The 60,948-nt window shown below is 40.8% G+C and overlaps 2 protein-coding genes and 1 long non-coding RNA gene across 5 annotated transcripts; 1 reads left to right on the top strand and 2 right to left on the bottom strand.

The window, feature by feature from the left end:
- The first annotated feature begins 15,257 nt into the window (after positions 1 to 15,257).
- LOC5568428 (dihydropteridine reductase) lies at positions 15,258 to 16,536 on the top strand. 2 transcript variants are annotated; one of them, XM_001652207.2, is made up of 4 exons: positions 15,258 to 15,465; positions 15,599 to 16,119; positions 16,181 to 16,268; positions 16,395 to 16,536. In XM_001652207.2, the coding sequence occupies exons 1-4, from the start codon at positions 15,382 to 15,384 to the stop codon at positions 16,398 to 16,400; spliced, it is 699 nt and encodes a 232-aa protein (XP_001652257.1). In that variant the 5' UTR covers positions 15,258 to 15,381; the 3' UTR covers positions 16,401 to 16,536. The 2 variants fall into 2 exon arrangements, with proteins under 2 accessions (XP_001652257.1, XP_001652256.1); XM_001652206.2 differs by having other exon boundaries at positions 16,181 to 16,525.
- A 12,130-nt stretch (positions 16,537 to 28,666) lies between these two features.
- Positions 28,667 to 49,200, bottom strand: LOC5568430 (succinate--CoA ligase [ADP/GDP-forming] subunit alpha, mitochondrial). 2 transcript variants are annotated; one of them, XM_001652208.2, is made up of 5 exons: positions 49,089 to 49,200; positions 48,911 to 49,029; positions 48,180 to 48,625; positions 39,934 to 40,218; positions 28,667 to 29,497 (listed from the first exon to the last, which is right to left on the bottom strand). In XM_001652208.2, exons 2-5 carry the CDS (start codon positions 48,945 to 48,947, stop codon positions 29,282 to 29,284), a joined length of 984 nt encoding a protein of 327 aa, XP_001652258.1. In that variant the 5' UTR covers positions 48,948 to 49,029; positions 49,089 to 49,200; the 3' UTR covers positions 28,667 to 29,281. The 2 variants fall into 2 exon arrangements, with proteins under 2 accessions (XP_001652258.1, XP_011493355.1); XM_011495053.2 differs by having other exon boundaries at positions 48,911 to 49,026; positions 49,089 to 49,190.
- A 9,839-nt stretch (positions 49,201 to 59,039) lies between these two features.
- LOC110679348 lies at positions 59,040 to 59,894 on the bottom strand. Its single transcript, XR_002502416.1, has 2 exons — positions 59,631 to 59,894; positions 59,040 to 59,556 (listed from the first exon to the last, which is right to left on the bottom strand). It is a non-coding gene; the product is annotated as an uncharacterized LOC110679348 (long non-coding RNA).
- Positions 59,895 to 60,948: the final 1,054 nt, after the last annotated feature.

The following is a 60,948-nucleotide window of genomic DNA, read 5'->3' on the forward strand; positions in this document are numbered from 1 at the left end:
CGAGATTTACTCTTTTGACATGCTTTAAGACTTGAGTTGATATATGAAAGCAATAAAAGGACACCCGTCGACGGTTGAAAAACGATATCGCTTTAGGTATTTTGATGAAGGCTCTCTTTGAGGTGTGAACAGGAACCAGAACCCCATGTTTCGAAGTATTCAGAACTGTGAATTGATAAATTGACCAAAAGATGAATAATGTTACCTTTTTGAAAGAAAAGGCTAATCTTTCCATTATAGCTTGAGTATGTCTTCAACACATTGCGTTTGCTTCCAACTGCTAATTCTTTCCAAACAAATTTCATGTCCATGTTAATGAGCTATAAATCTGATTTTGAATCAGACTTGAATTGTTTAATATATAGAGTTTATTCTTCAACGTAATTCAATTAAAGGAATTGAAAAGCCATATAAAATTGCTTTTGGTTCTATTTGTAAATTTTCATATTCGCTTGCAAATTGAATCGATTCAAAAAAATCGATTCATATGATTCGATTAAATCGATGAATCGAGTCGACATATTAAATTTGAATCGATTCAGTAACATCGATCTTCGGGTCAAATTTGCCCAACGCTAATCGGGTGAGCAAATTTAGCTGCGCGATAGTTGCGCTGCTATTCGATTCGAATTCAAGCATACGGTGGGAGATCATAAATTCTGGTGGGTGTTTTGGAAGTCTGAGGCGCATGAAGTGCAAATTACGAAATTTTGATCTTGATACGAATACTAGGAATCTGATCCAATAGAAGTTTTTAAAACCTTCGATTCCTCGTTAGAATTTATCAATTTCTATGCCCTGAGAAGTCGATGTAGTTTTGGATGGTCAGGATTTGAAACCGCTACGCAGCTAGAAATCCCTTGAACGATTAAATGCATTTTTGAACTTAAACAAAAAACAACTAAACTTAAATTCTAGTTTTTTGTTTACTAAAACAAATATTGAATAACTTTATAAATACTCCACAATAAGCATCCCCGAATTCAAAATATTTGTTTGGAAACTCTTTTGTTAATAGTTACGATAATTTGACTACATTAATAAGAGTTTGGTAGATTTTATAAGATTCTTCATCAATATTTTGCTCTCCAAGGGGGTTTGTAACAAATTCAGTACCGTCGATGGGGGTGACAATGGGTCTAGGGGGTGAGATTGGGTCAAAACGGAAAAATATGTTTTGTGAATTATTTCAGCTAATAACGCTGATATTACTAAAACTAATAATTCATATGTTAGGGAACATATTATTACATTTAGTTCATAACAATATACATTTTTAGAAATAGTAGTTTTCGTGTACTACATCAATGAACTTGCATGTTGAAACTAGATAAAATTTACAACATTAAATTTCTCCTGTACAAAGTATCACGCATGTACTCTAGCCTCTATCGTTGTATTAGTAGAATGTTGAAAGCCTTTTCATTACACATCACAGGTATTTTCCGGAATCTATTTGATTTTCACACAAAAAAATCATTTTTTTCGGTACGATGTCTAAAACATTGAAAATGGGGGTGAGATTGGGTCAAGCAAGAACGATAGTAAATGAAATTCCAAGACCACTTTTTTGACATTTTACGCTGCCGGGTGTTCTCTTTTTTCATTAAGATGTGTTTATTCTTTCTAAATACAGCATCTCTGAAACATCGAACAAGTCTACTTGAGTATGTAACGGGCGAACCCTAAGCGAAGTCTTAAGCCAGACGATACGATACGGAACCAAATGTTCTAAGAACTTCTTTAGGTGTCCTGTCACCAGTGCTGTGCAACTTTTAGAGTATGCTTCCGTTCCACACAGACACGAACGGAATCCAATCGGAATCCAGGAGCGTAAACTTTCTGCAGCGGTCAAATTCTACAAAACCCTGAAAACAAATCTCGCTTAAGCGCCAACACACCCAAATGGTGTGATGCGAGATCGCACTTTGAATTGCTTACCCGGCAAAACTCTCTCAAGGCGGGTTTAAACGAACTTTACGGGATACTCACCAACGATAAAAGCGCAAAATATATCAAACCAAGCGAAAGGATCAGACTTTTGATTTTTGGATTTTGATTACAAATAAACTAACGTGTGATTGCGAATACATCGATACTGATTGAAAAACTCATTATATTTAGGATAAACTTCGTGACCTAAGACTTGCGCAAGTATTCCCCAGTAATCTTACAGCTATATAAAACAATGTTGGATTAGATCTAACCTGAGCGTAGCTTAGCTACCGGACGGGATCCTGGCTCACGGATGATCGCTACGACGTAATCTCGTGCCGTCACGGACCGGCGCCGTTGATGATGCCGTGCCGTACCGGGTGTCGACGTGTACCGGCTTCTTGTCGTTTTGGTGGGTGGTGACGTAGTAGGCGGGATATTCGAATGGCGGTGAGGTAGAGACTGCTTGATGATTCGGCGCGGAGTGGAATCGTGACTACGGCTTCTTGCGCCGGCAGGCCGGTTGGGAGCGACGCCACGGACGGTGCCTTGTCGCACTTGCTTGCCAACCGCTCAGGATCGTCTACCACTCGCCTAACACTGAACGAATCTGTGGCCAGATCGTAGGTGGTACGTGATCGCCACGGTGCGTTAACCACTCTCGCCGATGGGGCGATTACAGCACTATTCTTCGAAGGGTCGAAACCAGGATCTGCGTAGGCCAAAGATAAAAACCTTCGCTTGAAGGTTTGGCCTTCAAGCGATACATCCACATAAGCTACCAAATCACACAATCACATTTAATTTGCATTTACCTGATATTTTAATGATAAATTGCAATCTTTCTTGCAGAATTCAGAAACTATTCTCTGTTTCAGCTACCGTGCCTATTAACGGTAAATAATACTATAAAACTTAACATTTGAATCAGTTCTTCTCTCCTTACGTTTTATACACTTCACTCCTCCAATTAGTGTGCACTTTAAGCGGTTCTATATATTCGTATTATAAGTTCACTACTTCTTCAAAAAATCGACTGCCTTGTTCAATCACCAAAAAGCAAAGAGACTTGATTCTGCGCTTTTCTTTCCTTAACGACTTCAATTTTAAAGCGGGTGGTGTTATCGCAAACTGATGAGGCTCATCAGTTTGTGTACATCAGTTGATATTCATTTATTTTTAATTATTATTGCGAAATGATTATGGCTGAACTGTTATACTGAAACGGTTTTGGTTGGTGTCTTTGCTAAAAGTTTGCGCTAGTGAGGCACTACCGATGAGGTAGTGTTCACAGCCGACGGATTAAGAAGCGTTTATGACCTGTGTTTTCCTTGGCACACAGGTTATTGCAACAAAACTGTTACAAGTATTCCGTGCATTGAATAACAATACAACGCATTTTGACAATTTCTTAAACCAGCATCTGTGTTTCGTGCTCAGCAACATCGTAAATTTTTATCAAAAGGGTGTTTTTTTTCTAAATTTGATTATTTATCAGTGTTTTCATATTATAGAAACATCTCACCGAAGTACAAATGAGTTGCATCGCTGAAATACTGGGATTATGACGTCAACTTCTGCCTGAAATATTTTTGATCGTGGAATGTCGCACCGTGTGCGGTGCACAAAGTGGCAAACGGGAGGGAACGGGATCCTTGCGGATGTGCAATCGGTTCCAGCGACTGGCTAACAACAACCGGCCAGGGCTAGTAGGTTGTCCGTGTGCAGTCGAAACGGTGTCCACAGCAGATTACCGGAAAGGTCTGACCGTGGATCGAATCGAGGGGACAAACACTACTATGAAACCCTGGTTGTTGTTCCAGAAGCGGCGGAACTCGAATGCTGCTAGACAATTGGCTGTCCGCGTGCAATCGAACCGTGTCCACAATCGACTACCTCGGGTGGGATCAATTTGTGGACAGGAACGAACGGACCAACTCAAATTGCCAGCGTCAAACGGTGGACTGTATCTGGTCGGTGGTTCGGCAGCAGCAGCGATCGGCTCGACTGGCAGTGGAGGACGGGAACTGGATGCTCTTCGGTGAATGGAAAGAACTGCTGGCTTCTACTTCACTTGGCGTTTATTTTCGATGTTTACTCTTCAACGGATACAAAAAAACTGATGCGCATTGCGCAATGTGGTTCACTTATATACCTATGTTTTTAGCATCTTGGCAATCGACTGATTCTAATAGGCTCCTCCCATCTTCATGGAAACGTCAAAAGGCGAAACAAAAACAACAAAAAGAACAAAACTACAAAGCTGGATGGGACAGGGTTGCTGCGATGGGAAATATTGTCATTCTGGCTGACTTTTGGATTGGTTGACTTACAAACTAACATTTATTACTTTTCGTTTCGGGAATGGGGGAAAGGTATTGACTTTTGTGGATATTGGGGAAAAGGCGCAATGACTAATTAACATGGGGAGCGGGGAAAAGGGGGCAATGATTTTGGGTTTACATAAAGGTAATGGATTTTAGGGCTAAATTCAAACAAAATGGTGGAAAACAAATAAAACAAAAATGACTTAAAACTAAACTTCGGTTTTGAACCGAACACACCGAAATTTAACTATTTGCGAAGGTTTAAAATAATCACTGTTTCAGTACACCTTTGGGGAAACTGAATGGGCTTTATAGCAATAGGGATGAGACTTTCCCAGTGAACATTTTGGTTGGTATAACTTTTGCTGTACATCATTCTATACGAATCAATTCAATCGTATAGAATGCACGAAAAGGCTATATACCTACCAAAGTGGAGGCTATATGCGTACTTGGCACGACTTTTACGGACTTTCTGCGATCAGATATACGATGCCACAAAATTTGGAAGAAAATAAAAAAAAGTTTCCAGCGAGTCTCGAACACGGGACATCTGTATCCGGAATTGTGCACCTTACCACTGTACCACCAAGGGTTACTTGTCCGAAGAGCGATTATTTGCCAATGTTAATACATGTTTCATGTACAGCGACACATACTTTGTTGTTCTTTGAGGCCCATCGTCAGCAGATAGACAAAGTTTATTGTTAAGTTATTGCGATCTCATACGATGCTTACTGGACTGATATATGATCTGTCAAATTATATAACATAACGTGATTCTATGTTGCACTATTTACGACATGTTTTGTTGTCAACACAGATTGTTGTTTATGAATCGTATTGGGGATTTATATACAACTTGTATTGACATTGATAACGCTTAATATGGCATCTTGTGCAATTCTGATTTTGGACGCATGAATATGTGATTTTGGATGCACATTCTTATACGATACGTGGTTCACTGGGTTGAAGACAATTTGAGGGAAAAACCAAGAAAGTTTATGTAAACTTGACGATAAATGTTGGGTTTACATATTTTTTCTCATAGCTCTTCAATTTTCAGTATAATCTTTCTTTTAAGTGGGTTTATCATACTTGTGAAACATCTTAGATATCTGTTTGTCTTGTTTGCATCGTTTTTGGTCAATATTTTTCAGTTGTGAATGGTTTTGAAATCATATTCTCAAAAACAAGTTATTTCAATTACAGTGACCCAATGTCACCCCCTCTATGGGGTGAGATTGGGTCATTTTTCATTCACTTGTGGTGCCGCTGTGAATAAATATTTGTCTTTAATTTTTTGAACAGTTGTTAATGTACCATCAAAGTACATACACACCAAATTTGAAGTTTATTGGAGTTAAATTGCGATAGTTATTCAAAAAATAAATAGCACATATCCGTTTTTGACCCATTGTCACCCCCAACGACGGTACAAGAACAGGTACCCAGTTTGAGCTTTACTACAGCGTCTTTATTTCATCTTTGATATAAAGGTTGCCATTTCTACTTAGGTGACAGAAAACCTTGAGTCCCTTCTGCATTTTCGTCAAAATTAAGTTGAGTTCAGTTTTCAACATATCTTCCAATGCGTTTTCAGCTGCCCTAATGATATATTGCTGTTTGCATTTGGGATGCAAATCAAGACTAAACGTCCTCCAAATGCGGTAACACAAAACAATCAAAGGACACCTAGCAACGATTAAATAAATCACCGCCGCCCTAGCAAGAAAAATCTATCTTTGACATCGCATTTCTTGTAAAAAATCTTACCGCATTTGGTGTTCCCGCATTTGATATTTGCATTTCAAACGCACACAGCAATAATAAGATTTGTTCGGAAAAAGTAAGAAAAACAGCAAGTCAAATTGTCCCATAATGAAAAAATAACCGCATATCAGTCCCACTACAGATTTCCGCACAATGTAACACAAAAATGAACCGTGTTTTGAATATCTTGACATTTTTCTCAGAAATATTTTGTAGTGAAAAGCAAATTGTGAAAGTTTCATTAAGATTTGTGCATGTTCCAATCCTCTGGAATTTTTTGAATATTTGTATGGAAAACGAGTTTGGAAACTGCACACCCCTTTTTCTCAATGCCTACTTTTTACAGATGGGACTGACTTACGATTCATGGCAGTATAGCATAGAACATAGCATTGACTGAACGTATATTACTACATATCACATTCACTTCGGATGTTCTATGATTCCTTGTCATATGAGAAAAATCAGGATCTCTGTAAAATTCAACTCCTATACAAGCTAAGTTTGAAAACTCGGATTGGATAGCGGTCGAGAAGGAGGCATTCCTCATTGAATGGTATGGGATACCTACGATATATGTGCTATCATAATGTTGAAAAAATAAAATCTGAGGCATTTGAAAAACATTTAACTTGCTTCAAATTGAGTTTTTAGTTTCTTTTCTAATCATTTAGAATTTTTTTTGTTTTTCAATTTTTGTATGTTAAAAAAATATGATGTTGAAGAAATCGGAGTGTGTCAAAAACGGAACATACCTGATAATATTTTATTTTCAACACAAGCACCGGCATTTGAAGTTTATTCAAACAATAGTAACATTTGAAAAGGCTTCTTCTTCTGTCGGGTGTGGGATCACTGCGTCCATTTGTTAGCACTATTGTGATATACCCTATTACTCTATGTACACAATGTTTTCCAGTAGCAAATGTGCCTCCGGAATACTTTGCGCATTTGACTGAATTTTGAACCATCTGCCATTGATGGGCAGAAGTCCTAGGTTGCAGTGTTGTAGTTCCCCCAATCTGGCGTGATCAGCCTAATAAAGCTAACCACCTTCCTGGGGGATGCGTTACAAATATCAGCTGGCTGTAAGTAGTGCTTGCAAAATATTTTGAACATACGACACCGGATCTTGTATAAGTGGTATCTGCTTGGGCAGTGACCAGTTATTAGACCGATGTATGTGCTGAGATCTCTTTTGTTGAGACCTTTAAGTTTTTGTGTTTGTATCGTGTTTATTGTTACGAACCTTTTGAACTGATTCGCATTGGAAACTGTATTCCAATTTGATTGAATTTGATCGACCAACCAGTTGTTCAATTCCGTGTTTAGTGCAGAGTTTGAAATGCCAAGGAATGGCTCTGGACCAATGAACATATTGGTTGCTCCATTCCTTGCTAGCTGATCGGCAATTTCGTTACCCTCTAGACCCGTATGTCCTGGGATCCAATATAGTTTAACTCGATTGCGTTCAGCTAGGGATTTCAGTGCAAGAATGCATTCCCACACAAGTTTTGAGTTGCAAGTGAAAGCCTTCAAAGATTGAAGCGCTGTTTGACTATCAAAGAAAATACAGATGGTGGCATGTCTGTAATTTCTTTTCAGACACAGCTGCGCACATTCCTTGATTGCATAGACTTCTGATTGAAAAACTGTAGGCCACTGTCCAAGAGAGACAGAGATTTTGGTTTTCGGTCCGTGTACTCCAGACCCTGTCAAATTATTAATTTTTGAACCATCTGTGTAGAATTTAATAGATCCCGGTGAAATGGTGGGTCCACCTCCTTCCCATTCCTCACGAGAAGGAAAGAGCACCGTGAATGGCGAGTCATAGTTTACCACTTTTTCCATCCAGTCACTACATTTCTCAACAATAGGACTTATCGAAAATTCATTTAATATACTGAGGTGACCTGTTAAGTCCCCTGACAGTAAGACTGTTGATCGTTTTAGCCTAAGAGCACTTTTCTCAGCATCCAGCTTAGACTGGCCCAGCTCAGTATGGGAGAAAAATAAAGTTGTATGATTCCACTGGGCACCCCCCAGGATTGTTTCTTGGGGTTAGAGGAAGCCTTTCTGAAAAATTCAGCTCATTTGGTCGTTCCATGAGTTGGCGCATTTGAATTGAAGTTAATATGGGATTTTCAGCTCGAACATATGAGCAACAGCACATCATCTACTGTTTGGTTCAGGAAAATTGATGATCGCGTTCAATTGGACCCAGAATGTCAAAAACACTACTTGATATAATAGCGAGGAATATTGTAGAAGATTGTACCACGATCAAAATTAATAAAGTTGGTGTTTTAACCATCTGAAGTATATCATGCAATACTGCTTGTATTTCTTCAACATAGCTTGGAGGTAACCACTAAGCGCATCATAGCCACCTATGACGCTGGGCGAGCTGAGGCACATGTCGCATGCATATAAGTGACTGTACGGGAGTGCTGATCTAACCCTAACTTTCAACAACTGAAAAAGTAATGAAAATGAGATTGAATCCAGATACAACCTTCTGCAATTATGTTCATTAGGGTATCAACTAGTGTATTTGTCACTCTGGGCTTATTTGAACGCGAACAATTAGTATACGGACCGAAACAGTGACATAGGGTCAATTTTCAATATATTTGAGACGAATATCCCATACAAACTTCATAACGATTGCGCCAGCTGGTGGTGCAACCAATTGAGTTGAAATTTTGAGAGAGCGTTTTTCTTACCCTAAGGCTCATATCTAGGGGGTGCCCCGTTAAGTTTTACAACTTTTTTGTTTAAGGGCCAGTCTAATCCAGCTTTATGAATCGATCCAGCCGGGGCAGATTGAGTATAGCATCTAGGGCAAACGAGGGGGTACTACGAACTGCACCGGTTATGGCAATACAGCCAGTACGTTGAATTTTGTTCAGCTTAGGCAGCGTCCATTTATTACGTAACGCTAAATTTGGAAATTTTCGATCCCCTCCCCCCCGTCCGTAACGCTTTTTGTATGAAAATTTTCAAAATTTTGTATGAGCCGTAACGCTTGAGCCTACTTCCCCCCTCCCCCTAGAGCGTTACGTAATTTGTGAACGCCCCCTTAGCTCTAACCGTAGCTTCCTTTGTCTTAGGCCACCAAACAAGGGACGCATAGGTTATTCTAGGCCGAACGATTGTTTTATAGATCCACATGATCATACTGGGTTTTAGACCCCATGTTTTACCACAGGTCTTTGAGCAAACCCAGAGTGAATTGAGACCTTTATTTATGATTGTTTGAAGATGGGTGTTCCAATTTAGTTTTGCGTCAAGTGTGATGCCAAGATACTTGACCTCATTTGAGTAAACCAATTGTATTTGGTTCAAGAAAAGAGGGTGGAGTTGTACCTTTCGTCTTTTTGTGAACGGTACAATTGTTGTTTTTGAAGAATTTATTCCTAGTTTCACTTTTTGACACCTGGAGAGTGTGTGATTGAGAGCAATTTGCATCCTTGATGAAATAACGCTGTCAAATTTGCCTCGTACAATAATGACTACGTCATCTGCGTATCCAACAACTTCAAAACCCCTTCTTTCTAAGCTATCTAGCAGTTTATCCACCACTAATGACCACAATAAGGGAGAGAGTACTCTCCCTTGAGGGCATCCCCTTGTAGCCATTACAGTAATGCGCGAATCACTCAGCTCAGATGAGATCTGTCGATTTGCTAGCATAGCATGTACCCAGGTTGCAATGCATGGGTCGAAGTTTCTCCTCAACATTGCCGAACCTATAGAAGAATAAGAAGCGTTATCGAACGCGCCCTCAATATCAAGAAATGCTATAAGAGCGATTTCTTTTGCATTAAAGGTTTTCTCGATCTTGTTCACTAGCGTGTGCAGTGCTGAGACCGTTGATTTTCCGCTTTGATAAGCAAATTGGGATTTAGAAAGAGGCATAGTTTTCATAAATTTAGAATCTATATACTCGCATAATACCTTCTCCATGATTTTAAGCATTACCGAGGATAGGCTTATCGGTAGGAATGCTTTAGGGTTGGTTTTGTCATTTTTTGCTGCTTTTGGAATAAAGACAACTCGAACTTGACGCCAATCATTTGGAATGTGCCCCAGAACTAAACTTGCCTTAAAAATCTCTACCATGTGTGGAATCAGTGTCTCTTCCTCTTTTTGGATAAGCACTGGGAAGATTCCATCCATGCCAGCAGATTTGAATGGCTCGAAAGATCTCACTGCCCTAACAACCCTATCGCGAGTAAAAGCTTCTTTGGCAACCTTTATTGCGTCCCTTTTTGTTCCTGAGTCCCCTAATAGGAACCCGTGTGGAACTGAGACGTCAAGTATGGCACCTTCAGCATTTAGACTCGTTTGTGGGATTGAATCAGGAAAGTGAACTCTTAGCATTTCACTCAGTGTTTCACGAGGTTCCACAGTGAGTGAACCGTCAGTCCTTTGAAGACTTCCCAAACCATTGGAGTGATCCTTCGAAAGAGTTTTATGAAGTCGAGCAGCTACGGGAGTTTTCTCAATGCTTTCACACATGAGAACCCATGATTTCTGTTTTGCTCGTCTCATTTGTTTGTTATACTCTGTCAGAGCCTTTCGGTATAGACTCCAATCAGAAGTGCGTTTGGCTCGGTTGAATACCTTCCGAGCAGTTTTTCTGAGTTTATCAAGGTTGAAGTTCCAACAACATCTCTGTTCGAACTAACTGTTTTGATCGGACAGCTCTCTTGATAAGCATTTAGAATTTTCTTTTTAATAGAATCCGAAGCTGCTTCTAACTGTATAATAGTCTGAATATTCGGCTCTATTATATAGTCTTCAGAACGGAGAATAGCTGAGTAGGTTTCCCAATCAGTTTTCTTGGGATCTTTAAACGACTTTTGAATCATTAGACCCCCTTCCCACTCGAAGACTATATGTTTATGGTCTGACATAGATATTTCATTAGAAACATGCCAGTTTTTTACTTTATCCGAGATGGATTGACTGCATAAAGTCAGATCAAGGACTTCTTGTCGTAAGATGTTTTCAAATGTAGGCTTATCACCGACATTGCATATGTCAATATTTTTGGAGGAAAGAAACTGCAAAAGATGCTCACCTCTGATATTTGTGTTTGTACTTCCCCATACAAGGTGATGAGCATTGGCGTCACAACCGATGACGAAGGATATGTTGTGTTTTTGACTGTAAGAGACAAGAGCAGCCATCTCTGGAGGAGGAATGTCTTCTGCGTCGCCAGGGAAATACGCCGAAACCATAATGATCTCAGTACTGCCCCTAGCAGTAGAAACCTCCATCATGACCGCCACGATGTCCCTTTTGATGAATTCTGTAATTGGAAAACATTTAGTATCATTGCGTATTAGAATAGCTGCTCTGGGAGAGAGCTGGCTGTCATCATATACCAACCTACACGAGTTTAGTTGAATACCTTTTATTCGAGTTTTGTTGACCCATGGCTCTTGAATCAGTGCCACGGAAAGGTGTTCTTTTGTGAACCTCCTGCAAAGCACATCTGTTGCGCACTGAGCATGATGGAGATTCACTTGGAGGATTTTAATCATTGCTGAGGCGTTCCGCATTTTCCGGACGTTTGCCGTCCTTCCTTGGATGTTGCGGATCATCAACTTTTGATTTTGGGGGATGTCTTAGATTTTGGTTTTTGTCCTCTCCCTTACCTAGGCCTGCTGGTTTATCCCCTGTGGTCAATTTTACACTTTTGACATTTCCACTGCCCTTATTGGGAGCCATTGAGGTGACACCGCTTGGGCCAGGAAGTGAGGTCAAACATGCATCTTTTCCATCAGAGGAAGACAAGCTAGCCTGTATGGTGGGAGTTGGTTGTGGGATGCTACTAGAGCCCTCCTCAGATTTCTCTTGGGTCGGCTGTCCAGTTGGATTGTCATTGGAGTTTGGGGTTGTGCTCTTTACTTTCCTCAACTGTATTTCTCCAAAGCGGTAGTTGAGGATGAACTTGGATTGAAGGAGTTCTTCCATGGACGGTCCATCTACATTAAAGACCCACACCACATGCTTGTTGTTAGGAGTGAGCCGTTGCATGACACGCCAATTGTTGGTTATCAGATCGTTCTGACTCTCGAAGAGAGCTTTGATACGATCATCGGTGTATTGTGCGCTTTGAGGGAAGAAGGCTCGAATCAGTTCTGGACGTTGAATCTTATCCTCATCCATTGCAACCAACTCAACGCCTTCCAGGGGGTTTAATGCAGGTGTTATCTCCTTTACCCATTCCGCAGTCTCCTGATCCTTACAAATAAGAACCATATGGCCAGACTTGTAGATAAGGTTAGAGAACTTGGGCTTCATTGTCGAGTTCCGTTGTTGTTCTACCCGAAGCAGCAGTGCCTCCTGGAGAACGTCCAGCTGATTCGTTGAAAGTTGGGTCGTGGGGAAGTCTTTTGGGATTATTCCGACTCTCCTGCGACTGGTCATTTCACCGTAGCTTAGACTAGTCTGTTTTTTATCTTTTGGTGGAGGTTTGTTGATCGTCGAGGCTGTTGAGCTGTTTGTTTCCTGTTGCTCAACTCGCTTTCTCGGATTCAGGTGTTGTTTCATCCGTTTCTGCTTATGTTCTTCTTCAGCATTTGTGGACTTGTCAAGGTCCTGCCGAGTGCGTTTCGAAGGAGTTGACACCATAGCCTCACCCCCCCCGTGATTCTGGATAGGGCCTCAGGGCGGCTTAAGCCACTTTGTCGGAGTGCTTTTAGCTACTTCCTTTGGCTCCGAGTGATCTTTTTGGTGCCAGTAGGTTTTTGTTTGTTCGCGTCATCTGTTGGATGTTGATCCGTCTTTCCATCAATAGGACCCGAGGTGAAAAGGCTTGGATCCAGGGTTGTCACCTTTTTGAAAACGGATCAGGAGTTTCAAATCGCCAATTAAAACACCAGTTTTGAATTATACTTCACATTTTGGTATTACAATGCCCTTTGTTTCATGACAAAATCGTTAATCAGTGATAGTTTATATCCTTTTATGTTTGGTGCAATTCTGTTAAATTGCTCAGTGGATTCGTTCATGATCCTAGTCAAGTTAAGTATCGATAAACAGGACCAATATATTTCCAATGTTTGCAAATGTTATGTATAAGTAATTGTATCGTTAAATTAATTGTCAAACTACATGAAACTTTTACCTTTTTTCGGGAGGAAAACTAATTTTCAGTCACTCTGTACATATAATATTGTATTTAATTTATAGCACCGGTAAAGCTTTTTGTACACGTTAGTGTGAAAAGCATGCTCTACTACTATCTACAAACAGGGATGAATATAATGAATGAAAACTACTGAGTGAGGTGAAACCAAATGGGGCCATTTTAAACCACGAGCATACAGCAGTGTAAGTGTGAACGCTCGCCGAAATCCCTACACAACATGCATGCAACAAGTGATTGAGATTGCCGAGCGAGTCTCTCACTTCCATTCCATCCTCTCTTTGTAACCATGATGTTGATTCGGATGCTTGCATATTCTTACGCAAAATTCAGAAGGATTGATTCCTTCTCAGCAATTGTATTCCAATTAGAATCAAAAACAGAATAATTTTTCCTAAGCTAATTGAAATAATGTTGATTATGTGAACACTTATGTAATTTAAATTTAGCAGGGTACTGACCAATTTTTGTGTTGAGGATTATTAGGGTGTTCAATTTCGTTTTGCCCAGTACTGCTAATACAACTGGATTATCTTGTGAAAAATGCCATGTCCCTTTGTTAATTATTCAGTTCAATTTATTCGTAATTCTATTCAGCAGTCATATTTAGTCATATTTATTGATTTAATTTTATAACACTTCCACAATTAATACCGATACGGTTGGTAAATCTCTCTGTTATCAACCTTCAACGCCAAGAGTGGACTATTTTTTCTTTCATTCGCTCCCACGTTCGCCGGTAGTTGCCGTGCGAAATCTCTGACTGGATTCTCACACACAACGCTGCAACGCTATGGCTAAATGGGGTTATTATGTAACTTTCATGTGCCTCAGATTTTCTTTCACATGAAGTTGCTCTTTATCATAAAATCATCGATCCCGCACGGTATATCTATTGCTTCTTGTTTCTTTGTCAGCCTACTGTGAGCTCATTACAGTGGTTATCATTGTCGTGATCATCTTGGTATACTGGTAATCTTGGTCATTGTCGTGATCATCATGATCATCTTGGTCTTTTCATAACAACCAAATTGTTCGTTTCAAAACAACAAAATTGAAATATTATTTCTCGTGTTCAGTATCATAAAGGCGTAACTGCAGTGATCGATTTCTCTTCATCGATTGTCTCTTTATCTAATTACTAGCCCCGGCGAAGGTTTTCGACTTTTATTTTTGATTTAGTAGAAAGTACTCATCGTCCTTCATCATTTTGCTTTGTAAAATGCTCGGAAAATTGATTAAACTTCGTGTACTAATCCAAAGAGAAAATCGACGAAGAGAAATCGATCACTGCAGATACGCCTGTATGATACTAAACGCGATATTACTGCACCATGTATAAGATTCTAAGGACAACAATAAAAACATAAAGAGACGATTTCTCAAAATAAAAAAAATCCAAGGTAGAATGTTTTGCGGTTTTCACACACTGAAAATAATCCACACGTTCGATCCTAATTCTTTTCAACGTGGATCTGTCGTGTCGAATTGCAAGGTGAAATGACGTGTAAAACTTGTGATTCTGTGAAGGATTGACTTTGGTTCGATAGCAAAGTATTTTACACATGATTTGAACGTGTTTGACAATGGCGATATCCATCACTAGTAGAACTAGTTTGCCTATCATGACAAGAACTCACATTTGCCATCCACGTGTGACATGTAAAATGACATGTTATTTATGGAGAAATTGGGTGTTTGAAATCAGAAAATTAAGCAAAGTTTTCGATAATTTGTAATTGACCGTGTTTTACATTTGAATTTGGATTGCCGATAGCGACTGGTTTTACACCATCGTTTGATGTGTTTTACAATTAGTGAAAATTCACGTGTGAAACACATTGATCCAGCTTGTAGCTTGTAACTTATTTCCTATGATCAAGAGCAACTTGCTGTGAAAGAAAATCTGAGTTACATGAAAGTTGCATAAAAATCCCCTTTGGATAAAGCGTTCAACTCTGCCGTCGTGAGAGCGCCACTGCATGCAATGATTTTCTCAATACACTTGTAGGTACATACCTACATCTAAGCGTTGCCTTCAGACGGCAACAACTGGTTGCTATATCTCCCCAGCCTACTTACGCGAGTGAGATCTTACATTACTTGTCTTATTGTCTCCGGCAGAGTTGGTTGTGCGATTTTTGGTGCTTTATTTGTTCACAAAGTTCGGTTTTAAAAATGGCCAGCGGTAAGGTTCTGATCTACGGAGGACGAGGTGCCCTCGGAGCGTCATGCGTCCAGTATTTCAAGAACAATAACTATGTAAGTTTGATTGATTTTTTGTGAGTGTTAATAGTTAATGGCCTTTCACTTTTTCGTTTCGGCCACGTTTTACGTCACGACTATTTGTCGATTTTGTCTCACTGATTTCCTTGTTTGATTCTCCTATATCTAGTGGGTAGGTTGTATCGACCTTGCCGAAAACGAGTCTGCCGATGTGAACATTGTCGTCGACCGGGATGCCGACTGGGTTTCCCAAGAGCAAAGTGTGCTGTCGCAGGTTGAATCATCTCTGAAGGGAGACAAACTGGATGCTGTGATCTGCGTTGCCGGCGGATGGGCTGGTGGTAATGCCACGAAGGATCTGGCCAAGAATTCCGATCTGATGTGGAAGCAATCGGTTTGGTCTTCGACCATTTCGGCCACCGTCGGGGCTAATCACCTCAAGACAGGGGGATTGTTGGCTTTGACTGGAGCCAACCCTGCTCTGGCCGGAACGCCCGGTATGATTGGCTATGGCATGGCGAAGGCCGCCGTCCACCAATTAACCAAGAGCTTATCTGGCAAGGATTCTGGATTGCCGGAACAAGCACTTGTCGTTTCCATCCTGCCCGTCACTTTGGACACTCCCATGAATCGTAAATGGATGCCCAATGCCGACTTCGGAACATGGACACCATTGGAGTTTGTTGCCGAGTACGTATCTTAAACCATCTTTCGAGAATACAAAATAATGCTTGCTTTTATCTCCGCACAGGCTCTTCCACAAGTGGACCAAAAACGAAGAACGCCCCGCCAGTGGCAGTCTCGTGAAGTTGATCACCAAGGATTCCAAAACTGAGCTGGTAATGGCCGAATAAGACATCCGAAATAACTCTAAATAATCTCTCTCAAACATTCCACGTACTTTATACAATGATGCTCTCTTCCTATTCTACGAACGAACATTCTCAAAATGATCAACCATTTAGCGATAGGAGTAAAAAAATGGTGTTTGACACATCGAATAGTAGTGCGGCAATTTGTTGCTTATCAATGTTGAAACAAAATATACATGTTCCAGTGATGTTGACCGAAATATACAATAACGAATGTTAGCACACCGCTTCGTACTCAATAACGTGGTTCACCACCTACCTACCAGAGAGAAAAGACCTTGACCGATCGTGGTTCGTGACTCACTTGGCTAGACGCTAACCTGCTTGTTGCAGATTTCTAGAGGGATCGTCCAGAAATTACATACTTTTTGAAGTTTTGTTACAAACTATATGGTCTTTTTTGTAAAGTTTAACATACTATAACAGAAGAAGGATTAACGACAAAATCACGATTTTCTTCAACAACGTAATGTATGCACGGTCCATTGCCAACACTTTGCGTTAATTATCGTTATGTTATCTAAGTGAGTAACCTTCGTTCTGGTTGCACTCTGTTTGTCCGACTGTAATGAGGCCGAATACAGTAGGCATGCATATCTCAGTAGTCGCCAGCATGTCTGTTCAAGTTGATCGCGGCGGCGCAAACCTTGATCACATAGTCGACTTAAGGCTCAAGAACCTATCATTCAATCACCTGCATGTTGAGATCCGAAACAGCACAATCGAAGCAATCAGCTGAAATTCAAATTTTTACAAGCAACCAGTAAATTAATAAGATTAATAGGGGAACATGGTCCAACTCGGACCTAGTAACAGTTTTTTGGCCTTCGTATTTCCCGACTAACATTGTTCTCAGCCGTCAGCAAGGATCCGAGGTAGACGAACTCGTCCACCACCTCAAAGGTATCCCCGTCTATCGTTACAGTGCTTCCTAGGCGGGCCCTGTCGTGATCAGTTCCGCCAACCAGCATGTACTTTGTTTTCGACGCATTCACCATTAGCCCACTCTTGTTGCTTCGCGTTTAAAGCCTGATTCGCTGCTGACAAGTAATTTCTTGGCCTATCTTGATGCATGGGAAATTCCTGCAAGGAATCGATCAAGTAAGCGCTGTTTTCTGATCGCAGTACACAGTTGAAAAGAACTGTCAGTTCAAATGGGAGTCGCTGTAGAAAATTTCTGCAAGGAATCGGCTAGAAAATTCTTTAGCGATTCCTGTTCAGCAGCAAATCTGGCTGAAGGCGGGTGAACAAATCTGCCACCGTTTCAAATTTTCTCCCAATACTATCCATGTCGTCCGCAAAGAAAATAAATTGTCCGGGTCTCGTGAAAATCGTGCCTCGACTGTTCTGCCCATAACTGCATATTTGTAACATTCGACAAAAGTAGGCATGAGTAAATGGGATACCAAGTTTGCATTTTATTGCAGTATGGGAGGAAACTGATATTTCAAAAAATTACTAAGAATTCAAAAGTGCTTATTTGAGGCTGAAATTTTGTACAACTCATATCGCTTATTGAGTGAATAGTCAGAAAATAATTCTGATAAAAATTTCGTTGCCACTGCATTACGAGGCTCATGTATAATCTCAATGTGACTGTTATGCGGTTACAATTGCCAATGTGACAAAACAACTTGGTATTTTTTCTAATTTTCTAGAACAATCTCACAGATTTTAGTAAGTTGATCGAAAGTATTTGTCATTTGATGACTCTCCCCGGTATTAACTCAAAATTATCAAAAATGTCGAATGTGACTGTTATGCAGTTATGGGCAGTGTTGAGCAGTGCTGGGAATAGTAATAGTAGTAGGCTTGAATGGTAATAGTAGTAGGGCGTGAGTTTCACTGGCTTCGCTGACTGTGATTGGCTATGTTTGGCTACTGTAGAGTGAATTTCAGAATTTTTCCCAACCCTGCTGTTGAGTCCGGCTCTCCACATGACACCTTCAAGCGCAATATTGAACAACAGGCACGAAAGTCCATCGCCCTGTCGTAGTCCCCGCCGTGACTCGAACAAACTGGTGTGTTTGCCCGAGATCTTCACGCATTTTTGCACACCGTTCATCGTTGCTCAATCTTGTGAGCTTCCCGGGAAAGCTGTTCTCGTCTATGTTCTTCGATAGCTCTACACGGTCAATACTGTCGTATGCCGCCTTGAAATCGATGAACAAATGGTGCGTAGGGCACCACGGCATTTCTGGAGGATTTGCTGCACGGAAAAGATCTGGACCGTTGTCGAGCGGCCGTCGATGAAACCTGCTTGATAACTTCCCACGAACTCGTTTGCTATAGGTGATAGACGACGGAAGAGAATCTGGGATAGCACTTTATAGGCGGCGTTTAGGATGGTGATTGCACGATAATTTTCACACTCCAGTTTGTCGCCCTTTTTGTAGATAGGGCATATAACGCCTTGCTTCCACTCCTCCGGTAGCTGTTCCGTTTCCCAGACAGTGGCGTAGCTTGTCATGGAAGTGGAAATATTAGCTGTTGAAGTAGTTCTGAAAAGTAATGATTCATATACAGCTTCAATTGGGAATTCTAGGGCAATATTGGCATTTTTCTAATTTTGTGGTTTTGAATCGGAATTGATTTTGAAATTCTTGATGGGAAAATCATTAAATTTTCCCAAAGTTTGCTTCAAATAAATTACAGAATAAACTCTTTAGGAATTCATTCTGTGATTTTTAAGAACTTCCAAAGGAGATATCTTAGGAATTCAACGATCATAAGAATTCAACGTAGAATTTTTCTAAGTATAACCATAAAAGTTGCCTCAGAGATTTCAGTAGGAATTTCTACAAAGAACCTTTCAGAAATGTTTCATGAAAATCATACGTATTCCAGAAATGTATCCAATGATTTTATCATCGTTTTCTCGAAACTTCCACCAAGATTCCCACTTACAACATCTTTGAGGGCCGATTTCTTCACCACCGCTTAGGCCTTAAACTTAGTTTAACTATATAGGTAAGCGTGGTTTACGGCTCAAGCCATGGTGAAGAAATCGGCCCTAAGATTTCAAAAAGTAATTTCTCATAGGATTTTCTATAATCTCCTTGAAAATTATCGTTAAGATTTCAACCAGTGAATTCCTTCAGGAATTACTACAGAGATTGTTCCTAAGATTCCTTCGAAAATTATTTAAGAAGTTCTTAGAGAAATTTCTCATTTTCCCAGGAATATCTCCAAAAAAAGATCAAGGATTTGTTTTTAGTGAATATTGGTGGAATTTGTCAAAAAACATTGTATACTAGTGGTCCCGGCAAACTTTGTCTTGCCATCAAGTAGGCTGTTGAAAAACTTAATGGATCGTCCTATACAAAATGATAGTTCCATTCACCATCGTTTTTCCGACTGTCCCGGTGAATATCTTGGGATTTTTATACACACAAACACGTCGGAGCTCTTGACGAACAAAACGGAGAAAGAATCATCCAAATTTGTTGACCCGTTCGTAAGCCATTTCGTGACATACAAACACCATTCCATTTTTATTTATATAGATTTATTCAGAAGAAATCCTAAAGAAACATGTGATGAAACATGATTTTGTTTGATAGTTACCCATGATGAACTTCATCAAGAGCTTTAAGGGCTACGATTCCGTAGATTTTTTGAATTGCGTAGATGATTTCAATTACTTGAATATTTACTGTAGCTGGTGTGGAACCTCAGACACGACAAATTGTTTGGAAGAACTACAGGAGTCATTTCGCATAAAATGTTGGAGAAATCTTTGGAGAAATTTCTGAAGGAGCTTCATGAGGAATCCCTAGTTAATTTGAAGAGGAATTCCAGGCAGGGTATTAAATATATTTCCTCAGATAATCCCTGGAGTAATTTTTGAAGCAATTTCTAGGATAGGGAAAGTGTACCAGTTATGGACATAGCGGTTCCCTATTTGGCCATATGCGAAATTCGGATAACTTTCGCATTTTCAATCTTTTTGAATGTTTTAACATCAAGATATATCGTTAATCTTACTGCTAAAACACAAAAAAAAACTTTTAAAAATATTGAGACATTCAAATTATCACGCATGGCGAAATAGGGAACCACTATGGCCATAACTGGTACACCTACCCCAGTGCCGGATTTGGGCTTCGGGGGGCCCGGGTCAGATCTCATTAAGGGGGCCCTTTTATACAATATTCAGCACATTTTGGGATTCAACATTTGGTTGAATTTGAGTTTTGAACGAGATGGTCGGTCCAAAGATATGAGGGGCCCAAATGAAAAGTGGTGTCAATGAAATTTTCGATTGGGAGCTATATATTTACATTGAAAAATTTAACTGTTTTCAAACCTTCCAATAATATTTTTAGGTGATTTTTCCGTCCAATGGGAAAAAATATAACAATTCGTAGAATATTGGCTTCTATATGGTCGGTGTTCAGACGAACTGGACTAAGTGTTTTGTTTTTAATGGCTTCAAAAAAACGTATCTCTGCCATTCGGAATATCAAAATATTTGCATTATTTGCTATGATAATTCAACTTATCTATTTGATGACAAATTTGGATAATTTGGATGATGTTGTCCTCAATGTATATTTAGAACGCAAAAATATCGTCTAGGCCTGTCTGTCTGAACACTGATCATATATTTTGTATGGAGTTAAAAATTGTTGAAAATGTTTAAAGCCGTTTTTCTCCAAACTCCTTTTGGTTCTACTTACTACAAGTTTCCAGTTTGTCTCTGGTAAAAAAATAGGATTTACAGTACTGGCAAAAAAAAGTTCACAAAGGATGATTTTCACATAAAATGGTCAAGTTTGGAGATCTGCATCTCTGCTTCTTACAAACCGATTGACCTGAAATTTGAACCGTATGTTGAAAATAACATCAAATTAGATCTGTGAATCCTTGAAATTCTATGCAAAGATGTCTAAGTTCTTAAAATTCGCCCATTATGACAAAAAATTTCAAATTTTGTTACTAGGGTATTTTGAAAATAAACAATTTACGATAAGTATAATCTTTTACAAGTTTGGCATTTCATCGAAGTGAACAAATTTGCAGAAGTGCCTACTTCTAATTATTCACATTAAAAAAAAAAAACAATTTAAAATTTTTGGCATATATTTTTAAATAGTTTTTTTTTAAATGCCTTCCAAATGCCTTGAATAGAATTTTATGAATTCCCCATAAATAAAACTTCAAATTACAGTGGGATTCCGTTTTTGGCAACAAAGTCGAAATTTTCAGTTGCCAAAAACGGAACCCATTTTTAAATTTTATTTTTAAATTATTGCTTTTTAAAACATCATGGGAATTTTTTTATAGCACCCTTATGGTATCATATAACATCTAGGCTTCGGAACGGTCCACTTCGAAGCAGATTCCTATAGTATTGGACTATGCTATGAATCTATAGCCCCGTAATTGAGACATACGTTCTTTGAATTTTGAATCGCTTAAATGTCTTCAATGATGCAGTTTAATCAACACTATTTATATCTCGCCATGTGAAATCAATAATCGCATAAGTGACTTTTACTCAATAACTGGATATTTCCTTAAACTGTGTATAGATGCAAAAAAAAAACAATTAAATATTTTACTAAATTCTTTACGGCTTTGTATGAAAAAAAAACATGCTCCTATAATTTATCTTTCTGACAAAGTAAAGCATCTCAACGAATAATTGATTGCAGTCAAAAGGGCAAGCAAAAACAACTTGTTCCCGCGGATACGATCCGGTAGGGAATAATTACTCGAGAGAGATGTGATCGAATTCACGATTTATTTCTGACTGATTTGATACATAGAATTTCGCCCTATATATAGTCCTCTACCCTATTGTACTTGCATAGAATATTCTCGATGTGCATTGTTGTATACAATAATGTGCTGTGTTTAAACTGTTATACAATTGACGGATTGAATATTCTCGAACTGTCAGACAATGACACAATGCAAGATAGATACACAATAACAATGCAAATTGAATGTTTGGATCTGGAACGATCTCGATGGTAAGTATAAATTTAATTGAATAATAATGCTATCTCTAACCTTTTCTATTTATTTTTAGGTAGTAGTACTATTGAATGGTATGCTTTCAGGTGAGTATATGGTTGTGGTGTGAAAGTGTGGTGAATATGAAGTGTTTGTGGCCGGCAGCATGAGGTATGCTGCGTCCACTGGTGCGGTGCTTGATTGAAGTACCCCGGTGGCTTGCTGCTGGCCTGAACACAACTACAGCATGCTCCATGAATACGGCTCGTTATTTCGTAGAATACATAAATAAGCTTATAATATAATTTTTATTTAAATGAGCATTAGTTGTGTTTTGGAAGTTCTGATAAATATATGTATATCCTACGGAAATTTACTCTGAAGCATATTGCTAGGAATTCACCTTTAAGTTCATGATCTCGCTTAGTATTTCGATAGGATTTGACATCTTAGGATTCAAATGCAATATTCCTGAAAATTTTCAAGTCTCCTATGAAAATTTTCAAAATTTATTATTCGCAGGCTATTACTAACACTCTCAAAATTTCACTGGAAAGCTTTTAAAAAATCTCCCAAATTATCCATTCTACAATAGCCTGGTAGGAATTCACAGGATGCTCTAGAAACTTTAAAAGTTTATTAGAATCACCAGATTTTTCACAGCAATCCCAGTAAGAAATTAAACATTCTCAGGATCTCGCAAGAAACCCTTAGTGTCCACTAGGAATCTCCAGAATCTGTTGAAATGTCTGAGATGCCCCCTAAAACCATGAATCCCCTGAGAATCTCCAGAGTATAGTTATCAAACTCATAGTCCCAGCTAGTAAGGAACATTTGATTATGTTATGGTACCCGTATCTTTGACTATAAAGTTTGTATAGAATGTTGAATCGTCTCCAAAAAAAAACGTCTTTAAGAATGTAAAACGATTAAATTGCGTTTGTGAACTGCATTATCACTAACAACGCAATTTACGCAATATTCAATTCATTAAAATGTAAGATACAAAGCTTCTTGTTTTATTTCTTTTTATTACTGCGGTGTATTTTTACACACGCTACACGCAAAAAAGTGCGGTAAAAACTACCATTTCAGGGCATTAACTTAAGCGCTCCCACTGGTAATTTTCAGCAGACCAGAAATACGCTTGGTTTTACCATGTCTGTAGTCGAAACTAGATGGATGAAAGTGAGTTCTATCAAATGTACCAGTAATGTGGTGGTATATAAACGTAGTACAGGTCGGACTCGATTATCCGGAGTATCGATTTTTTTTTTAATCCGGATAATCGAATCCTCCGGATAATCGAATCACTAAGAAAAAAATTGAAATCTTCGATAAAAGAACTTATATATTATCTTTTTTCGTTGTTGTATTTATATAATGCGGGGGCATAGCCAGAAAATATTTTTAGAAACAGTAGGGATTTATTCAAGAAATAAAAATTTTGTTGATCAGCGTACACAAAAAACACTTTTTCAAACCCCCTTTTTCTTAAATACATTCAATACTGCAAAACAATTCATATTTTATATTGCAATTCCAAATTATTTCAGATTTATGCATAAAAATTGAAAAACAAGAACATCAAAAATCAAAATTCCGGATTATCGAGTCTAAAATTCCGGATAATCGAATCCCGAATAATCGAGTCCCCGGATAATCGAGTCTCCGGAAAATCGAGTCCGACCTGTAATTTGTTCTGAAATTTCATGATAGTTTTAAAAATGAGCGTAGTCAGCTACAATAGTAAATTTTACAACATAATTTTTGCCGTGTTTGTATGTAATTGTATAAAAATAAAATCAGCGAGCTAAAAAAGTGTGACAAAACTCATTGAAGCTCTGTGTGAGCCATACACTTCTTGTTGCTCTTGTGTCAGTGTTTGTGCTTTGTTCAAACTAATAGTTTCTAAATCTGATGAAAAGTGGTTATTATTAATTGTATTACCTCCTGGCAGACTCAAAGGGGCTGGTTACACAGTATGAATGCCTGAAAGAAGTGTTTGGCCGCTACTTGAAATACTGATTGAGATTAATGAACCCATGAAAAGTTGCGAATGCATGGCCAATGATCATTCCGAAGAAAATAAACGCGTACGTGAGCCCGTAGTAGATGGTGGGATTTAGGAATATCGCAAACGATGGAGCTCAGAAACTTAGTCGGTGTGTAGTTGACCTGCTGTTTAAATAACTTAAGCAAAAGACACGATAATACATATAACAAAAATAAATTTTTTTAGTGGTATTCAAAATTGTTGCCAAAAACGGATCCATTTTGTTGCCAAAATCGGGGGGTGCCAAAAACGGAGCATGCCAAAAATGGAGCATGCCAAAAACGGAATCCCACTGTATTTATTAGATGTAGTTCAAATTTCACGTCAATGAATTCGTCTGAAGCTGTTATAAAGTTCCCTAAACTTGAACATTTTGTATGTAAATCGGCCTGGAATTGGATTATATTCAAAGCTTAACCTTTACGAAATCAAAACTAAGCCTATACTGATTTCAAAGAAAACTTCATCAACTCTGGCATACAAAATAGAAAAGTATTTACAAATACTGATCATCGCGTCACAATAGAAATTCCCATACATTTCAGGTCTCTGATAGAATTGCAAATATGTTAAAATTTTGAAGTTCTGATAGGAACCCAGAAAATTCTTTGAATTTAGCAGTGCTTTACAGGTTTAGCCGTATTTTTTAAAGATAAAAATAAAATAAAATAAATAACACTACATGTTAATGCTTCCAGTGGGCTATTAGCCCTTTGAAGGAAGCACCACACTAGACAAGCATGCAACGCCCAGTGACACAGTCGGAAAACATTCCTCACGAAAAGTTTTTCGGTCTGCGGCGGCAATCGAACCCACACTTTTTAGTACAATGCGGCCAAATACCTTGGTGACACTAACCGCACGGCTTTAAAGCCCACCAAAACCCTGCAAAAACGTTAAGCGTATTTTTAATTCCAAGTTAAGCCAAAACCTCCAACATTCTTCTATAATTAATATAAAATAAATATTGGAGGTTTTGGCTTAACTTTCATGTTTTCTTGTAATATACTGTGCGATTCAGATATTATGTGAAGAAAAACAATTAACTCAAATATTGAAAAGTTGTCTTGAAACGTTTGAATTATATGTTCAAATGTCTAAAGAGAAAATATGGAAAGGTATTTTATAGAGTTTTTTGTTCTTGATTGTGGGTCCTCGGGGGGCCCCCTCAACCGGGGGGCCCGGGGCATTTGCCCCCTTGGCACCCCCCCAAATCCGGGCCTGACCTACCCTAAATGTGGATGAATCATTGAAGAAATCCATATAAAAATTCTTGAATTACAAACTGGACAAACGGGCATATGAGTTCTCGTAGATCTTCTTGGAAATTTTTTTTTAAGAACGGTAGAATGATTTCTTTTTTAAAAGAACTCCTGTAGGAAACTTTGGAAGATCTGTTTTAGTAACAACTGTGGAAATCAAAATAGCTGAGAAAAGCATTGTAGTGCTCATGAATTTCCTGGAGCAAATTACGAAGAAATTCCTCCTACAATCATTTGGAACAACGCTGGAAGATTTTTTGGGAGACTTGGTGTTGGAATCAATAAAAAAAAATTCTGGAGGACATCTTTGTAGAAAGCACTAGATAAATTTCTGAAAGTAAAATAATTTCTAAAGTTTTCCTTCGAGGAATCTGAAACGAAATTCCTAAAGAACCTGTGAAAAAATCGTGTAATTCTCAAGTAACTAAACAGCACTATAATTCGCCCTGCGTGCTAATATAGTGCTATTATACAGCTGACATACTCCATTTCATCCGTATAATAGCCCTACAAGACTGAAAAAGCGAATTAGCGGGCTAGGTGTTACTTGGGTAGTCTCTGAAGGTCTTTATGAACCCTTTTGAAGCAGGATTCAATGCAGAATGAATAAAAAAGATTTGTATTAAAATAGAGGCTGACATTTTAATAAGAGATCTGTTACCATCATTGATTGTATACAAACCGTGTCCCGAAGATGGTAACTAATTTATTTTCTCAATTATTTCAATGAAAAATAGCTTGTTTAAGGATATGGTCTGTAACATACCTTCAAATCAATTTCTAATACGATTATGGGCCCCGCACATTTTGGTAGATCCGTATGAATTACAAAATTAAACCGAGTTATTGAGAATGAATTTTAAATAGCTATCTACACTCAGAATCACGGGAAGTCACAAAATCACAAAATTTAAGTAGGTAATTAAGAACTATTTTTTATCTGTCTCTCTTTCATTCTGCAGGGACTTTTTATGCTATTTGTCAATTCACCTGGGTTGATGCATCGCTAAGCTTCAACCCAATCGAAACAACAGTTAGTGTGAAAATTCAAAACAGAATGAAAGAGAGGCAGATTGAAAATAGTCATCAATGCACAAACTTCAGTAATTCTGTGACTATTTCTATTTCTGAGTGTAGGCTTCTCTAATCACTAATACCATTGATCATGGGGCCCCTACACATTGATCAAGGTCATCTTAAAATTGAATTTTCATCTGCTAGTTAACGTGTTAGTTTTCTATAAATCAATTTCATAATTTTAAATGAATCTTTTACCACGATTTGGGGGCCTGATGCGGACCGTACCTACCCCCCTAGCTACGATGCAGACAAGCGATCAACCTGTCCGGGCCCATTCTTAAAGAGATCGGCTTGGATACCATCCTTGCCAGCGGCCTTGCTGTTCTTAAGCTGTTGAATGGCATCCTTAACTTCCCCCCATCGTGGGAGCTGGTTGGTTTCCACTGTCCGCTGTGCTGACGTAGCCGTCGCCTTCGCTGTCCTGACATTCTGTACCAGTGTTCTCTGCGCCATTCAAATGTTCATCGTAGTGCTGCTTCCACCTTTCGATCACCTCGCGTCCGCCCGTCTAGATTCTACCATCCTCATCCCGGCACATTTCAGCTCGCGGCACGAAGCCTTTGCAGAATGTGTTGAGCTTCTGATAGAACTTCCGTGTTTCTTGAGAACGGTACAGCAACTCCATCTCTTGGCATTCCACCTCTTCCAGGCGGCGCTTTTTGTCCCGGAATAGGCGGGTTTGCTGTTACCGCTTCAGTCTGTATCGTTCTACGTTTTGCATTGCAGTCCGCACTGCATTCTTCTCCTCTAAAATCTCCGTTCCACATATCCGACAATGTTATCGGCAGCGTCGTTAATGGCTGCTTTGACTGTCCTCCAGCAGTCCTCAAGAGGGGCCCTATCGAGCTCGCCCTCATCCGGCAACGCTGCCTCAAGATGCTGCGCGTACGCATTGGTGACATCCGGTTGTTTCAGTCGCGCTAGATTGTACCCAGGCGGGCGTCGGTATCGTACATCGTTGATGACGGATAGTTTTGGGCGCAGCTTCACCATCACCAGGTAGTAGGAGTCAATGTTAGCGCCACGATAGGTTCTGACGTCGGTTATGTCGGAGAAGTGCCATCCATCGAACAAAACGTGGTCGATTTGCATTTCTGTCTGCTGAGGTGATCTCCAGGTGTACCGATACGGGAGGATGGGCTGGAAATAGGTGCTACGAATGGCCATATTCTTGGAGGCGTTTGCCGTTCTCGTTCGTCAGCCGGTGGGCGCTGAACTTCCCAATCGTCGGTCTGAATTCCTCCTCGTGGCCAACCTGAGCGTTTAGATCTCATATGACGCTGTGGTCTTCGCCGATTGTCCGGTTCGTATTCTCTCGTTGATTATTCATTTCCTTGATGGTTGGCTTGCAGGGTTGGCGCCATATCCAGCCATTTACCAACCTTGCCAATGATTATAAACATTCAAAAATCATGCGTTTCAAAATCAAAAAGAATCAATCAATTTAAGATCGCTTTCAGATTAGATAGAAAATCAGAAAAGATATAAAGAGATCAAACAAGAAACAAATAATATGAGTGTTCCTCAAATCATCAAACCAACATTTCTCTGAAAGTAATTCAAACAATTTCTCTGTGGATTCATCGTGATATTATGGTAGGTATTAATTAGCCTTAAATATTTTTTCATGATTTTCCAATCCATGAAATTCAATTCAAAATTTATCGATTCTTCAATGCTACACATTCATTTTAATGCGGTAAAACACGTTGGAATCATCTAAAACTAACGTCAAGCATGTTTCACTTATAATTGACATTGATTTTGAACCACGCCAATGATCCATGAAATGATTAATTCCGGCAGCGCGAGAATAATAATTTCGTTATCACTTAGCAATTAGTGGTTGAAGTCAATCGTAGATTTAGAAGTTCAAATCGGTGCTATTCCTCATTACTTACATAATTGTTCCCGTTCGATTAGATAAACAAATGATCACAACAAACTAATAAGCAATGGAAATCCTTCAAGGGCTTTCGAACCAAGAGACAATCATCGTCATCAACGATTATTCCATAATTTTGTATTCATGCTGTTTGGTATTTGAACGATTACAGATTCGGTTTGCTCTTGCGGTCAAATTTGACCGGTTTAGGATGATAAGTGATGAAGTCATCGCCATATATGTAGATTCGGACAGTCATTTCTATCATATTGTGCAGTTCAATAATTTCGAGTGCGATTACACCAAAAGCTAATCGAACGGAATAAATATTCATCCAGCACTTCTTTGAATATCGGTACCCTTTGCAGCTTATTGCAGTTTAGTCTTCTCGTATCATATGTTTATCGATTTGCAATATACCTATGTCGAAGGGGAAAAAAAGAATTCCATTCTAACAACAAGGCTTCATTCGGTGTTTTTGCACATTACGCTTTTTCTCCACTCTAAAATCGGATTCAAATAATGCGTTTTTATACTTAGTTCTTCGTTAGTGTATATTTCTGAGCTCATCGTTTATTGCTCAATCCTGTTTATGTTGCGTGTATAAAAAAGGAAAACATAAAACGTCGTTTGACCGAGGGTAACATTGAAGAAAATACTCCTAAACTTACTACACACTTTTGTTGAAGGTTTTTTTTTTCTTATGTGGATGTATGGTTTAGCTTGCATTTATTTAGGCGAGTTCCAATCTCTTCATTTCTTTGAACAACTCTTTGCCCATCTGGGCCGGGCTTCTGGTCACGATGACGCCGGCCTTTTCGAGCGCGTTGATCTTATCCTGGGCGCCTCCCTTGCCTCCGGAGATGATGGCACCGGCGTGACCCATCCGACGGCCAGGCGGAGCAGACAGACCGGCAATGAAGGAGACCACTGGCTTGGCCTTAATGCCCTGTGGGATGAAAAAGAAATACGAAAATTCAGTACATTGGAAAATATGAGTAAAGTAATTTTTGTCGAAGAGATTTTGTTACTGAACGTCTTCAATTCACATATAGGGTAAAAGCATCGGTTTTGGCCAGCCTAAGAGAAAATGTCTAGAGAAATCAAATGGGAAGCTGTATGTATACTACAAATATGTCAAATGCAAGCTTTCAATCCATATTATGTGTGTAATACAGTGTCTGCATATTTCAATATACAGTCAACAACGCCGATCCTCAGTAGGCTCCGTCATCTTTGAATTCTTCTTTGTGTGAATGTTTGTTTGACAATACATGCACGAATCTGATAGAACGTGCATTCAGTTTTTCAATTACTTTTGCTACACTAATTCTCATCCACTACTGACATTCAAATTCAATTTCACTAGTGAAAAAAATCATTTCCGTCAGAATACCCCACAAAACATCCGCAAATTGCAAAAGTTGTATTTTTTTATTAAAAGACAATCATGATTCATCAACTGGAGGCATCACATGGCCGTTTTCTTAGACCAGTAATATAAAATTCATTTGTAATTTTTTATATTCAATTTTCAATTTCAGTGCCTCTAGGCGAAACTGAATTTTGAAATGACACCAACAGTGGGTGAAACTGAATGTGTGCGTGTGTTGCACCCACTCTCTTTCTCGTCGCATTCGCACTCGAAGTCAGATTGGCTTCTTGCTAGCGGAGTTTGTTTTTGTTCGTTTTCGCACTGATCGGGTATCAATCGGCTGAATTTTTACGACACTGGTGTAATATATTAAAACTGAGGTATAACTATGTTTTCGGTTCGAAAATCCCGTTGGTCAATATAGGCCAACAGAACCGGTTTCGGCCAGAAAATTAACTTCGGTTCCTAAATTGACAAATCGCATTGATTTTTCATAAGAGTGGCCAAATTAGGAGTGCACTGGTCAAATTAGGTGTATGGGAGTTAAAATTATAAGGAAAATGAATTGTTTTTCTTATGTTTTGAACAAATTTGAACGAGTAAATGAATGTAGCTCTATCATGTGAATGTAATCTACTGAGCACAAAAGGTTTCATGCTGATTGGCTATGTAAAACGGTTTATAATCCCCTATGGTTACAACTGGCGTATGACCAAAACCGGTGCTTCAACCCTATTCTCAGAATACAAAAACTGTTTGTTTGGAAAAATATCGAAAAAAGTAAAATTCGAATTGTGCCTTTGGGCAAAATGGACGCTGAAGAGTCCCACTGCGGCAATGTTAATGTGTATCTCACATACTTTTCACAACCCTTTAAGAAGCATTATTGAACCATATACAAATTACCTATATGGTGCTATTTGGGAGCAAGTTGCCGTAGTAACACAATAATTTTAATTTCATCCATTTGTTTAGTTAACATCTAAACAGATAACATTGAGTCAACAATTTCACGCCATAAAACTCGGTTCTCTCCATCTTCGGTTCTATCCCACGCTCGCCAAATCCACTTGATCCGCTCACCTAGCTCACTGCGCTTCACGCCTTTTTGTACCAACCGGATCTGAAGCGAACACCATCTTTACTGTCCAACATTCTTGCAACATGCCCTACCCATCGTATTTTTCCAGCTTTGGCCACCTTCTGGAGATACTGGGTTCACCGTAGAGTTGGGCGAGCTCGTGGTTCATCCTTCGTCGCCACACACCGTTTTTCTGCACACCGCCAAAGATCGTCCAAAGCACCCGACGTTCGAAGACTCCACCTCGAACGTGTCCTCGTCTATCGTAACACTGCTACCTAGGCGAGCCCTGTCACGCTCGGCCCCACCAGCTAGCATATACTTTGTCTTGGTAGCATTCATCACCAGTCCAACTTTCGCTGCCTCGCGATTCAAGCGGGTGTACAGGTCTGCCACTTTTTCAAACTTTCGGCCAACGATGTCCATATCATCCGCGAAGCAAACAAATTGACTGGATCTCGTAAAAATCGTACCCCGGCTGTTAAGACCGGCTCTCCGCATAACACTTTCTAGCGCAATATTGAACAACAGGCACGAAAGTCCATCACCTTGTCCACCACCCCGGCGGGATCCAAACGAACTGGAGTGTTCGCTTGAAACCTTCACAAAATTTTGCACACCTTCCATCGTTGCTCTTATCAGTCTCGTGAGCATCCCGGGAAAGCTGTTCTCATCCATGATTTTCCATAGCTCTACGCGGTCGATACTATCGTATGCCACCTTGAAATCGATGAAAAGGTGATGCGTTGGGACCTGCTATTCACGACAGTAAAGATCTGGTCCGTTGTTGATCGGACGTCAACGAATCCGGCTTAATAACTTCCCACGAACTCGTTTACTACAGGTAACAGACGACGGAAGATAATCTGGAATAACACTTTGTATGCCGCATTTAGAATATTGATCAATCACTCGAATGTTCTCACAATCTAACTTGTCGCCTTTCTTCAAGATGGGGCATATTCCCCCTTCCTTCCACTACTCCGGTAGTTATTCTGGATCCAGGCTGATAGACAGCCTATGCAGACAAATGGCCAGCCTTTCCGGGCCCATTTTTATGAGTTCAGCTCCGATACCATCCTTATCAGCAGCTCTATTGTTCTTGAGCTGGTGAATGGCATCCTTAACCTCCCTCAAAGTGGGGGCTGGTTGATTTCCACCGTTGTCTTGACCTCAGTTGCCTGTGCTACTCTCAGCACCATTCAGGTGTTCGCCGAAGTGCTGCTTCCAACTTTCTTTCACCTCACGTTCTTCCGTCAAGAGGCTCCTATCCATCTCCTCGCACTCCATCTTCTTCAGGCGGCGTTTTTTTTTTCTTTAGCCCGAAAAAGCAGACCCGCCTCTTGCCGTTTCCGTCTATAACGTTCCACGTTCTGCCGGGTCCCTTGCTGCAGCATGACCCACGCTATGTCTAAACCAGACGATTATAAAAATCGAATGTACATCGGATTTTTTCTCGCTAGTGTTGTAGTATTGGATAGCCCCTCGCATTCCACTCATAAGTGCACACTCACACACTCTTGTTCATGTCGTTCCACTGTGTTGGTAGTTTTTCCTTTCTTCATTCGTGTGCTAACAGTCAGAGTAGCAAGTCAAGTGACTGTAATTGAGTCCGTAATAAATTTGAATTACTAAGTTAAATACGCGTTTTATTACACCAAAACATGGTGTCAGGAGCTATCGTGAGCTTCAGATCGGTTTTACGGCAAACGTAGTGAAAATCGTGAGAAAATCGTACGAAAACAACTGCTCGGAAAGTCGCGTCGGATCGGCGGCCATTTTGTGTCGATTGGTGAAAAAGCGTGGTGATCCTCGTCAAAATGGATGCCAACCAATTCAAGATGTTCATGGAACATCAAACTAACATTATTCGTCAAATGTTACAAGGAATACAGAGTTCCGTATCAGGAGCTGTGCAGCAGCAGCAAATACAGCAACCGAGTGCCTCTGCCGTACAGGTGCCGCAGCCGTCGCCATTGTCTCTGGATGGCGATATGGAGGAAAATTTCGAATTTTTCGAGAAGAGCTGGAATGACTACTGCAGAGCTATCGGAATGGATCGATGGCCCCAGGCGGAAAACCCACAGAAAGTCAGCTTCTTACTGACTTTGATAGGAGAAGCAGCGAGAAAAAAATATTTCAATTTCGAGCTCACCGAAGCGGAGAAGGCAAATCCGCAAGCAGCTCTTGCTGCCATCAAATCCAAAGTAGTGACCACGCGAAACGTGATAGTGGATCGTTTGGACTTCTTTTCGGCAATCCAAACGTCTCGTGAGCCAATCGATGATTTTGTTACGCGTCTCAAGGTCATGCAAAACCTGCGAAACTAGAAAATCTGGAAACCGAGCTGATTGCGTACAAGGTGGTTACCGCAAACAAGTGGCAGCATTTGCGAACCAGGATGTTAACAATGACCGACATCACGTTGTCAAAGGCTGTGGATCTGTGCCGTGCCGAGGAGATAACAGCCAGACGGTCACAGGAACTTGGTACATCAGCATCTGGATCGGAAGTGAATAAAGTGAGTAAGAAGAAAAGAAGTGTTAAATCCCAGCGGTGCAAATATTGTGGTGATTACCATGAGTTTGTTAAAGGAGAGTGTCCTGCCTTTGGCAAGAAGTGTCATCGTTGCAAAGGCAAGAATCATTTTGAAAAAGTTTGCCGAGCTGGTGGGAAATCGAAGGGCCGCAAATCTGGCCGGCGAATCAAGGAAGTGAAAGAAGAAAGTTCTACGGAAGAAGAATCGTCTGATACCGAATCGTCATCAAGTGAAAGTGAAGAACATGAAATCGGTAAAATTTATGACTATTCGAGTCACGGTGGAAACGTTATGGCCGAAGTGGACCTAAAATTTTCTAACAAGTGGAAGCCTGTTCTATGCGATGTTGACACTGGCGCGAATACAAGTTTGATCGGGTACAATAGTCTGATTGAGCTCAGTGGCGATGGTGACCCATCTCTGCTTTCATCGTCTTTCCGGTTGCAAAGCTTCGGAAGGAATCCAATAAAAGTGTTGGGTCAAGTAAAAGTGCCATGCCGACGATTGGGGAAAAACTTCCGCCTAGTGTTGCAGGTGGTTGACGTTGATCATCGTCCATTGTTATCCGCCAGAGCGTCTCGTGAACTGGGTTTAGTGAAGTTTTGTGAAGCTGTGAGTTTCACCGATGCGAATGAACCACCGTCCACGTCGTTGTCGACAGAAGAGCTATTGAACATCTATCGAGTTGAAGCCCAGAAGAGCATCGAAGAACATCCGAATCTGTTCACGGGTTATGGCAAATTTCCGGGCACAGTAACACTGGAAATCGACAGCAGTATACCACCATGTATCCAACCACCGAGAAGAGTACCCATAGCCATGCGAGGTAAGCTAAAACAAGAATTGGAAGCACTGGAAAGGGACGGAATCATTGTTAAAGAACCCAATAACACCGATTGGGTAAGTAATTTGGTCATCGTACAGCGTTCTGGTGCTGGGTCTGGTATCCGCATTTGTATAGATCCAGTACATCTCAATAAAGCATTGAAACGACCGCATCTCCAATTCACGACTCTAGACGAGATACTTCCGGAGTTGGGCAAGGCCAAAGTTTTTTCGACAGTGGATACCAAAAAAGGATTCTGGCACGTCGTCCTGGACAAACCAAGCAGTAAATTGACCACTTTCTGGACGCCATTTGGGAGATACCGATGGACGCCTCTGCCGTTTGGTATCGCTTCAGCTCCCGAAATCTTCCAGTTGAAGTTACAACAGCTGATCCAAGGTTTGGAAGGCGTGGAGTGTTTGGCCGACGATTTGCTCATTTACGGTGTGGGAGACACTCTTGAAGAGGCTCTAATCAATCACAACGCTTGTCTTCGGGAACTCCTTCAACGTTTGGATAAACACAATGTCAAGTTAAATCACTCCAAGTTGAAACTTTGTCAAACTTCCGTTAAATTTTATGGTCACGTGTTGACTGATCATGGCCTGCAACCAGATGAGGAAAAGATTTCTGCCATCAGGAATTTCGCTACTCCGTGCAACAGAAAGGAGGTTCATCGTTTTGTAGGGATGGTCAATTACCTGAGCCGCTACATTCCCAACCTGAGTGCCAATATGAGCAATCTACGTAAGCTCATTTCTGAAACAGTTGCATGGCGATGGACGGTCTCCGAAGAGAAAGAGTTTCAAACCGTGAAATCGTTAGTGTCCGACATCAGCACGTTGAAGTATTATGATGTGTCTAAGCCGTTGGTGATGGAATGCGATGCAAGTTGTTCCGGCTTGGGCGTTGCAATTTTTCAAGAAGATGGTGTGGTCGGATACGCGTCACGAACATTGACGGCCACCGAAAAAAACTATGCCCAAATAGAGAAGGAGCTCCTCGCAATTGTATTTGGCTGTATCCGATTCGACCAGTTGATTGTTGGAAATCCGAAAGTCACAGTAAGGACGGATCACAAACCGTTGATCACCATTTTCAACAAGCCACTGCTGTCGGCTCCACGGCGCCTTCAGCATATGCTCCTAAGTTTGCAGCGCTACAATTTGTCCATTGAGTTCGTTACCGGTAAGGATAACGTGGTCGCGGATGCACTGTCGCGTGCTCCGATGAGAAGCAGTGACCCTATGGAAAAGTTCGAAAAATTGAATGTTTATCGAGTATTCGAAGAAGTATCAGAAATGAAACTCACCAATTTTCTGAGTATTGCTGATGCTAGGCTTACAGAGATCATGAACGAAACAGCGCAAGATCGAACAATGCAAACCATCATTGGTTATATTCAAGAGGGCTGGCCCAAAACAGTCGATCGGGTACCGGATAATGCGAAAATTTTCTTCAATTACCGAAATGAGCTCTCCACGCAAGAAGGACTGCTGTTTAGAAATGACCGTCTTGTGATTCCATACGTGTTACGAAGAAAGCTGATCGATTGTTGTCACATCAGTCATAATGGTGTAGAAGCAACACTGAAGCTGGCAAGAGCTAACTTATTCTGGCCGGGAATGAGTGCACAAATCAAGGACGTCGTCAAGGAGTGTAAAATTTGCGCCAAATTCTCTGCATCAAAACCAAATCCTCCCATGCAGAGTCATAAGATTCCAGTGTAACCTTTCCAGATGATGTATTTTTTGCCGATTATCAAGGATCAAAGAGAAAATTCCTTATTACAGTTGATCATTACTCGGACTTCTTCGAAGTCAACATACTGAAGGATCTGACGCCGGAGTCTGTGATTGCTGCTTGTAAAATTAATTTCGCTCGCCATGGAATTCCACAACTTCTGCTGACGGATAACGGTACTAATTTCGTGAACCAAAAGATGTCTAAGTTTGCCGGCGAATGGAACTTTGAGCAGATTACGTCGTCACCATATCACCAACAGGCTAACGGGAAGTCGGAAGCGGCGGTGAAGATCGCCAAAAGACTGATGAAGAAGGCTGAGGAGAGCGGTTCCGATTTTTGGTATGCTCTATTGCACTGGCGCAATATACCAAACAAAATTGGATCAAGTCCAGCCGCTCGCTTGTTCTCAAGATCAACCCGTTGTGGTGTGCCCACCAGCGCTGTAAATCTGCAACCCAGAATAGTTGAGAACGTCCCATCTGCAATCGAAGATAACCGTAAGAAAATTAAGTTTCACTACGACAGGAAAACTAGATCACTACCTGAACTAGAAACCGGATCGCCTGTGTACGTTCAAATTCATCCGGAAACAACGAAGCTTTGGACACCCGGAATCGTTTCCAATAGGCTGAACGAAAGGTCATATCTGGTCAACGTTGATGGAACCGAGTACCGTCACTTGAAGCCACGTAAGGAACCCGAATCAGAGGATTTTCCGCCCTCGACGATAGCAAGCGAAAATCAACCGCAACAAACAACAACACGTCCAACGGAGGAAACCGAATGTCAAATCACACCCCACTGCGATGGAGCTGGAGGAGAAGCATCTTGCAAGACACCTACACGGAAAAACAAAACTACCGATTCAACATCGGTAAATAGTGAACCGGTTCTGTTTCACTTTCACACGAAAAGCAATCGTCCTAAACGAGAGCACAAACTACCCGACAAGCTGAAGGATTTTTATCTTAAGTGAGAACATTTTATTTTTTTAAAGTGAGGAGGATGTTGTAGTATTGGATAGCCCCTCGCATTCCACTCATAAGTGCACACTCTTGTTCATGTCGTTCCACTGTGTTGGTAGTTTTTCCTTTCTTCATTCGTGTGCTAACAGTCAGAGTAGCAAGTCAAGTGACTGTAATTAAGTCCGTAATAAATTTGAATTACTAAGTTAAATACGCGTTTTATTACACCAAAACAGCTAGAGTTTAGTATTTGGGTTATATTTTAATAATCGGAAAGTTTTAAAATATTCCATCGGTGAAATTTTGATTTTTTCCACTTTTTAGCCATTTTTCATACTAAATTCCATGAAAATCACGTTTTCGACGCATTTCAGCTCATACAAAATGTATGGAAAAAAATCACCGATAGAATATTTTAAAACCTTCCGATTATGAATATATAGACTAAATACTCTAGCGAGAAAAAATCCGATGTACATTCGATTTTTATAATCGTCTTGTGGGCTTCGTGGCCTTGCGGTTAGCGGCGTTAGTCGTCTAGGCGTATTGTGCCACGGGATGTGGGTTCGATTCCCGCTCCGGTCGGTGAAAACTTTTCGTCAAACGAAAAATTCATCGCTGGGCTACTGGGTGTTTCGTGTTGTCCATTGCCTAATGTTAGTGATCGTTCAGTCTGTGCAGCCTATGTGCTGAAGACGGTGTAAATTGTCTTGTCTTGTCTGGTTCAGACATAGCGTGTGACCGCCCGCGCTGCATTCTTCTCCTCAAGAATCTGCATACATTCCTTGTCGAACCAATCGTTCCTTCGACTCCGGCCCACGTACCCGACGTTGCTCTCAACTGCATCGTTGATGACTGCTTTCACTGTTCTCCAGCAGTCCCTCTTCCGGTAATGCAGCCTCGAGGTGCCGCGCGTACGCAGTTGCGACATCCGGCTGCTTAAGCCGCTCTAGGTCATACCGGGGCGGCCGTCGGTACCGTACGCTGTAAACGACGGAGAGTTTTGGGCGCAACCAATATAGCGCCTCGCACATGCTCCTTGGCTTTGCGGAAGATATAGACCTAATTGGAATCGATCGCAGGTCAGTGGAAGAGGCCTTCGTGTCTCTGAAGAGAGAGACAGCGAGGATAGGCCTGACCATTAACTCTATCAAAACTAAGTACATGGTTGCAGGTAGAGATAGAGTCAGGCATGGTGGTGTAGGTGCTGAGGTAATGTTTGATGGGGATGTGTTTGATGTTTTGAAGAATTTGTATACCTTGGTACACTTGTGACATGTGACAACGACGTTTCCCGCGAAGTAAAAAAACGTGTTGCGGCTACGAATAGGGCCTTTTACGGACTACGTAACCAGCTTAGGTCCCGCAGCTTCCAAACGGAAACAAAATTCACCCTGTATAAAACATTGATTCTTCCGGTGGCTCTCTACGGGCACGAAGCGTGGACGTTGAAAGAGTCAGACCGGAAAGCTCTCGGTGTTTTTGAGCGTGAAGTGCTGCGGACAATACTCGGTGGGAAACTCGAAAATGGTGTGTGGCGCAGACGCATGAATCACGAGTTGTAGATGCGAATATTATCAATCGTGTAAAATACGGCAGACTTCAGTGGGCTGGTAGCACTAAGTGAGTGCGAATGTCGGAAGAAAGAATTGCGAAAATAATATTCAGCAGGGAAACAGGTAGAGGTCGGCGACTTCGGGGAAGACCACGAATACGCTGGCTGTACGCAGTGGAAGAGGACCTGGCGACCCTAAACGTTCGGGCAACTGGAGAAGTTTCGCCCAAGACCGACGAAGATGGAGCTCTACAATACGCCGGCAATGGCGTGATGCTACGCTGTTAGCCATCAACGTATCAAAGTAGGTATTGTTGAATTACAAAAGATTTGGTCGGTAAAAACCCCCCATGACAAAGTGCACAAAATTTCCAAAAATACAAAAATTCTCCTAGCTTAGGCCATAAAATTTTGACTTTGACTTTACGTGTTCCTAATCCCCCCAACAATTTTAGGACTAGCTTTGCATTTTGAGGGCCCGAAAAACAATTATCAAAATTCGAAGGTTTTCAAAATATTCCTTAACAAATACGATAAGTTTTATTTGTATTTGTAAATTTTATTTATTTATCTTTATTACCAACCACCCCTTCGACTGCCGGAGCTCGCTGAAACAAACAATTATAATCCAAACAGGTTGAGCACAACTTCTGATCTAATGGGATCGTTCAAATATTACGTAACGCAACAGAGGGAGGGAGGGGGTCTTACATGGTGTTACGGTCCATACCAAAAATTTAAATTTTCCATACAAAAGCTGTTACGAGGGGGAGGGAGGGGGTCTAAAATTGTCATATTTTGCGTTACGTAATATTAGAATGAACCCTGATATAAATGCTATAAATGTATATCAAAAAAACCTTGATCTTATCAAGGATCTATTAAAATAAAATAATGATATCTTAAGAGCGATTTTGAGAGTAGTGAATATCTGATAAATATATAATCGAAATCTCGGGGCCTTCCTTAGCCGAGTGAATAGATTCCGCGGCTATAAAGCAAAGCCATGCAGAAGGTGTCTGGGTTCGATTCCCAGTCGGCTCAGGATCTTTTCGCAATGGAAATTTCGTTGACTTCTCTGGGCATAGAGTATCATCGTACCTGCCGGACGATATACGAATGCGTAAAATGGAAACTTTGACAAAGAAAGCTCTCAGTTAATAACTGTGGAAGTGCTCATAAGAACAGTAAGCTGAGAAGCAGGCTCTGTTCCAGTAAGGACGTAATGCCAAGAAGAAGAAGATAGTCGAAATATAATCCACGGATCGGAATTCCAGAATAGAAAATATAAAACTCACCTGGTTGTATTGCATCAGATAATCGGCAGCCTTTTCCTCAGCGACACCACCAATCTCACCGATCAGGATAATACCCTTGGTATCCGGATCCTTGAGGAAGACTTCCAGGCAATCGATGAAATCGGTTCCGTTGAAGGGATCGCCTCCAATGCCGACGCAAAGCGTTTGACCGAGACCCACTTCTGTCGTTTGATGCACGGCCTCGTAGGTCAGTGTTCCCGAACGGGACACGACACCGATCTTGCCACGCTTATGGATGTGTCCCGGCATGATACCGATCTTGCACTACGAGAGAATAAACAATTAGTATCAATTAGTTCAGAGTTTATCATGTGGTTTGCTGATATGCTAATTGAGTGGCATTCTTGATTCGCATGTTCGCGTTCTTGATTTTGAATTCTCGAAGAATAAATTAACAACGATATTCAACTAACTACACAAGGACAAGCAAGAATTGATCGATTTACATTCACAACAGTCATTATCTTTAAATATATTTGTGAAATGCATACGGAGCAGTAGCGTAGTTAGAGGGACGCGGTGGTGCTTTACGTATTTGAAAAAAAAAATCTGGAGAGATTTACTATTAGGGCTCAACTGACAAATCAATAACGATTGAAATTTGCCAGTACAATTATAAATCCCAATTGGAGAACATGTCATCAAACTTAAATGGTTTTAACTAAATTCACATTTCATAAACCTATTTCAGAAACTTCTAAGAATACTACACATATCTCCTTCAGTTTTCTTTGATATATCGTTCAAAAAAATGCTTACTAAGTTTCGCCTAAAACAGACTCGACAATCTGAGTATCGCCCAATATTGATGATAGGCTCATGATCGATATCATTTTCTATATCGCCTATTATTTTTGCGCCTTGTTTATATTTTGATTTCAGTTAAGCCCACCATATTGAATTTTTTTTGTACAATGTTGTTGTCAGGAAAGCATTAGTAGAGGAGTCTCTTAAAAAATTTCTGGAGAGATCTACTTTCCCAAAATCAGTTTTCCTGTTTTTCAAATTACGAATTATTCTTAAATACATGCATGAAGATATGTGAATCCAATACTGAACACATTTAGTGATACAGGTATGTTCCGTTTTTATCACGTTCCGATTTTGTCACACTCCGATTTCTTCAACAAATAATTCCGTTTTTATCAACACACAAAATTTGTTTTTTTTTTCAATTTCCAAAATGTTTAGAATATAATTTTAATACTTATGTTGAAGCAATTTAAATGCTTTTCAATAGCCTCAGAGTTGAATTTTCGTCTTTATGTTAATGTTGAGCACCTACGATACATGGTAGGTGTTAAGCCATATACGATTCAATAAGATTTGACTCCTTTGACACCAACCAATTGGAGATTACAAACTTAGCATGGTCTGTTGGACAAGATTGACCCATCCTTCAACAATCGAGAGTTGCTCTGGCCACGTCCTAGCAACAACTGGAACTTGTGATTAGTTGAATACGTAATTAAGATAGTTTCAGAGACTTCTCCTCTTTCTACATAACATGACATCAACAAATTTTCTATGTAAATTTGATAGACCATTATTTACGTAAGATAGTTTTGGCGCTTTTTCAGTTCTTTTATATTTGGGATGCATTTGCCAATGAACCCAAGAATATTTAGGCAATGGCAAGAGACATGATCGAGTTTAGTTTATTTTTGATAAGACTGTCGACCCCGTCATATTTTGGACATTATCCCTCAAACTCAAAAGAATTGCACACATAATAGCAAACAGTTATTGATTAGATCCTGTTCCAAGGGGTAGGGAAAGAGGTCCAGAAAAACTGAGCAATCTAAAGAAATTTTTGGAATCGCCATATACAGTCATCTCTCCCTTACTCGATATTGAAGGGACCATCGAGTTAGGGAGGTATCGAGTTACAGAACACAAAATCAATGCAATTGCGATCCATGGGACCATCGAGGTAGCCATGAAAACCAACTTTTTACTATGGTTCTCTAACTCGATATCGAGATATGAAATATCGAGTAAGGGAGAGATTACTGTAATAAGTTTGTTCGAGGAAGAGGATAAAAGGCTGAAATGGCTGACAATTTTAAAAACTATTGATACTGGACGTTCCCACATCACGCTCGTTGCTATCCTGGGATCTTAATCTTTGAGCAGACATGAACCCCTTCCCCATAAGGAGACTAAAAGTTCTCTGGAATAACTGGAAAAACAACTGAAAACTAATCTGTCATTTTGTATGATAGATTGAATTCCATTTTTCAGCAGCCTACCTGATGGTAAAACGATGATTGACGGGACCACTAGTATTTACATTATTTTTTTAACAGAAAATTAGAACTTTAAAGTTGTTTATTGCCAGTCTCAGGGCTGATAGCAAAAAGTATTGCCGAAAAAAGGTATTTTAGTGACCAGATTTGGGAAATAAGTGACTAAATAGTGACTTCCGATCATCGAAAAAGTGACTTGAAAATCAAAACGTAATCAGTTTTATTTCAGTTCTTTTACACTGTTTTACGATGAAAAAGAGAATATCCAACATGATCTACTGCAGGTAATAAGTCTAGTTGAGTACCAAATTTGGATTTTTTTTTTGTGTATTTTATATCACCAAATTTTAATAAGAATTTGACATATTTGAAAAGTTAACATTTTTGATTTCACTCAAAAAAAAAATACATCTTAAAAACCGTTAGAATTGCATTCATTTTAAACTGTGTAGATCCCAGATTTTTTTTTTTTTTTTTTTTTTTTTTTTTTTTTTTTTTTTTTTTTTTTTTTTTTTTATAAAAGTACGTTTATTGTCGATTTTGTTTTGATAAAAATTATACAGATAATAATTTATTAAACTCCGACTTGGAAAGCATAATTTAGTTCATCAGAATCTACCTGACCATTGCTATTATCAATGAAGGTGACGTAAACGACTAAGTGCTTCAAAATTAAAATTCTATTTCTCGTCGACAACCGCTCCAATGATGGTCGTATTAGTTCACCGCAGTCAAGAAAACGTCGATCTCCTGTTGTTACTGCCATCAGTTTTTGCCGCAACAGTCTGCTTGCGTCATGCACTCTAGCACAATCAAAAAATTTGTGCTGTAAAGTTTCAACCGCCGTACCACAGTGCAGACACTGATCCCCGTCCGATCGTCGCATTCTATGCAGAAGTCGCCGGTGTGTTACCTTCTGGTTTACCCACAAGTAAAGATTGCTCTTTTCAACAGATGAAAGGCCACGCATCGAAATGTTTTTCCAAACTCGAGTCCAGTTGCTGTTCGAATTCTCCAATTCCACTTTCGGCCTATCCGTTCTCTCGATGAGGAATTGGTTGATTAGATCGGCGGAGGGGTGTTGGCGGATTTGGAAGGGGAGAGTGGGATAACTGTTCAGGATAAGCTTAATGCAAGGAAGATCAGAAATGATATTTGCTTGGGGGGGATTTACTTGGTGAAGGAGGGAAGAAAAGTAGGAAAGGGATTCGATCTCATGTAAGTGACGGTTGATTAATAATGACTTACATTTGAATGTTGGTAGGTGTAATTTCAATCCTCCATCCTCTTTTTTTCGTGCCAACTGTTGCATGGGGACGTTTGCTGTCATTCCTCGAAAAAGATATCTCCGTATAGTTGCAGTAAGTTTAGCAAGATGTGCCGCCGTTGGCGCCAACTGGGCGCCAATATACCACATCTTCGACGACAGGAAGGTGTTCAGCAATGTCACTTTCTGTTGCAGTGTTAAGCTTCGCATTGAGTGAAGCCAAATTTGTCGGGTAAAGTTAGCTACCAGAGTGTCCCAGTTCAGCGAAACCATTTCCCGCACCGAGTTGGAAAAAACTACACCGAGTATTTTCATAGTATTATCAGTGCGAAGCCACGGTACATTCAGCAGGTTGTTTAGTGCACCAACGTCAATCGCGATGGTTTTGGCTTCATTCATTCGTGCTCCAGATACTCGACCAAATCTCCTGAATAGATTCCTCATTTCATTGATCTGGTCTATACTGGTGACAATGGCACTGATATCATCAGCGTACGCAACAACTAGATCTCCTCCACACACTTGTTCCAATCTTCGTAGAAGAGGGTGAAGGTAGAGAACGAATAAGTGCATGGATAGAGGATCCCCTTGCCGAACCGATCGTTGTATCGGAAATGATTCAGAAAGATGCCCGTTGATTAACATTCGAGAGGAGGATGCTGCTGCAATGTTTGATAGGAGATCAACCAATGCTGTGTTGATGCCTATATTACGCATCGTTCTGAACAGAAACGTGTGGTCCACCCGATCAAACGCATGATCTAAATCGAAGCCGATCAGTTTAGCAGTACGTCGGTTTGCCTTCAGCTGCGCTATTTTATCCTTTATGGCGAGTGTAGCTTGAAAGATATTTTTCCCATCGTTTGAGCATTTTTGCGAATCGGTTAACACGTTGTGTGTCCGAAGCACATTTTCGAGCCGATGTTTCAGGATACGTGACAGGATTTTATAATCAAAATTGATTAAACTGATTGGTCGGTAAGAACGAGCGGTGTCTCCCGCCCCTCGTTTCTTTACCAACACAATCACCCCATCCATAAACTGTGCGGGGAAGTTTGATCTAAGGGCTTCGTTCATGATTAGATTCAGCTCACGATGAATCACATCAAACGCCCGTAGGTAGAACTCTTTGGGCAGGCCGTCGGGGCCAGGAGATTTTCTAGATGCGCTTGTTCGGATTGCTGTTAGAATATCGCATGTTGTGATGTCATCCATGCAGGCTGTGTTTGTGTTGTCTTGCTCAGGGATGATTCGCTCGCAGACAAACGTACCTCCTGCCTGCTCCTCTTCCACCGGTTCGCGTGCATACAAATCGGTGAAATATCGTACCATTTGGTCCCGAATCTCATCGGGATCGTCGATCACTTCGTCTCTTTCGTTGCGCAGCTGCTCGATAGTTGTTTTGCGCCTCGCTCTTTCTCCGAGTTGGAAAGTGGATATTGGTTCTCCGGCGACAAAAGTTTCATTTATTCGGTAGAACATTTCCGAAAACCGTCGCTGATGCGAAAGCATTTCGGCTTTCACTTGGTTGATCGTGGTGAGCATGGCGCGGTTGTTGTGGTAGCTATCATATGCTTGCCGTAGTCGCTCATATAGCCGCTGCTGTTCACGATGAAAGTCATCGAAAGCAAGTTTCGATTTCCATCGAAAAAAGGATTGGATTTTGGGTTTAGCACATGACAGCCACCATTCCATCCACGATGCATAATTACGACGCTGGCGAGTCCAATACTGCCATCGTGTTTGCAGCTCGCTAATGTTTTCTGTTGTGAGGACATGTGGGCGGAGGGACCAGTAACCTCTGCCAGGTATTCTGTCAGGAAGAGGAAGCAGCATTCTCACTGTAACTGCTTTGTGATCCGAGAAGCAACATACATGTACACATGTTGTTCTCAGATGTTCTCGCAAGCTGTCGCTGACATAGATTCGGTCGAGCCTGGACGACGAATTGTGTGAAATGTATGTGTGGCCCGACTCGCGTGATCGAAGCCGTTGCCAGACGTCATGCAGCCGAAGTTGCTGTATGGTATTTTGAAGTGCGGGGCTTGAGTTTGACCCTGTCGCGTCGGATTGCCGAATCACGCAGTTAAAATCTCCACCGAATACGATATGATCGGTGCGGTGGCGGAGATAGTATGCGACAGTGTTGGTAAAAAAACGTTCGCGTTCGGCACGAAGAGCCGAGCCTGACGGAGCATACACGTTACAGAAAGTAGTGTTATGGACACGTAGAGCAAGCAGACGTCCATCCAGGCTCTTCTCGATGTGCGAGAATTTAATGTGCTCTTTTAGAGCGATTGCTGTTCCTCTCTTTGCTTGATCCACGTTACAAACTACATTGTACCCAGGCAGATTGAGTTGTTCGTTCTCCACTTCTTGCAGGAAAACAATATCGAGTTCGACAGAGCGGATGAACGTGCGGAGTGCGTTTATTTTTGTTGGATTGGTGATCGTGTTTATATTAATTGTACCGATATTCACACTGGTGTACTCCATTATTGACGAATATCGTCCCCGGAGGCTCGGTCATGTTCGTGGGTGCTTTCGTTGTTGGATCGCAGCTTCTTTCCTGGTGGTGATGATCGTCTCGTTCGTAGTCGTCGGTTGCTGCTGGATTGATACGATGCTTGCGAGCTATCCGTTTCGTTGCCATCAGCTCTTCGCAATGTAGTGAAGCTGCCAATCGGGGTTGGTGTCGGTGGGATTTGGATAAAGGGATGTACTCCGGCAGGTTTGGCTGCGGGAGGAGCCATGTCATTCGTTTGCTGTATGTTTGATGGAGATCGAGTCTTGTTCATAGGTGTTGGTTGAATTGGATTGCTCGGTTGTGGTTTTGGTTGGAGGTTGTTCGGCTTTGCCGGTTTTCTGAGCACTTGCTGCTTCGCAACGTTGGCATACGACTGGTCTGCTGATAGCTTTTGTACCAACAGTTTTTTGTTTTGTACACACGGAATACCGACATGTACAAACTCTAGGCAGTGCAAGCATGTCTGCCGCTGCCCCCTGTAACCTACCGTCGTGTCTTCTCCACGAATTGTCACGAGGGAGGGAATGTTTCTCTTCACCACCATTCGAGCGATACGCACACCAGTTTTAACGCCGCCGAAAACGGAGCGTTCGTCCCACAGGAGATCGCGGACGTTAAGCACATCGCCGTATTCGGCGAGAAACTCGGCGATTTGGTCGTTGGATATGTCGTTGGAGAGGTCGAACAGACGCACTTCCACTGCCCCGTCCTCCATCATGATCCGCAGTTTGTAACTCTTCCCGTCAAACACGAACTCGTGCTTGTTGTCGTGCTGTTGGACGATCGTCTCAGCAAGCTCTAGGCTGTTGACTAAAATCACTAAGGTGAGCAAATACCTTTAAACTCTAATATGTGTTGCTTATCTTGACAGATAGGCCTATTTCGTCTGCGACTTACAGACTTCTTCAGTGTCGAGCACTAGATGTTCCTTTTTTTTTTCAAATGACATGGAATAACTTAGGCGTTGGATATATTTTTGTAAAAAATGCGCCATAATATCCCGGACATAATGACCCCGGAAGTAATGTATGGTGCAATTCCAAAAGAGCTTCATTAAATATATTGGTTTCCTTGAAAAAATGATGATTAGAAGTATGTTCTATCACTTACTGACAACGGAATGTACGATCGTGAGCAGTTTATACACACCCCTTTGCTTAATGGAAGGAATTTGATCAAACTCAATGTTTTTCACAATTATGCCAAACGGCTATTATGCCAAATGGCGATTATACCAAACAGCTATTATGCCGAACGACTGTATGCCAAACGGCATTATGCCATACGGAATTATGCCAAACGGGGTAGACCCTCTAATGTATTCTGGACTTTACCTGATTTATGCCTCATATACCAATTTAAAGGTTTTAGATGGATTTTACTTTAATTGTAGATATTTTTTATCACATTACCACTTTTTATGAATGCCAATTTTAAACACTGTTATTGCATTTTATGTTTGTTCTTGACATGTACATCCTCTTGCGTTTGTAGGTTTCACAGATGTTTTGTTGCTACAGTTTACATTTTTGATGTTTATTTTTGAAGTCAATTTGTAATTATTATGAAAATGGTCATAAAATTGGGGCTTTTCTTAGTTGGGTGGTTAGAGTCCGCGGCTACAAAGCAAAGCCATGCTGAAGCTGTCTGGGTTCGATTCCCGTTCTGCCCAGGATCTTTTCGTAATGGAAATTTGCCTGGTCATACAGTATCATCGTACCTGCCACACGATATACGAATGCAAAAATGGCAACTTTGTCAAAGAAAGCTCTCAGTTAATAACTGTGGAAGTGTTCATAAGGCAGGCTCTCTCTCAGTGAGAACGTTAATGTCAAGAAGAAGAAGAAGAATAAGAAGAAGAAGTGTCTCAATAATGCAATACATGATTTTCCGTACATATTTTCCTCACTATCTCATAGAAAATCAACATAGAAAGACTAGCCTGTCCAAATCACCTATATGTATGTTGTTTTGATTTTAGGAGCCTCCATAATACTCCGCATCCAGACTCGTAAAACCCTAGCTACGCCACTGAAACGGAGCGCCGTTTATCAAAATCAAAACAATACACGTCACATCGAACAAGAATGATGTTTGAACCCGCAGTGACTTTTGCCCACATTTGATAAGAGAAGAGAGCACGGGAAGGAAAGGAATCGCATATGAAACAATAACTACTCACTTGTTCGGGAGCAATGATTCCTGGGCAGTTGGGGCCAACCAGACGGGATTTGTCTTGAGCGAGCAGGGCGTGCTTTACTTTGACCATGTCGTGCTGCGGGACTCCCTCGGTAATGCACACCACCAGCGGGATCTCCGCTTCGATGGCCTCCATAATGGCATTGGCTGCCCCCGGGGGAGGAACGTAGATTACGGTGGCATCCGCACCGGTGGCCGCCTTCGCTTCCTTCACCGAATTGAACACCGGAAGGTTCAGATGTTGGCGACCGCCCTTTCCGGGGGAAACTCCTCCGACCAGCTTCGTTCCGTACTCGAGGGCCTGCTGGGAGTGGAAGGTGCCCTGCTTTCCCGTGAATCCCTGGCAGATGACCTTCGAGTTCGAGTTGAGCTTCAGATTCTTCCGAGTGCTTTCATAACTCGCAAAACGAACGCTGGTTGTGAAACCATCTGAAAAGGAATGACAAAAAGAAACAATGTATGAATCACCATTAGCGAAAGATAGATCCTTGCATCGAGATTAGATGGCAACTAATCCCCATGTAGAAAGGTGGACAAATGCCTCTTCTCTAAGTCCAATGTTTTGTTTGGTTTGTGTCACGCAAAGCCAACGGTGGAAATAACAGATGTTTTAACTGATTAAGCCTAATTTTAGAAGTCAGATTACATAATTTGCTCGCATATGTCGGCAAATCGAATGGCAAAACCGAGAAATGGAGGAATGCTGCGACTTACCTTTGACACGGGAAAACAGTCGAGCGCTCGCGGCCATGGCAGATTACGTACTCGCTAACTGGAAACGGGCTAAACTCTGGCAGAAACAGGCTAATGTACGCTGCCGTCGATACTACCTACTGAAATTATACGAATATTGAAATTTTATTGAATTTTTTAGGCAAAAACTCTACCGCACCTTCTCTTGTTCTTCGAAGAAGTGAAGACAGACGTCTCTCATTTGAACTGTCAAAGGACTAAGGCACGTTGAATCGAACGTACCAAATAATAAGTATTTACACACGTTTTCAGCGTACCAAAATCGTACTCCGGTATGAACGAACAACTGCAAAATAATTCTATTTAGATAAAGCCAAAACTTGAAGTTTCATATTGTGCATCCGAGTAATCGCTGCAACGTCGCTCAACTGTCGCGTCGCTGGACTGTTGAGCGCTTTGCAGTTTAGTGCTCCAGCTACGCATTGAAATAGCCTGTTTCGCTCGAGCACTAACATGAAAAGGTCGCCAGCGACCAGCGACGTTTTGGTCGCGCGAAGTTATAAAAAATGCTTTTTAAAATATAACATCAATATCGAACTGATTTTCAAGATGAAAAAGGTAGGGTCAATGTACCAATAGCCGCATAGCTAAGAACAAATATTCGTATAAAATCGAAAAATAAAGCCTGCGGAATTATTTTTACATCATCTGAAAGCTTTTTATCTTGGCTTTGTGGAAAAATTATGACACATACGAAAACTCATGTTTTTGTATTTATTATCGCTTGTGCCACTATAGGAACACATGTGCCTATAGTAGCACTATTCCTAATTTCTGTTCCTATAGTAGCACTAGTCTCACGGAATAGGCAAAGCACAAATCAAAACCGTATTTTTACAAAACTTTTATATTTTTTCTTTGAAGTGTGGATCAAAAGCGTTCGATTGATGTAAAAAAGTTCCTAATTTATCAACTATTTTGTTTAATAGCAAAATAGTTTCTCTTAGTAGTGCTACTATAGGAACAATAGGTTAACTATAGGTGCAAGGGAGCTAAAATTTTAAGCAAAACTATTTATTTCGATCATTTTTTGAACAAAATCGAGCTGTGTGTCAATGGTACTTAGATAAACAGCTACTGATCTTCATGTCAAAAATTATTTTGCTACGATTACCAGCGAAACGGCCGTAAAAAGCCACTAGTGCGACTATAGGGGACCGTCCACTAAGGGAACACCGACCCTATGTATTCAATGATTATAATTGTTGCCTTATCAATAATTTCATTTCCCATTCTTTGAGTAGAAACCTTTTGGGATGCAGTAGCAACAATGATATTCTTAAGGTTGCATACCTGAAGGCGAAGTTGATTCTCATCAATAGCGTTGGGCGATTAAAATCGATTTTATTGACCAGGGTGGCCGCCGGTTGGAAGAATGAGAAAAGATGGCAGAATTGCAGTGACCGGATAATATCGTTTGGAACAAAATTTCAAAGCATAAAACTTATGAAGATTAATTTATTGTTGAGAATCATTGAAAGTTTTTTGTTTCTTTCTGCGACTGTATGAATCGTAATAAATGTTAATGATTACATCTGTGATTTCACGATTCTATTCTATAACATTCCCCAGAATGCGCCATACCCCAGAGAGATATGTATATCCAAGATTACAAAATTTATTATTGAATGGTACTAAATATTGATATCCGGCCTGATAGAGTGCCGGAATTATCTGAGCTAAAATTAAAACATACCATAATAACGAAAAGTTTTAAAAGGGATCTTATGACGTCAAAAAAAAAAGTTTGAATTATGTTTTAAGCATAAAATAGTGAATGGTTCCATTACTCGATATTGAAATCAAAATTATTTTTTTGCATGGTTAGGGAGCATTCAAAAATTACGTCCATCGTTCAGGGGAGGAGGAGTATACGAAAATGTGACAATGCATTCATTAGGTACTGTAAAATCGCGACAGAGGATTGAGGGTACGGAGTGTAGAAATCCTTAAAATATGATGGACGTCATTTTTTAATCTTCCCTTACTATGATGGTCCCCTCAAACAATTTTGTAAAGCATTTCTATTCCATATCTCGATGGTGTCGACAAGTCGATGGTTCCCTTCAATATCGACATCTGGAGGGTTGATTGTATGTTGAAAATAAAGTTTTATACCTGCACTGAGGCAAAAAAAACTTAATAATTTCTTAAGGAATAATTATGATCTGGCGCCACAACGATTATTGTTGAAATTCTTAAGTTTTACTTATGATTTTCGTGAAGAATTTCTGAACAAGCTCGGGAATAAGTGGACTGTAAACGAGAAAATTTTCTTCCAAACGACCGTGAAGAAAACGCGTCTGGTCTTGTGAACGATACAAAATAATTCTGGCTTTATTTCCTGTTGTATTACAAAGGGTGTGTTAGTGTGGTACTAGATTTTTCTCCAGGGTTGTCAGCAAAGTTTCAATTTTAATTGATAGCAAGGCAAGGTGTGTCGCTACAATAAACATCCTGCCGGCCGTTGAAATTGCAGAATTTCAAAACTACTCGGCTGAACGGTCGCGCTCATTGTCCAGGGGCAGTAGGCAAATCTTCTTAACGGCCCTTTTCGTAGTTCCGTCCTTTGTACGTAAAGTAACCACGCGAGTGTGGCCGTCGCTGCCTTGATGTAGTTCCACGATTCGAGCCAACTGCCAGTGAAGTGGTGGGCTATTCTCGTCGACGATGAGAACTAAGGCGCCCACTTGGAACTTGGTCACCTTGAAATCTCTCTGTAGCTTCTGTAACTCGTGCAAGTAATCATGCGTCCAAGCCTTCCAAAACCGTTGCTTCAAGTCCTGGACCAGTTGCCACGTCGATAATCTTCCTTGAGAGATATGCTGGTACGATGGCTCCAGGATTGCTTGAAATTCCCGTCCGATCAGGAAGTGAGCGGGTGTAATTGCACTGACATCATTCGGGTCATCTGAAAGTTGTGTCAAAGGCCTCGAGTTCAATATAGCCTCGATTTGCACTAACACTGTCGAAAATTGTTCGAACGATAGCTTGTGTTCCGCCATAATCATCTTTAGGTGTGATTTCACCGACTTAACGCCGGCTTCCCATATTCCGCCAAAGTGCGGACTACGTGGTGGTATGAAAGACCAGTCGATGGCTCGTTGGGTGCAGAACTCGTTCAGCTTCAGCTGGTGTTGTTCTTCTCGGAATAGTGTAGCTAGATGCTCCATTTCGTTGTTTGCGCCTTCAAAATTTGTCGCGTTATCCGAATACAACTTCAAGACGACTCCACAAAGCGTTGAAGTGCGCCCATGAACCCCTCGGTTGTCAAGTCGGAGACGGCCTCTAAATGTAGTGCCCGGGTGGCCATACATACAAAGACACATACATAGCCTTTCAACGTTGGTGCATTCTTCATTTTCGCATTTGGTCGTATTTTGAAAGGACCGGCAAAATCGAGTCCCGTATTAGCAAATACAGGTGACGGTTGAACACGATAGTCCGGTAAGTTTCCCATCAGTTGAGTGGCTCTCGTTGGCTTCATTCGGAAACAAGGAATGCACTGATGAACTAATTTACGAATAGTGCTCCTCGCGTCTAATGGCCAATACCTTTGTCGAACAATGCCGAGGAGGCTGCGCTGTCCGATATGCATGTTCGAACGATGCAGGTACCGTATCAATGCAACCGTCACAGGATGCTTCTTAGGAAGCAAGGCTGGATGCTTCTGATGATATGGAAGCGTCGAGTTTTTCAATCTTCCACCTACACGGAGAATCCCATCCGCCTCGTCGACGAAAGGATTTAAGTTGCGAGTCGAAAAGTTGAACTCCTTACCGGCTTGTAACGCGCTGATTTCAAGTTTGAAGGATTCTTTTGTTGAATTATACATTTCATAATTTCAGAGAACATTTCTTAGAGTGCGCACAAAAAGCACGTGGCAATATTTACAAGAATTAAAGAGCTTAATGTCAGCATGGTAGCAGAATGGTCACACACACAGATGTAGTAATTGCGCGTGCACATTCGGTCATGTAGGCAAGTAGGGAAATGATGAGTAACTATCGCTAATGCAGAATGGCCGAGCAGAAGGTAGTTCGAGTGTAGTTTCGGCCAAGTTTAGATTTTCTCTTCGCTTGTATCATGCCAGCGTAAGGTAATAAACTGACTCATTAATTTTTTAATGAGAGTTTATTCTATTTGTGAAAGAACTCTCTCTTCTCTAAAAAGGTTCCTGGAACAAGTGTTTCCTGGTGGAGATTTCCACAATACTTGTTCCATTCATTTTCCGATTGACAGAGTAGGTCCACCTTGGGTTGCCTAGAAGGGCAGTTGGTAAACCAGTACATCTGGTGGAGATTTCCACAGTATTGGTTTCCAATCAAATTGGTTGGACGGTCAGGCATCCACTGTACTTGAATCTCTCTTTTCAACAGGTTATGGGCCCAGGACACGTGAGCCTGGACATTTGCCCCGGCGGAGATTTCCGCGTGAATATTTTTGATTTTTTTTTTTGGGCGGAGATTTCTGTTGAAAGATTGTATTTGGTCGACTGAAGGAGTACGTGAGTATCACTCCAGGGAGTTTTGTATTTGGACGGAGATTTCCGTGAGTATTCATTTTTTTTTTGAAAGGTGTTTTGAAGAAGGTATTCTTAAATGGAAAATAGACTGCGAAGAGCTATTCTTCCGACTTTCAAAGGGGATGATAAGAGCTATCCGTTCTGGAAAAAGCGCATTGAAAATTATTTCAAACAAGATGACTTGTTTTATGTCTTTGAAAATACTCCACTTGAGGAGGATTATGCCATTCCAGACCCCAATTCACTGCCGGAAGAAGAACTGAATCGCAAGGCACAGTTGGCCAAAAGGCTGAAAGATGATGTACAAGTTGTAAATGACTTGATGCTGTGCCTGGATGATGAACCAATGGGGCATATTTTAGACTGTGAATATGCCAAAGAAATTATTGATAAACTTGATGATGTTTATTTGCCCAAAGGTGTAAATGCTATGCTTGGGTTGCGTTCTAAATTATTCCTTCTTAAGAATAGGAAGTTTAGGACACTCAAGGAATTATTTTCGACCCATGAAGACTTGATTCGTCAACTTAATGTAATGGGGGAACAAGTTTCGCACCAAGAGCAACTTAGCACTCTTTTGGCTGCTATTCCTGAAAAGTACAATCATATTCTTGGCGCTCTCTCAGTCATGAGAAAAGATGACTTAATGGCTATGTCTTTGCTACAGGTTCAGCGAATATTTATTGACGCTGAGGTCACCACGTCTGAAAACACTGAACACCCTCCAGTGGCATACAAAATGGTGAAAGACTGGTGGAAACAGGCAAAGGAGAGACAGCAGCAACAACACAAAACGATAAGGTGCCACGAGTGTGGTAAACTCGGCCATATCCGTCGTTATTGCGTTGCATATCGGCATCGTTTCAATCCGGCTAATGTGACGAACAAACCTCCAACATCCGTTCACCGATGTGATGTGGCACTTATCACCAATGAAAATAGTGATTGTATCGTGGAAAAGCAAAATCGTGAAAGTTTTGATAGAAATTTTAAATTTCGCTCTACAAGACCCCTTGAATTAATTCACACTGATGTGAGTGGGCAAATGTCTGTTGATTCATATGATGGCTTCAAATATTTTGTAAGTTTCATTGATGACTTTACTCATTTTGTAGTGGTATATCTAATAAGAAGTAAAAGTGAAGTACTTGAAAAGTTCAAGGAATTTGAAGCCATGGCCTCCGCTCATTTCTCAAATCGCATTTCAAAATTACGATCTGATAACGGAGGTGAATATATGGGATCAGATTTCAAGAATTTCTGTAAGCAGAAAGGCATACAATTGTTAACAACAGTTCCATATACTCCTGAACAAAATGGGGTCAGCGAAAGAATGAATCGAACATTAATGGAAAAAGTTCGTACAATGTTGCATGATTCAAATATGCCACAAGAATTTTGGGGTGAAGCATTGTATGTTTCAATGTATTTAACAAATAGAAGTCCAACTTATGCATTACCCAATTTTAAAACTCCATATGAAATGTGGTTTAATCAGAAACCAGATGTTAAATGGTTGCGAGTATTTGGGTGTGTTGCATATGCTCATATCAATAAACAATATAGGAAGAAGTTGGACCCTAAAAGTACCAAATTGGTCATGATGGGTTATGCTCCAAATGGATATAGACTATGGGATAATGGAAACAATAAAATTATCATATCTCGTGACGTTGTTTTCAATGAAAATGATTTATATTTTAAATCTTTGGATTCGTTGGAATCAGGGGAAGATATTCTTCAAGAAAATGAACCTGTGGGAGTTTGGAGTTCCCCAGAAGGGGATGCTGTGAGTCACAGCTGTTCACCAGAAGGTGATGTTGGTTCCCCAGAAGGGGATGCTGTGAATCACAGCTGTTCACCAGAAGGTGATGTTGGTTCCCCAGAAGGGGATGCTGTGAGTCACAGCTGTTCACCAGAAGGTGATATTGGTTCATCGATAGATGATGATTCGTCAGAAGATGATTTTGGTTCCCCTGAAGGGGATGCTGTGAGTCACAGCTGTTCACCAGAAGGTGATTTTGGTTCCCCAGAAGGGGATGCTGTGAGTCACAGCTGTTCACCAGAAGGTGATTTTGGTTCCCCAGAAGGGGATGCTGTGAGTCACAGCTGTTCACCAGAAGGTGATTTTGGTTCCCCAGAAGGGGATGCTGTGAGTCACAGCTGTTCACCAGAAGGTGATGTTGGTTCCCCAGAAGGGGATGCTGTGAGTCACAGCTGTTCACCAGAAGGTGATTTTGGTTCCCCAGAAGGGGATGCTGTGAGTCACAGCTGTTCACCAGAAGGTGATGTTGGTTCCCCAGAAGGGGATGCTGTGAGTCACAGCTGTTCACCAGAAGGTGATTTTGGTTCCCCAGAAGGGGATGCTGTGAGTCACAGCTGTTCACCAGAAGGTGATGTTGGTTCCCCAGAAGGGGATGCTGTGAGTCACAGCTGTTCACCAGAAGGTGATTTTGGTTCCCCAGAAGGGGATGCTGTGAGTCACAGCTGTTCACCAGAAGGTGATGTTGGTTCATCGATAGATGAAGATTCATCAGAAGATGTTTATATTATTTTATATGTTGATGACATTCTCATTCTTGCAAAAGATTTGAATTTAATAAATGGGATCAAAAAGTCACTATTAAAGTTTTTCAAAATGAAAGACATGGGCGAAGCAAAACAATTTTTGGGATTAGAAATATGCCATTCATCTAATGGTTTAGAAATCACTCAAGAATCTTATATAGAAAAGATTTTAAATCATTTCAACATGAAAGACTGTAAATCTGTAAGTACTCCAATGTGTTCCAATGTGAAATATTCCAAAGATGATGGCAAACAAACTACGCAACTTTATAAATCTTTACTGGGATGCCTTCAATATCTGGCTTTAATGACAAGGCCAAATATTTGTTTTGCTGTTAATATTTTTAGTCAATTTCAGAGTGATCCTCGTGAACCACACTGGTTAGGCTTGAAGCGTATTCTCCGTTATCTACAAGGAACCAAAACCATCGGTCTCGCGTATCACAGAGTTAAGGACGTGAAACCATTGATTGGCTATGCCGATGCAGACTGTGGTAACGATGTAGATGACAGGCACTCGATTTCCGGATGTGTATTCACTGTGTTTGGCAACCTGGTATCCTGGACAACAAAGAAACAGTCCATGGTGGTGCTCTCTTCAACCGAAGCAGAACTAATTGCTCTGTGTGCAGCAGCCAAGGAAGACAATATTCCATGTGTAAAAATCGCAGAAGAACCAAGAAATCATCAAAGAACAAAACATATAGATATAAGATATATGTATATTCGAGAATTAATTAGAGACCAAAAAGTGGTGTTGGTATACTTAAAATCAGAAGAGCAAATAGCAGATATTTTTACTAAGTCATTAGGACCACAGAAATTTCACCATATGTTACATCTCTTGAAATTAAAGAAATGAGGGGAAGTGTTGAATTATACATTTCATAATTTCAGAGAACATTTCTTAGAGTGCGCACAAAAAGCACGTGGCAATATTTACAAGAATTAAAGAGCTTAATGTCAGCATGGTAGCAGAATGGTCACACACACAGATGTAGTAATTGCGCGTGCACATTCGGTCATGTAGGCAAGTAGGGAAATGATGAGTAACTATCGCTAATGCAGAATGGCCGAGCAGAAGGTAGTTCGAGTGTAGTTTCGGCCAAGTTTAGATTTTCTCTTCGCTTGTATCATGCCAGCGTAAGGTAATAAACTGACTCATTAATTTTTTAATGAGAGTTTATTCTATTTGTGAAAGAACTCTCTCTTCTCTAAAAAGGTTCCTGGAACAAGTGTTTCCTGGTGGAGATTTCCACAATACTTGTTCCATTCATTTTCCGATTGACAGAGTAGGTCCACCTTGGGTTGCCTAGAAGGGCAGTTGGTAAACCAGTACATCTGGTGGAGATTGCCACAGTATTGGTTTCCAATCAAATTGGTTGGACGGTCAGGCATCCACTGTACTTGAATCTCTCTTTTCAACATCTTTCTGCACCAATCGGATGATCAATGCAGATGCTCGTGATATTTCGGATGTTGTCGGTAAACCTTTCGTAATGGTTGTCCTGCCGCTCTTCACATAGTCACAAAAACGAACAACATACGCCATTGTACGCTGCATGATCGGATATCGGCTGATTCGATCGAAAAGCTGCAATCGAGGATGTTCCGGCGTTGTCACCAAAACAATTTTGCGTAGCTCCGGCAGCTGATCTTCTTCAATGGGTTGTGGTTCATCAAAACCACTGTCGGTGTGTCGTAGAGTGGGTGGCCCATGCCACCACAGTTCATCAGATTGCAGATTTTTCGGCTCCACTCCTCTGGATATGGAATGAGCTGGGTTGGACTTGGAAGGGATATAATTCCAAGTGAATCGGTTGGTCAGCTCTCGAATTTCATGGACTCTATTTCCGACGTATACAGCAAGAGATTCGGGGGATTTTTTTAGCCAGCGCAATACGATCTGTGAATCACTCCAGAGAATAACGGATTCAAATTTCACATCGAGCGCCTCCAGCTGCTTGACGGCCAATCTTGATAACAGCAGAGCAGCCAACAGCTCCGCGCGGGGTGTCGTTATTTCCTTTTGCTTTCCCTTCTTTCGTGGTAGAATCCTAGACTTACTGCAAATAAGCTTCAGCGTAGCAGATCCATCGTCTTTCATGATTCTGGTGTACAAGCACGCCCCATACGCCAGGTCTGAAGCGTCGGCAAACCCGTGTAATTCTACGGAGCGAGCTCCGTCAGCAAGAATCCATCTCGGTATCTTCAGCTCATTGAGCCAGCGCAGTTGACGCCGAAAATCCATCCAGAAGTTAGCCATCTCGCTCGGTACGGGTTGATCCCAATCCAGATTGAGAGACCATAACTCCCGCATAATAAGTTTCGCAGCTGTAACCACAGGGCCAACAAAACCCAATGGATCAAAAATCCTTGCGATCTAGCTGAGAATCATCCTCTTCGTGAGACGATCCGATCCAACGGCGTCATCAACCAGCACGAAAAAGGTGAAACAATCTTCCTGTGGACGCCAGGCCACGCCCAGGGTCTTGATTACAGTATTGATGCTTGGATCTTCAATGCTCACAACACTTTCTCGCATATCCTGTGGGACATCCTGAAACATTGCTTCCGAATTAGAGCAAATTTTATGCACGTTGAAACATCCTTTGCGCAGTAATCCGATGATCTGGGTTTTCAGCTCTAAAGCGTCCTCTAGCGTATTCGCCCCAGTCAGCACGTCGTCAATGTAGAATGACTTCTCAACTGCCACAGCAGCTAACGGATATTGTGTCCCCTCATCAATGGCTAATTGCTTTAGCGCCATCGTGGCCAGAAATGGAGACGATGCAAGTCCATATGTAACCGTCCGCAAATCGTATGTCTGGAGCGGCTGATCGCAGTTAAACCGATGCACTGTTACTGGCGGGTCAGAAGGACCCGTTTGTATCTCTGTATGCCGGCAAGCTAGGGCCTGTGTCTTTTCTCTCAGAGTCGGCGTACTTGGCTATTCAGGAGTTCTTTCCTTCTTAAATAATCTGAATGAAGTGGAAATTATCATTTAACCTTTTATTTCCTAACTTACATGCATGTGTGTCTGTATAGTGTGTCGTTGGGCCGGCCTTTTGGTGATGATGCGCTGCTCTCGATGGGGTCTGCCACATGAGGGGGATTACGTGTTGCTGGGAATGGAGACTAGGTGTATTCCACTCAAATCGGCAGGAAAGTCCTGCTGGGGTGGTTTTCCGCGACGCTTTGGATGGTTGGTCCCAATAACATGCAGAGAGGGATTTAACGTGCCTGGTAGACGCAGAAGACGTCGTGAACTTGCTTCTGAGGATGGCCTGATCGTCACACAATGGCTTGGGGGTTATCTGCCACAACTGCCTGGTATATCCTTACAATCCGGCGATCTGTGTCTATGGGCGTTCTCCAAAGGATCAAGGATTAATCCGACCTCTAAAACCCACAGATTTCGCGAGCTGGAGTCTCCGGCGAGATTCGGCCCGTAGATAACCAATTCGCTCTGGTACTTCACGTGGTCGTGGGTGAGAACTTGCACCCTTGGGTCCTGATAGGAACAATAATTCCACAATACGGCTTCATTAGAGGGTACCTGGGCTATTTTAGTTTGTATGTTCATACCTGATTCGCTTTCAGTAGACTCTAAGTCAAAATTCCACTATATCACGGCTTTGATTTTATCGTAACGAAATAGATTCCGACTCGCTCAAGAGGTAAAGTGGAAAGAATCTTTGGCTTATCAAGCAATAGCCAGGTACCTCTCATTTACCCCAATTCAGCATGTTTTTCTCTTTCTCTCTCCTTGGTCCCTTTAATTGTATGTGGCAGCCCGTTTTGCTGTTTAGCAGTGAGTACGAGGGGTATAGTGTTATGTATGAGTGTTTTAACAAATTTTGTTCCCTAGATTCGTCTTTTTAAACTTTTGAGTGTGCATGCTTTTAAGTTATTTATTTATTACTACTTTTCAATGTATTTTGAATTAATTTTAAACATTTATTTTACTATTACTATACTATTAAGTATTAAATTATAAGATAAACACCTATTTACACAGCAAACATGGGATTTAAGGTCTTGACGGTAACACTACCTACTGTTCCCCCCTAAAAATTAATCAAACACGGTTTTGATTTAATTTTTTTTTACTATTGTTCAATTCATTTTCAATCATTCCAGGGTTGAGTCGCACTTTTCGTGCCTTCGTTTGCAGACAAAAACCAGCATGGATTGCGTGCATCCAACAAATAGATTCCTCAAGCATTACTGAGGTCAATTGTTTACGCAATTATTTTCGCGACCTGTTTATTTAGTCTTGTATTCTTCCAATTTCCGAAACTGCATACTGTTTCGAGAAAGAATTAAACTAATTCCTCTTAATCAAACTAAGTTTATCTCGATGATCCGGTTTTGAATGTCATTACTTGCTATGTTTTCTTGGCCTGATTATGTCGAAAGAATCGAAGTCAGAAGGATTCATTATGGATTTTGAATATAGTGAACTTGAAGCTATCGATTATAGTAGGGCATTGAACGGGTACCAACGTTTTTCGGCCTAGCGAATAAGAAATTATACGTTTTAAGTCCTTTTTTCTTTGATCGGTTGAACTTCTCTATCGCAACTACCTAATTCGATTTTGAACTTTTAAATCCACCGAAATATCCCTTTTAAACATGAAACAAAATACCAATCGACACAGCAAAACATTATCAAATCATCAAACTTATTGTCTCACTCTAACATTTTTTTTGCTCAACGAATCAACACAGATATACAATCATTACCACAAAAGACGTGTACGACGTAACATCGAGGCTGAACTGCAATTATCCAACGATTTATCAGTCATTCTTTTACTTTACAACAAGAAGGTTAAGCGGAGAAATCGTCTGGAACACCAGGCTTGAGGTCAGCGGAAGAGAATATTCCTAAATTTTTACC

The sequence above is a fragment of the Aedes aegypti genome, chromosome 3 (assembly GCF_002204515.2).
Source record: "Aedes aegypti strain LVP_AGWG chromosome 3, AaegL5.0 Primary Assembly, whole genome shotgun sequence".
Lineage (NCBI taxonomy): Eukaryota > Metazoa > Arthropoda > Insecta > Diptera > Culicidae > Aedes > Aedes aegypti.

Bases quoted from the DNA above. Each gene is read 5' to 3' on its own strand.
- LOC5568430 (XM_001652208.2), bottom strand. From the start codon at position 48,947: ATGGCCGCGAGCGCTCGACTGTTTTCCCGTGTCAAAG. The intron at 48,626-48,910 runs GTAAGTCGCAGC...ATTCCTTTTCAG, and splicing joins ACTGTTTTCCCGTGTCAAAG to ATGGTTTCACAACCAGCGTT. The intron at 40,219-48,179 runs GTGAGTAGTTAT...ATTCTCTCGTAG, and splicing joins GAATCATTGCTCCCGAACAA to TGCAAGATCGGTATCATGCC.
- LOC5568428 (XM_001652206.2), top strand. From the start codon at position 15,382: ATGGCCAGCGGTAAGGTTCTGATCTACGGAGGACGAGGTGCCCTCGGA. The intron at 15,466-15,598 runs GTAAGTTTGATT...TCCTATATCTAG, and splicing joins ATTTCAAGAACAATAACTAT to TGGGTAGGTTGTATCGACCT. The intron at 16,120-16,180 runs GTACGTATCTTA...ATCTCCGCACAG, and splicing joins CCATTGGAGTTTGTTGCCGA to GCTCTTCCACAAGTGGACCA.